This window comes from Medicago sativa, chromosome 6 (assembly GCF_051527215.1).
Source record: "Medicago sativa cultivar Bolivia chromosome 6, Bolivia_mono, whole genome shotgun sequence".
Lineage (NCBI taxonomy): Eukaryota > Viridiplantae > Streptophyta > Magnoliopsida > Fabales > Fabaceae > Medicago > Medicago sativa.
In genome coordinates, this window is record NC_140754.1 from 15196420 (window position 1) to 15268508 (window position 72089).

General features: G+C 34.0%; 4 protein-coding genes, 4 long non-coding RNA genes and 1 pseudogene across 10 annotated transcripts; 3 read left to right on the forward strand and 6 right to left on the reverse strand.

Moving 5' to 3' along the window:
• Positions 1 to 3935: 3935 nt before the first annotated feature.
• Positions 3936 to 5181, reverse strand: LOC146913146 (putative F-box/LRR-repeat protein At3g18150). Its single transcript, XM_085720874.1, has 3 exons — positions 4518 to 5181; positions 4179 to 4418; positions 3936 to 4097 (listed from the first exon to the last, which is right to left on the reverse strand). The coding sequence occupies exons 1-3, from the start codon at positions 5136 to 5138 to the stop codon at positions 3936 to 3938; spliced, it is 1023 nt and encodes a 340-aa protein (XP_085577000.1). The 5' UTR covers positions 5139 to 5181.
• A 6659-nt stretch (positions 5182 to 11840) lies between these two features.
• On the reverse strand, positions 11841 to 12578 carry LOC146913147 (uncharacterized). The gene has a single exon (XM_085720875.1). The coding sequence runs from the start codon at positions 12576 to 12578 to the stop codon at positions 11841 to 11843; it is 738 nt and encodes a 245-aa protein (XP_085577001.1).
• Positions 12579 to 17542: 4964 nt separating this feature from the next.
• On the reverse strand, positions 17543 to 20456 carry LOC146913148 (uncharacterized). Its single transcript, XR_015013306.1, has 2 exons — positions 20129 to 20456; positions 17543 to 18498 (listed from the first exon to the last, which is right to left on the reverse strand). It is a non-coding gene; the product is annotated as an uncharacterized LOC146913148 (long non-coding RNA).
• LOC146913149 (uncharacterized) lies at positions 18208 to 19353 on the forward strand. Its single transcript, XR_015013307.1, has 3 exons — positions 18208 to 18346; positions 18465 to 18574; positions 19050 to 19353. It is a non-coding gene; the product is annotated as an uncharacterized LOC146913149 (long non-coding RNA).
• A 1817-nt stretch (positions 20457 to 22273) lies between the features above and the next one.
• LOC146913150 (protein ABA DEFICIENT 4, chloroplastic-like) lies at positions 22274 to 35574 on the forward strand. 2 transcript variants are annotated; one of them, XM_085716393.1, is made up of 6 exons: positions 22274 to 22416; positions 23116 to 23305; positions 23966 to 24066; positions 24530 to 24658; positions 24752 to 24840; positions 35271 to 35574. In XM_085716393.1, exons 1-6 carry the CDS (start codon positions 22384 to 22386, stop codon positions 35416 to 35418), a joined length of 690 nt encoding a protein of 229 aa, XP_085572519.1. In that variant the 5' UTR covers positions 22274 to 22383; the 3' UTR covers positions 35419 to 35574. The 2 variants fall into 2 exon arrangements, with proteins under 2 accessions (XP_085572519.1, XP_085572518.1); XM_085716392.1 differs by lacking the exon at positions 35271 to 35574 and adding an exon at positions 25599 to 25949 and having other exon boundaries at positions 22275 to 22416.
• On the reverse strand, positions 26834 to 28255 carry LOC146913151 (putative F-box/LRR-repeat protein At4g13960; annotated as a pseudogene).
• Positions 29069 to 29684, forward strand: LOC146913152 (uncharacterized). Its single transcript, XR_015015231.1, has 3 exons — positions 29069 to 29125; positions 29261 to 29304; positions 29429 to 29684. It is a non-coding gene; the product is annotated as an uncharacterized LOC146913152 (long non-coding RNA).
• Positions 35575 to 36526: 952 nt separating the features above from the next.
• On the reverse strand, positions 36527 to 41725 carry LOC146913153 (F-box/LRR-repeat protein At3g26922-like). Its single transcript, XM_085716394.1, has 6 exons — positions 41435 to 41725; positions 39064 to 39088; positions 37320 to 37663; positions 37002 to 37241; positions 36716 to 36856; positions 36527 to 36565 (listed from the first exon to the last, which is right to left on the reverse strand). The coding sequence occupies exons 1-6, from the start codon at positions 41723 to 41725 to the stop codon at positions 36527 to 36529; spliced, it is 1080 nt and encodes a 359-aa protein (XP_085572520.1).
• A 22450-nt stretch (positions 41726 to 64175) lies between these two features.
• LOC146913154 (uncharacterized) lies at positions 64176 to 65521 on the reverse strand. 2 transcript variants are annotated; one of them, XR_015013311.1, is made up of 2 exons: positions 64953 to 65521; positions 64176 to 64640 (listed from the first exon to the last, which is right to left on the reverse strand). It is a non-coding gene; the product is annotated as an uncharacterized LOC146913154 (long non-coding RNA). The 2 variants fall into 2 exon arrangements; XR_015013312.1 differs by having other exon boundaries at positions 64176 to 64643.
• Between the last annotated feature and the right edge of the window lie 6568 nt (positions 65522 to 72089).

A 72089-nucleotide genomic window follows, 5' to 3' on the forward strand; every position in this document is an offset into this window, starting at 1 on the left:
GATAGGAATGAAATTGGTGGATTACATTTTTTTGGATGAAATTTGTTAGGTTAAATAATTGCAAACCTAATAAAGCAAATGAGCGGGAAAAAATTAGTTAAATTGCTGCAGACGTAACAAAATTATTAAATAAGGATAAGTGTAAAAAATATTTTCTTAAAAAAAAAAGGTTAGATTTTTGACCTGTGCTCCGCTCGGGTTTATTGTAAATGGATTGACATACAAATTATAAAATGCAATGTATAATAGGTAACGGTGAAAAAATAACACGTGATAATCCATAATAGACAAAATAAAACACTTTATAAAATGTATGACATCTGAAAATATTATAAAAGAAAATTCGGTAATCCTATCAATAATTCAGGTATATATAACCAAGTTTACATGGAAATTAGGGTAGCCAAAAAAAAAAGTATGAAATAGAAGGCATCAAACGTGATCATTGATATGCTCATAGTTTCTAGAACAAACGTGCAGCATCAAATAAGTGTAGAAAATATTTTCTTCAAAAAAAAAAAAGGCAAGAGGATAGGAATGAAATTGGTGCGGTGCATTTTTTTAGATGGAATTTGTTAGGTTAAATAATTGCAAACCTAATAAAGCAAATGAGCGGTAAAAAATTAGGTTAAATTGTTGCAAACGTAACAAAATTAATAAATAAGGATAAGTGTAGAAAATATTTTCTTCAAAAAAAAAAGGCTAGATTTTTGACCCATGCTTCGCTCGAGTTTATTGTAAAGGGATTGACATACAAATATGCAATATATAATAGGTAACGGTGAAAAAATAACACGTGATAATCCATAGTAGACAAAATAAAGCACTTCATAAAATGTATGAAATCCAAAAATACTATAAAAGAAAATTCGGTAATCCTATCAATAATTCAGGTATATATAACCAAGTTTACATGGAAATTAGGGTAGTAGAAAAAAAATATAAAATAGAAGGCATATCATTGATATGCTCATAGTTTCTGGAACAAACGTGCAGCATCAAATAAGGGTAGAAAATATTTTCTTCAAAAAAAAAAAAAGGCAAGAGGATAGGAATGAAATTGGTGGGATGCATTTTTTTAGATGGAATTTGTTTGGTTAAATAATTGCAAACCTAATAAAGCAAATGAGCGGGAAAAAATTAGGTTAAATTGCTGCGGACGTAACAAAATTAATAAATAAGGATTATTACTCATTGGTACATCGAGTCGGTGTGTTTCTGTTATTTAGGGAGAGAAAATTAGTTGGTCAATTTAATCTACTAACATCAACTAATCTACTAACATTGTATAAAAATTGTATATCAGCAAAGTTTCATATATGTGTTTAATTGTAAATTCTCAAAATATAAAAACAATCTATTATTGCATAAATATAGGTGTTAGGTTTGTATATTGTAGTTGGTCGCATTTTCTTAAAACAAGTGTTCTAACAAGATGTTGGCCAAGATGTCTTGATATGTTGGTACGACGTCGCAGTGTGTCTTGTTTCGCTTTCTTGAAAGATTTATTTTAAGCGTGAGATCTCTGAAGATTCTATGAAGATATGATTCACGTAGTGTGTTGACTAAGAAGTGTGTGTTTTTTCTAGAAGCAGCAAATGGCGATTTAAGCTTTGCCATGTTTCCTAATAATGATGTCAAAACATTTAAGGAAGCAACATATATGCTTCCGAAATATTGTACTGAAGACCGGATTGGATCAAGAAGCGTGTTTAGCCCGAATTGTCCATCAAACCCATGCTATTCTCAGGCTATAGTATTCGTCGTCATAAGAACATCAACAAATATTTCTTTCTCAGTAGATCATACGTTTCATCGTCTCACACATTTCACACTTAAACACCAAGTACAAAACATCATCGATTTATATGCATATGGACTCTGTCCTAAGACCTATATGAATGTGGTACCACACCTATCGTCGTCATAATTTTCCAAAGATATGTTACTGGACTTCCATCGTCATAGTATGTCAGAGGTATGTTACTGGACTTTCGTCGTTATTTCATCTTCATAATTACTAGACACGACTCTATATGCATGCATGAGGACAGACTCATCAAATATTAATTATCATCACGTCAACAATAATTTACATTCGTAGATGCAAACTCTTCCTATTATGCACATCATCAAGACAAAACACATCGCCATCATTCACATCATCATCATAAGAAAACATTGTCATCATGAGTATACATCGTCATTCTCATCATTAATATAGATCAACATTATCGTTCTCATCATCAAGTTATAATAAACATCGTCATTTGCATCATCATTATAAAGTATACATCATCAAACTCATCATATATATATATATATATATATATATATGACAACATCATTACACCTAAGCATCTTCATTCACGTCATTCACTATCTTATTCTACTGCTCACTTTTCTCCTTAGATCGTCTCTAGCACTCTTAAACTCTTTCATACATTCAATTCATCTTGGATTTAAGGAACTACTCTCAAGACATCTAACTATACTCCCTTCATTAATGTTTATTGGGTTGGGACCTTATTATACATCTTAGAAACCTTTTGGAGGCTTGAAAATGGATCAAAAATTGGTCTAAGTTCTTACTGCATCGTGGCACGTTCAGTCTGATTCGTGGCACGTTTTGACAGAATGGTAATAGGATTTTTGTCATTGGAAAAATTATGGCACGTTGCCTCTGGATCGTGGCACGATGGACTACGATGGTGGCACATAGCCTCTACATCATGGCATGTTCTGACAATTCCAAAACCAGAAAAGATATTGTTCTACTCTTGAAAATCACCTCCAAATTATCCAAAAGTCCTCGTTTTCAAACCCATAAGTCCCCAAATTGATATGAAACCTAGGGTTATCCTAACAATCAAACACTACTTTCCCTCTAACCTATCTAATTACACACTCCTTTCATGTTTTTTTTTTAATTTTCAATTAAAACTCTAAACTAGTTTTCCTCTATTCTAATCTTTAAATAACATCATTACATTCATTCATCATCATCTTCCCATCACAGTTTACAAATTACAACACAATAACAACATCTACTTAGGATTTAAACAAGCCCCATAATAGAATAAGGTACTATAAAGTGAAGAGATTATCCCTCTTACCTCGAATCCTTTGGAAATTCTGATTTTTAGCTTGTATTGTTGCAACTAGGGTTTCGCTCCTCTCTCCTATTCTCTTCCCTCTTTTCCACGTTCAGCAAAAACTGTCTTCTAATTCCTATGATTCCAATTTATATTTGGGCCAGCCCTCGTTATAATCTTTTTCCTCCTCTATTCACTATTCTTGTACTTCTCTCCCCCACTTTATAAAAACTTATATTCTACACCTCCGACTCTATATAATTTTGTTTTGATTCCTCTGTTCATTTGAAGAGAGTTCAAATTTTCTCTGCAAACCACTGTTAGAGTCTGAGAAGAAAAATCACTAAATAAAAACACAACCACTTGCATCTTTGGTCTTAAAGTGGGCTTCCACCCTTTATAAGCAAGCACAAATGAAAGTTATCTCAAACAAACTCCATTTGAAGTTATGCAAACAAATTTCCTTAAACATTCAAATATGTAAATCCACCTTTAAGTATAATAAATGAAATAAAATAGGAATGATAATTTAGCAAGTCGGAGTAATAAGTAAAAAAATCGCAATAAAATAAATAAATCTTAAGCATGCTATCTAGTTAGGAAAATATTTCTCTTGGCAAAAATGTTGTTATTGCATGCATGCTTAAGTTGATCTCTTGGGAAAACTACAAAATATTCTAGATAGTATCCTCCACCCTTCTATAACTTTTGTTTTGGTATGAAATTGGTTCAGGTTTCACCTGAAAAAATAACACCATTTTCACGTTACCTGACAAGTACAACATCAAGAAATCAATAAAATAGGTAAGAATTAAGAATCAAGTTGAATGCACATTTACCTTAGTAACGTATGAGGTCGACCTTTGCTGACGGTGCATTTTGAAGCAAAAAATTCAGATATTCATTAGGTATGGATGATTTGTTCGTTTGTACTTTCAGTGACTTCAATTTACACAAGGAAGGAAACTCAGCCTTCAATATGTTAGGAACTGAGTTGAGAATCTAAGCAATGAGGGATGACTATGAATGAGAATCAATTTGTTGTATTAAAAAGTGAAACTGACCAAACATACCATAACGTACCTGAAGAGTAATTAAATCGATTGTCAATGATTTGATATTATCAAGCTCAACCAACCAGTTGTATAGAATCAATGAAGTCTTTGCAGATTCCGACAAACTTATTACAACTATAGTTGCATGTTTGACAGAAGATAGATTACTATTGCTCCCACAGAGTTGCTGAACAGAAGGAATACCCTTATAAACAAAGGTAGATAGATTTGGAGTGTATAAATTGAAGTTGCAGTAGTAAATCTCCCAAAAGTATCCATGTATTGTTAAATTGGCGAGTGTGGCACTCGATATGCAAAGGTTTTGCTTATCAAGAACGTGACAATTTTGAAGGATCAAACTATTCAACCTCTTAAATGCTGAAAAAGGCTCAACACGACCATCATCGTCCACACGAAAGTCAAAGGACCCTAAAAACAGGTAGGTTAATGCTGGAAAATTCAAAGAATTCGGAAATAATGTGCGTGGGGAAGCAACAGAAATGTGAAGAGATGTTAAAGTGTCACATGAAAAGAAGTAAGACTGAAAATGTTGAACTCTTCCAACATCAATTCGTACTCGCTTGACATTATGTGAAAAAGCATATCTGACAATCCATTCGAGATGGCTTTGATACCCTACGAGACAATCCTGGCGAATATCAAGAACTTGCAGTGTCGTTGAGGGATCACGTGTACCCAAAAATCCATGAACGAAATATTCAAAACCTTCAAGATCTTTGAAGTGTGAATAACCTATTATAAGGCTTGGAAGAAGCTTCCAGAGATTCTTCCATCTTTTGGACAAAACACAAGTTTGAACTGCGTATTTGGTGTTAAAAAAAGAGAGTATGTGAAGTAAAACACAATCAGGTAAATCACTTAATTTGTCGGCATATTCATTGCCGATATATTGTTTCCGGATTCCTTGCAGTAGAAGAAACACCCAGTAGTGCCAGAATGTTACCTCGGCCACTGACATGAGATTCATATTGATTTGAGTAAAAACCAATCCACCCTGCTTTGATTGTGTGATTCTGCGGCAAATTTTGAAAATTAAAAGCATTGTGTTGAGTAAAAAGTAAAAACCCTAATTGTGTGAATAAAACTCCTATTGAGATAATACCACAAATAAAAATCTGCACTATATCATAGGAGTAGTAGGTTTGGTTCAGTTTATATGGTGAGAAAAGTCAAAGTCTTATCAGAAGAAAATCTGCACCAAATAAAAACCCTAACTCAAAGTCATTCTTATTACTTTTTTTTAATAAATATATTATTCTTATTGGTACATCGAGTCGGTGTGTTTCTGTTATGTAGGGAGAGAATTTGACCCAATAAAAAAAGTTAGTTTGGTCAATTTAATCTACTAACATCTACTAATCTACTAAGTACTGACAGTGTATTTTGATTTTTAAGAATCTACTAACAATGTATAAAAATCGTATATCAGCAAATTCTCATAATTTTGTGATCGTCTTAATTTTATGCGTTTAATGTGTTTAATGGTAAATTCATAAAATATAAAACCAAATCTATTATGACATAAATATATACTAACAATGTATAAAAATCGTATGTCAGCAAATTCTCATAATTGTGTTTTCTTAAACTCATGATCACCTTAATTTTTTGTGTTTAATGGTTTATTCTCGAAATATTAAAGTAATCTATTATGGCATAAATATAGGAAAATGGTTTGTTCTCATCTACTTTAATTTCTAAATTTCACTAATTTGCATAAAATAATCAATAGAAACACTACATTAAATTTGATCTTTTTAAAATAATCATTGTTTTATCTTGGTTTTCGGGTGTCAAACATTGATTGCGTTTGAACCTTTTTAACCGGTGATATCTTATTTTTTCTTGGGAAGGGAAAAAGTAAGCAAAACCCTTGAGAATCGAGGTCCGGGAGTTGTTTTCGCTACGGGAAGGTGTTAGGCACCCATAACGACTATAGTATCCTATAGGAACCGTTTTTAATTTCTACGCGCGCGCTTTATTTTTAAATGCTATTTGAAAAGTGTTTATTTAAACCTAAAAGGTTTACTAAGTAAAGAATTGGAGGGAGAAGAATGTTTTTGGATTTTTATTTTAGTTGAATTGAAGGAATTTTGATTCCTTGCCTACGTACCCGTTTAAGGGATCAAATCCACCGTAGTTCTCTTCCAAAAATGTTTTTTGTTTTTGTTGGTTGATTTTAAGTTTGAAAATGGGATTTTTGAAGAATAGAGATTGAGAGGCCTTGAAGGCATGAGAATTTAAGAAAAGAGTGAGGTTTGATTAGTTATTTGCAAAAACAAGTCAAAGTATGATTAAAGTTTATTGAAATTTGATTAAGAAAATGAAAAGGAAAATCAATGGGGTTTTGACCCCAAAGTTTATTGTGAAAAAGATTTGAGTGAAGTTTGTTCATATTTTTTGGAAAATGATTTTTCTAAGTATAAAGCCTAACCATTCATCTAAACATACAATCCTAAACATACATCTAAACATGCATATTCTAACCATATGCCTAAAGTGATGTGTGTGCATATGCCGGTGCTTGTGTCGGTGTACATCATTAGAGTCCATTGTCCTTATTACATCATTGGCCTAGATACATTCTATGGCCTCTTTGCCAAGAAATTGAAATTGCATAAAAGTAAAATACAAAAACTCCTAAGTATTTACATTCTAATTTTTGGTGAAACTTAAAGTGCAAGAAATTAAAGTGGGGAGGGAGATGAAGTGTGAATGCTTATGATGAATATGAGACATGAAATGAAATGGTTAGTAACACATGGCAATATCAAAGGAAATAAAGCAAGAAAGACACTATAGCACAAGGCATAGAAAATAACCCAAAATAAAGGCAAAATGAGTGCAAACATGACTAAAATTTGCTCATAGAATGTAAGAGCCATATGACCTATAATTCTCACACTCCAATACATTTTTAAAGGTTTAGAATCAAACTTTGGAATATGAATTAAGGCAACATGGTTAACTTGACATTTTGGAAGCAAACTTAAGCATTTTTGCATTATTTAACTACACAACTAACTTGTAAGCTAAATAACCTATCAAGATTCACAATTATGCAGCAATATCAAACACAAACAGTAGCTAAAACTCTATGAAATCAAGTGGTATAGGTCACAAATATTCATCAAGCAATTGGGATTGAAATCAAGCAAATCTTCATTCATTTTTGGCACAAAATATCTCAAAAATAGTAGGAAAATTAGCCACATTATGTCCACCAATTTTTAATATGCAAAATTATCACAAGAACACCACAAAATTATCAAGAAATGTGTATGAAAATTTTTAGAATTTTCCACAAGATTTTTGGACTCAAACTACATATAAACTTCACAATTTTTTAACAAAAAAGGTAAACATTTCACAAGAAAATACTACATACTTTTCAATCAAGATTTTAAAACATAATCAACATCACAAAAAATGTCAAAAAACAATCAAGAACACATAGAAAACTTTTAGGAATTTTTAAAGGATTTTTGGGCTAAAAAAAAAATGCAAGAAAACCACTAATTTCAACAAGAATAGAAAAAAAATGCTTCTAATATTCTTTTCAAGCTTTAGCAAAAAAAATGTCACAAAAATGTTAGAAAAAATGTCAAGAACACATAGGAAAAGATTTAGAAATTTTTGTGAAGAAATTTGGACAGGTAAGGGTGCAAATAGCAAAATAACAGCAAGAAACATGCAGGACATGGGGTGTGAACAGCAAAACTGGCATACAGGCATGGAATATTGGGCTTAAGGACGGGTCAAGGCTGAACCATGGGTTGAACCATGGATGAACCGGTTCGTTGGCCTATATAAGGCCTTGAACCGGTCCATCAGCCATTTCCCTTCTCTACTTCTCTCTCTAAGACAAAAACTAGAGAGAGAGAGTCTGCAAATGACTCTCTCTTCTCCGACGAGACACTCCACTTCCGACGTGGTGGCCCATGGTGGCGCCGCCGCGTCGGAGCTTCAACCTTCTCCGATCTAAAAAACAAGCACATCTTCTTAAAGCTTTTTCTCTCCTCTTTACGATTCTGAAAACGTTTTCTTAAAAACGAGCTTAGATCGGAGTAGATCTAGGATTGAATCGTTCGGTTCTATGTTTTCAACTTTCATGAAACGAAACCCTAACATACTCTATTTCCTTCTCTGATTACGAAATTGAACTCGTATTTGAAAAACAAACGGTGAATCTTCATGATTTTTCAATTTAGGGTTTCGTTTCGAATTTTCTTTGAATTTCTTCGAAGTTTTCACTTCGATTCACCGTTTATTTTCAATCTTGAGTCTTCGATGATGATTTAAAGTGCAGACGAGAAGATTCTTTTGAATATACCTGGATTTGGTGGAGAATCGAATGAAAATCCTTGAGAAAATTTCTGATCCTTCTTCTTCTCACTCTCTTGGACTGTGATCGTGTGAATCCACTGGATTTGCACTTGAATTGCAGTCCTCACAGTTCAATGATGATGATTCTTCGAGGAATCTCTGAGAACTGGTACGAAATCGACTTCGATGTTGCTCAACTGGTGATTCTGGAAATTTCTTAGGGTTTGCTCGTGATTTTGCTAATTTCCTTATGTTCTTTGAAATTGAACTGATTTTGATGAATGTAATGGTTTCGTGATGTTGAATTTGGCGAAAAACTGAAGGATTTTGTGATGAATCTGTTGTTTGGAAGTGTAACTGAATCGGTTAGGGTTTGAAGATTTGTTGAATCTTCAAGTTGTTCTTGAATTTTCTGGGTTTGATCTGTTTTTGTGAAGTGAGGTTTTTGTGAAGTGAGAGAAACTGAAATGTGTTTGTGGTGATTTTTGGATGAGTTGGCGTGAAGTGTGTGGTTCTGCAATGATTGGGGGCCTTTTATAGGCTGCCAAGTGTACTATTGGACCAATAGAAACCTGACACCTGGAAACTGATTCGGACTTGCTGGATTTTTGACAAAAGGACCTTTGTGCAATTTTGAGAACTTCAAGGACTGACCTGCAAAAATGTGAAGGACTAATCTGCCAATAAAACTTAAAACAATAAAATTTCGAAATAGACCAAAGACCTAAAAATAAAACTGGAAATTTAAAAAAAGGGACTTGGATGCAATTTTTGGAAGTTTTGGACTAAAAAAATAAAACTAAAAAAATAAAATTGGAATAAAAAATGGTAATTTGACTAAACGTAAAGTGAAACGACCAAAATTTGACAAAACGGACTAAAACGAACCAATGGCCTAAATGAGGTACTTTAAAGTAACCTCTTTCTGCCAAAATTTCGTGTGAAATGACCAAAATGCCCTTAGGGCTAAAACGACTAAAAATGACTCAGATGCAATCTAAAAATGGATTTTTAACAAGGAATTAGAACAAGACCTTATACAAACAAAGTTAACAGACTCAGAGACAATTTTTAAGATTTAAACAGGGTTTTAACATGTAAAAAGACCAAAATGCCCCTAGGGGCAAAACTGACTTAAAATGACTTCAAATGCAATTTTTGAACTGGATTTTGACATAGAATGAAATGAAGACTTATTCACACTATTTGAAAAGACTCAAACAAATTTTTAAAGATTGAAAGAGATTTTATCATGGGAAATGACTAAAATGCCCTTGCATGTAAATTTTGCAAATAACATTGAAATAAGATGCAGAGGAAGATGCAATTGATCAGAGACATATCAAATGGCTTGTAATGCAAGAAAAGAAGAATTGAGTTGGTATTTTTAGGTCAAAATTAGGGTATAACAATCATTAGCTTTCAAAATTTAAGCATACCAATTTTCTCACATCGATATGTATAAATTTGATTTTTGAGATATAAACCCATAAAATTTGCAACAGGTGCAATGCAAACATTAAATGATGTTTTGCATATAAAATAAAAATTTATTTAATAGAAATTAACACAACATTGATGTTTATATTTTGAAATTGCATATAAAATAAAAATTTATTTAATAGAAATTAACACAACATTGATGTTTATATTTTGAAAATAATCATGAGTTTTCTAATATTTTATTGTAACATCCCAGACTGCTTTTAGGATTGCCGACTAACCCCACAAACCAACACGAGTCTTTTCAGCGTGTTTTGTCCTCACTCGCACGCTTACCGGGAAACTTCTCGGAAGGTCACCCATCCTAGTACTACTCCAAGCCAAGCACGCTTAACTGTGGAGTTCTTATGGAATGAGCTACCGAAAAGAAGATGCATCTTGTTGATATGGGTAGTACCTAACAATTCTTATAAGCCTTCCTTCAACCATGTAGTCCCATACCTACACGGCCTCCAGATCCCTCTCATTCCGATGTGATTCGATTCCTCTTATTAACGTGGGGTCATCCTTACGGATAGTGCCCGTTCCAACTGGCGGGAATCTTTCGTATCAAACTGGCGGGATATCGAAAGCCACGTTGTGGGTGTTACATGCCCACCAGCTTCCGCCTGGTTCGTCCCCGAACCACACCGTACTGGGAGAGGTCTGCTCTGATACCATTTTGTAACATCCCAGACTGCTTTTAGGATTGCCGACTAACCCCACAAACCAACACGAGTCTTTTCAGCGTGTTTTGTCCTCACTCGCACGCTTACCGGGAAACACCGGGAAACTTCCTGGAAGGTCACCCATCCTAGTACTACTCCAAGCCAAGCACGCTTAACTGTGGAGTTCTTATGGAATGAGCTACCGAAAAGAAGATGCATCTTGTTGATATGGGTAGTACCTAACAATTCTTATAAGCCTTCCTTCAACCATGTAGTCCCATACCTACACGGCCTCCAGATCCCTCTCATTCCGATGTGATTCGGTTCCTCTTATTAACGTGGGGTCATCCTTACGGATAGTGCCCGTTCCAACTGGCGGGAACCTTTCGTATCCAACTGGCGGGATATCGAAAGCCACGTTGTGGGTGTTACATTTATCGTACCGACTTACTCATCACTATTTTTTTGTTAATAGACATACTACATTAATGTTGATATTTTGAAAATAGTCTTTGAGTTTCTAATATTTTATCATATCAGTTTTCTTATATATGTATATAGAATTTGTTTATGCATATCTAAGCATTTGAAATCTTCAATGAGAGCGGTACAAACAATATTGAACGGTGTTTTTCATATAAAATAAAAGTTATTTAATAGAAACACTACAATAATTTTGATTTTAAAAATAGTGATGAGTTTTAAAAAAATTCTCATGTCGACTTTCATATATGTACATAAACATTTAATAGATTTTAGTATATATAAGAGAAAAAAATTCAAATCCTCCATATTTTCAATACATATTTTTTTTAAAATTCTTTAATTTGTTCTCTTAAAAACAAGTCAAGTTGCTCCCTAATATTCTTTAATTTATTCTCTTTAATTTATTCATATTTTTTTTTTTATCATTTTTGCACCCTAATATTTTTTAAATGTTTCATTACGTAATTTATCTTTACAATCATAATCTCCACTCTAAAAAGAGCACTATCATTTCCAAAATAAAAAGGACATGAGATAAAAGTGGCCCCTCCAGTGATGAATTGTTGTTTCTTTGCTTTGTTCCACTAGTCAGTTCAATCAAACTTTGAAATCCAATAAAGAACTGAACTATTAGATCCACACAACATATGTGAAGTTAGACAAGAAAATGCTGTATATTCTCTTTTTTTTTTTGAAGGGAACAAAACTCATTGCATTTCATTTATAATAATTGTTTCAATATAAGAAGGGATATGATAATAAATGACGGGATTAGTTAGAAATGTAGCCTCTTTTGCAAGCGCATGAGCAGCTGCATTTGCTTGTCGCCTAGTGAACTCTACCCTGGAGTTGATGAAGAAAGCGGAAAAGAGAGCTTTACAAGATGCAATTACATTTCCAAACTCAGAGACATCGTCTCTACGGGAGTGGAATGCATCACAAGTAATTTTAGAATCAAGCTCGAAGTCGATATTATCTAACGACATGTCACTAAGCCATTGGAGAGCTTCAAATAAGCCCATGGCTTCACCAACCGTAACCTGATGTAAACAAGGAAAACTCGTCATTTTTGGCAAGACGAAAGCACCTTCCTCATCACGAATGCAAATGCCAATGCCCGTACGGTTGAAGTTTGAAGAAAAAGCGGCATCAATATTACACTTGTACCGCCCGGATGTCGGTTTCTGCCACAATACCAAACTGTCACCTGAGGAATTTCCCTCTCCAGAATTTGAGTGCAGCTGCGTTCGAGGTGCTGTTGTAGCAGCTCGGCTCTCAGCAAGTGTTTTAGTGTTTGCAATCTGCCACTCTGTAATCATCACACGCGCACAGTCAACAACAACTGCAGCAACTTCCGTTACATCCTCCCAAACCTTTAAATTCCGGTGTTTCCAGAGGTTCCAAACCGTAGCGGCAAAGACCACTCTCTGTTCTGTAGTAAGCATATCAAGTGTATATTCTCTGTCACGCTCTTTCTAACAAAATATTTATTGTTCACCTGATCCCACCAATTGTAAAGTGTTAGGGAATGACCAATGTTATTTTATTTCAACATCACAAATACAATACTCCGTCTTTTATTACTCCATCCGTCCCAAATTATAAGTCGTTTTAGCCATTTCATATGTATTAAGAAATATAAATCAATATTTTTTAGGTGAATAAAGAAAAATAGTTGCAGTAAAAAATTTACAAAAATTTGTTATTTTTAAATACTTACCCTTGAAAATTGCTCTTTGTTGCACAAAAGTGATAATTAATTTATTGATTTAGGAAAACATTTGAGTTGATCTAGTGGCGTTGGCTTGAAACCTTAAAGTGTGCTCCTCTAAATTCGATTTTCCTTGTGCCAATTTCGGTGGGTTAAATCCACACGGAGCTATGCTCTGGCTTTAAATGAGGCCCCTGCAAATGGACAGCGTGATTGGATCTCTCAGAATAGGTGGTCCTTAGATTGGATACCAATTTTTCAATTTTTTTTTATTGATTTATAAAACAAGTGTACCGATATACTTCAATTTAGAAATGTACCGTAGAAGTCCTACAAAATAGTATGTATGTATGTATGTGTGTAAATTCAATAATAGTTCATGGTGCGATTTAATTAGACTAACATGAATTATGCATCTAACATTGTCATACAATTTGGATCGTCAAATTAAAATTAAACGAATGAAGATATTTAAGTGCATTTATAGATGCAACAAATTGAAAACAGGAGCAAAGTGAGACTACAAATTTCAAAACCCACGACCACGCCTAGTGCGAGTCTTTTGTTCAATTCTCACATTGCAATTTTTAATCCGATTCTAAAACCATGTTAAATAGGCTTGAATCACATTTCAAAAACTAGCTCAAATGACGAGGTTGTTAAAACATAATTATACATTCAACATCCTCGAAACTTGATCAATGTGAGACTCTAATACAACTTCTATAATGTGGATTTAGGAAATGGATTTTCTGAATTCAAATAGTGACTATAGAAAGATCTTAGTCATTTAGTTTTGATTAATAGTTTACAATGTTTTTGATTTATTTGTAGAGTTTTAAATAGACTTAATTGTAGTTTTAGTCCCTCTACTTTCATTATTTTGCGGAATTTGCCTTCATATTTAAAAATTTGTCTTTTTGGCCACTCCATCAAATATTTGCTGGTATATAACATGTTTTAAATGGAGTTTTAAAATACAATTTAATTGATTTTCTCACTATTAAATTATATACCACGCCATATAACACATATCACATCACTAATTTTGACTTCAAAAATGTGATGGAGGGATCAAAATTATCAAATTTAAAAATAGGGACCAAATTCATAAAATGACAACAATTGATGGAACAAAATTACAATTAAGCCTTTTTAAAAATAGAAAAATGATAACTTGTACCCTTATTATTATTATTATTATTATTATTATTATTATTATTATTATTATTATTATTATTATTATTATTATTATTATTATTATTATTATTTTCTTAGCAAACTTGTGCCCTTATGACACAAGTTAAGAAGCTAGAAATAGAAATATTTTGCCCCTGTGAGATTAACTCAATTGTTAAGGGACGAGTTCGAATCCCGGACACCCACTTATTCATCTTAAAAATGGTGGATTTGTAGCCACTAAATTACTTGAAAAAAAAAATATTTTCTTAAAAAATGGTATTCAATTTTTAAAAGTTTAACATTTATCTTTTCAATATAATTTTTTTAAGTTCTTTAATTTATAGATGAACAGACCAGAGAGTTAGGGTCGTGGATTTGATGCCTGACCTTTGTCTAGTTTGATACATGATTGATTTTTGATTAGGGAGTCTTCAAATGCCCATTCAAAGGTAAAACTTGAAAAAAAAATTGTAGTTTAATTTACAGTTTGATTATAATAGAGTGAATTTTGTTCAAATTTTACTGAAATTTGCCAAATGAAATTCATTGAAATTTAACATTTCCTAAAATTTCACTTTTACAAGTACTAGTACCTTTATAAAACAAAATGGTACTACTTTTATAAAAAGATAAATGGAGTACTAGTACGGTGGCGTTTAACATGGGGCAGTGAAGTTTTTTCCCACCATGGGAAAGTTGATTTTTTTACCATTAGATCAAATAAGGAACAAGGTCTTATCATAGTCACTCAACACTAGATCCTTTTTACATTATCTCTCTCTCCCCCTCCATGTCTCTATCCACTCACCCACCACCACCACCACCAACAACAACAACCTCTCAAAATCTATCTAGACCACCACTGACTCCATCCTCATTGTTCTTAAAAACACCCAGAAAAAAAAAATTAAAGAACAATCCCAAAAAACACCAAAAAATAATAATTAACCAAATTAATAACAAAATAAGAGGCATCGGTTGTTTTAGCTTTGTTATTTCTTGTAGCTTCACTTTCAAAGATACAATTACCTCTTGTTTGAAATTAATTAAAAAACAATGATTAAACTGAAAGCATATATGAACCTATTTCTTAAAATTCCTGGGTTTCTCATTCAAACACAACCCAGAAAATTTAGAAAATGCAAATCTGAAATGGGAATGAGAAACCAATGGAATGGTAGTATCTTAGTCACAAATAAGTAACCTTTGCTCTCTGATTATTGTATGATTTTAAAATAATGATAATACAACAAAGGTTGTTTTGAGAATTGTGATTTGATGTTATGTATATAGAAATGGAAGTTATAGGTGCGATTTGTCGATTTGTATTTTTTTTTAATGTAAATCTCACTGTTTTCTTTGACGGCGGATGAATATGAAAAGAAAATATGTAAAAATTTGGGGGAAATGATGAAGGTGGTGGTGGTGAGAGACTGGTCTGAGAGATGGAGGAGAGAGAGAATGGTGGTGGAAGAAAGTGTGGAAAAAAATCCAGTACTGAGTGACTAAGATAATACCGTGTTTCTTGTTTGATCTAATGGTGAAAAATCAACTTTCCCATGGTGGGAAAAAACTTCACTGTCCCATGCTAAACGCCACCGTACTAGTACAAGGTGGGGTTTAGTATGGGAAATGGTATCTAAAGAAGTACAAATTATTCACACACACCAAGTGATAAATTTTGTTCTGCTTTGATGTACACATAATTAATAATTGACATCGTAAAAGATTTTTTTTTATCAATAATATCATAATTAATTTTAAAAAAGTTGTCCTTTTTATTATTATTATTTTTATCATTGTTGCTCCCTAATTTTGTTTAAATGTTTCATTATGTAATTTATTTTTAAAAGCATAATCCTCCACTTTAAAAAGAGCACTAGGCAACTCCAAAATAAAAGGACATTAGATAAAAGTGGCCCCTCAAGTGATAAATTGTTGCTTCTTTGCTTTTTTTCCACTAGTCAAGTCAATTTCAGACTTTGCCATCCAATAAAAAACTGAATTATTAGATCCATAACATATGTAAAGGTTAGACAATAAAATGCTGTATATTGTCTGTCACGCTCTTTCTAACAAAATAGTTATTGTTCACCTGAGTCCCACCAACTGTAAAGTGTTAGAAATGACCAATGTTATTTTATTGGGTTAATTATGTTTTTGGTCCCTACAAAATGGCGACCTTGTAAATTTAGTCTTTACTTAATTTTAATAGCATTTTTAATCTCTACAAAAAATTTCTGCACTCAATATTAGTCCTTACTCAATCCAAATTTGTTTAATTTATGATTAAACTCTTAAGTTTTTCAACAATTTTTTACAGGCGTGTTAAGAACGTTATTAAAAGGTCCTCCGAAAAAAATATCGCAAAAATTTGATTTATACGTCCATATTTTTGTTACTTATATCTTAAACTTTTGTCGTTTTAAAAAATTCATATTTAATTTATTTCATGTTAAAAAATTATAGATTTTAGTAAATGAACCGTTCATAGTGTTCTAAACTTGTATAAAAAGAATCGTTAAAAAATTTAAGAGTTTAAGGATAATTAAACAAAATTTATTTTAGCAGGGACTAAAATTATAAGTAATTTTTTTTTGTAGGGATTAAAAATGCTATTAAAATTAAGTAAGGACTAAACTTACAAGGTTGCAATTTTGTAGGGACCAAAAACATAATTAACCCTATTTTATTTCAACATCACAAATACAATCCTCAGTCTTTTATTGCTCCATCTGTCTCAAATTATAAGTTGTTTTAGTTATTTCACAAGTATTAAGAAATGTAAATAGGTCTCTTTTAGGTGAATAAAGAAAAATAGTTGCTGTAATAAATTTACAAAAAAATTGTTATTTTTATATATTTATCCCTGCAAATAGCTCTTTGTTTCATAAAAGTGATAGTTAATTTATTGATTTAGGAAACCATTTGAGTTGGTTTAGTGGTGTTCACTTGAGACCTTGAAATGTGCTCCTCTTAATTCGATTTCCCTTGTGCCAATTTCAGTGGGCTAAATTCATACATAACTATGCTCTGGATTTAAATGAGGCCCTACAAATGGACAACATTATTGGATCTCTCAGAATAGTTGGTCCTCAGTTCGGATACCAAATTTTCAATTTTTTATGAATTTATGAAACAAGTTTACCGATATACTTCAATTTAAGAATGCATCGTAGAAGTCATACAAAATAGTATGTATGTGTGTAAATTCAACAATAGTTCCTGGCGCGATTTAATTAGACTAACATGAATCATGCATCTAACATTGTCATGCAATTTGGATCGTCAAATTAAAATTAAATGAATCGAACCAAGTTCCAACTTTATTAACGAGTCAAAAATACGAAATCAAAGTATGAGTCGTTCAATCTTGATGCAACGGTCTAGATCAGAAACTAAAGCAGTGTGTTAGGAAGTGTCCTTAAAAGTAACACACTCTCTAACACGCTTTCCAATCCAACACGTGTTGTTAGCATTAGTCAAATAAAAATATAATCTATTCTATTAACTATATAAGAAAACAAATGCCTACCAAAATTTCATAACTGTCCCTGTTTCAAATTTTTAACTACACTTTTTTTCAAGGGTAAGATGGTAACAAATTTTCAAATGGGAGACTCCTATGCTTTTTACCATTACCGGACTTATAATACCCTTCTCCTAAACTCAATTATAACTATAACACAAAGGTTACACTTGATATTTTGCAACTAAACTCAACTTTCCCACTTTTATCAAAATTTCAAATTTCAAATTTCAAATTTCAAATTTCAAATTTCATTCATTCACTTGAAATTTGAAATTTCATTCATTCACTTTATATTCCCTCTCTTACATTCTTTCTACAAAAACATACTTCATTTCTCTCATGTCTCCTTCTCATTTTAGCTAAAACTCTTTCTCAATGTTATATCTATCTATTTCTTCTTCTTCTTCTTCACATTTTATTGTTTTCTATTCTTATAATTTACCTTCTATTTCTTCAAATTTCAAACTTCACTGATTGTTTTTATATCCATCATTTACCTTCTATTTCTAAAAATGTGTATCTTCATTTCTCTCTTCTATCCTTCTCATCTTCTATATTACTACTACTTTCTCTAATTTTCAATTCATTTCTGTCATCTCTCATCTTCTACAACTAATCTTCTCATTTGATTGTTGTTATTGCTGCAGGTATGAGAGAAAAGAAATTACTCGTCTTCATCAGGTGAAGAAAGATGTACAAACCGAAAATGAGATGATTTTAACTGTTAATTTTGTTTCCTTAAACTGTCGCCTGAAATTGCAAAAACTGAAGAGTGTGTGGGAGAGAAGGTACAAACTGACTCTGTCTTTCATGTGCTCTGTCTCTTTTCTCAACCTTAAAAAAATGTTTGAATTTCTTTTCAATTAGACCAACCACTGTCTCTCTGCTCTATAAATGTTGTTGCAGGATAATGTAATGGAGTTTTTGTCCCTTCATTGATCTACAAACAAAGAAAAGAGACACAAATGAGGTGATAGTTTGCAGCAAAGTCATTGTTATGAAGAAATAAATATGAGGTGATGATTCTTCATTTATATATGAAAATTATATATCTATTATAACAAACAAATATCTAACAAACCTGCTTTTTTAAATCTACAGATTAATATATTTAGAGAAGAAAAAAAAAAACTTGACAAGACTTTTAAACAAACTTTTTCGAGATAAAAAATACAAATAGAATAATAAATAACAAATTTTAAAATGAATTACTTATTTTTTCATAAATGTATTTTGAGAAGAAAAAAATAGTTAAAATCTGATTTTTAAGTCACTTTCAAATATTTATATGATAAAAAATATTTGGAGATGTATAGTTTAAATAAGAAATTCAAATAGCTTATTTCAGATCTATAACAAAGTTTAACACTATACTCGATATTGTTACACAAGAATTTTTGTACAAAACTTTGAATTTGCATTTTGACTTAATATCTGAAAATATTTTCAAGAATAACAAATTACCCTTATCTCATTTATCTTATTTGAAAGATTGAAAGGAAGATTGAAAGATGAAGAATACAAACAATTGCAGAAAGGAAGAGAGAAAGAGATGAAGATGTACATAGAAGAAACTTTTGAGTAATTTACGGTGAAGAACATAGAACCAAAACACGTTTTACAGCAATGAAGTTTGAGTAATTTAAAGAAGGCATCTTTTTGGAACATAGAACATGATGTTTTGAGTAATTTAATTAATGTATGTGACTTTTGGAGAATGGTGTTTTTGTTTTGTTGCTTGCCACTAAGTTGTATTGATTGCCTCAATTATCACGTGAAGGTTGCTTTTCTTCTTCTTGGTTTTTGCATTGCCCACCATCATGCCTTTTGTTTAATTTATCTTAAAAACACTATATATTAATGCTAAATATATTTTTTGTAACAAAAAACAATTACTAACTATATTTTTCATTTATATTAATACTCAATATTTAATATTAATACTAAAATTCAATTAGATATTTTGTAAAAATAAAAGTAAACTTATTATTTGTAAAAAAAACCAATCAATTATCTTTAACCTTTCATTTCTTTTTTGAATATTATTAATATTAAATATATATTTTTCATACTTTCTTACTCCTTATATAAAAAAATTCCGTGAAACTATCACAATACACGATTATTTTTTTTACCGATTTATAATCTATAAACATTAAGTGTCTTCGTAACTATTAATACTAATGTTTTAAGATATATCTATACAAACTGTTCAAATTTGAATACATAAAATAAGAGTGCAGCCAGGCAAATCAATAAAAATTCATAACTTTGCAAAATAATATTCTACTATGTTTATCAATTTTTCAGATCGATTTAATATTAAACCGTTTATAAAAAGGTAAACATTGATATTTCTAATCTCAAACAAAATTGTACAAATTATAACATAGATACTTCTGAAAACAAAGTTTTTTTTTTCTTTGTTATGTTTGTATCAACAATAATAAATTCAAAAAATCATTAAGAAAATGGAAGTGTGAGTGATCTTCATACAAAATATTTTTCATTAGAAAATTCAAAAATAAACACAAACATATCCTACACTAAACAATAAAATAAAAGCTTACATGATCAATCTTGCAGATCTGGTACTAATCTTTATGCGAGTCAAATCTAGATTACAGGGAAGAAGTTTTATTTTTTTCTGGTGGAGAAATATGAGAAGATTATAATGACCCTTTTTTCAAAGTGACTCCTTAAAAAAATTTGTTTTAACAGAAATATAGAGGAAGATTAAAGGATAAAAAATATTATTTTTATTTGCAAAAAAGGTGATCGGAAATGGACATAGGTGGCCGGTTTGTGGCTGGAGGCTTGAGTTTTGGGAGAGATTGAAGAAGAAGGAAAGTGATAGAATGAAAAGTAATAATGGAATGGAATGGGTGAGAGATTCCCGAAACATAAATGGGGAATAAGACAAAATTTAATGTCACTTGTGTGAGTTGAAAAGTCAAAGATGGAAAGAAATCATAAAAAATTGATAAAGTTTCTATTTGAGAGCAAATTGATTTGTTTGTGGGACAAAATTAGTTTTTTTTTTGAGAGATTGTGGGACAAAATTAGCGTTCTTGCTGCTCTGTTTTTTGTTAAAAAAAATTTAGGTGGGTTTTGTATAAAAGAACAACAATATCATAATCTATTATGATTAATTAAACTTCAATTTGTTTTGTTGTTTTTAAAAAATATATCACTAAAAAATTCGTTGGAGTGTCAAATTGTAAGATGAGATCCATTTTAAGGACTACAACGAATGATCAATTTTAATTAGTATTTTTTTTATATCTCTAATTAAACACCGCGATTGTCTAAATTTTATTAATATATTAATAAAATATATGTCGATGTATCAACTATTATTTGATCACTTCACTAAATCGCGGCAAAACACTTCACGACCCTAATGATCTGACACCATCAACAATTCTATTCATGACAGATTTAAACAAATTCAGCAGATGGGAATTTCGGAGTGCTTCCCAATTCAGTCAAAGTTCCCCAGTATTCACAAAATCAAGATATTATGTCTAAAACCACCTTCATCACTCTTGCTCAGATTAATAAAATCAAAAAATAAAAGTTATATCAAAACTATATATATCAAAACTATATATATATATATATATATATATATATATATACTAATTAATATATTCATAAAATAGTCTATGAAATGTATTTTACGATAACAATATTATATAATACATTAATAATAATAATAATAATAATAATAATAATAATAATAATAATAATAATAATAATAATAATAATAATAATAATAATAATAATAATAATCGATAAAAAATACATATGGGACACAATTTATGGGACACAATTTGATCATTGGTCTGATGTATACAAAAATACATATGTAACTTAACGATTGTCAACCCATATTAGTAAATACAACAAGTAATCAGTTTTAATTATTACCTTTTTTAATATATTTAATTAAACATCATGATTGCCTAAGTTTTGAATATATTAAAAAAAATATGTCAGTGAATTGACTATATATTAATATATATGACTATATGTTTGTTTTATGGGAATATATATTGATAGAATACAAATGATTACTTAAACTATATATTAACAAAAATATATCTCACTATATTTTTTTTATGGAAATATTTTAGTATATTTTTATTTATGAAATGTATTTTACGATAACAATAAAATATAATACATTAATTATGATTTTTCACGGGATGTTTATTAATATTTTTCACACTAAAACAGATTAGTAAATAAAAACTATGATTATTTTTATTTATTAGGTTTTTAATATCGTCAATACTAAAATTTAATATATATTTTTTCATATTCAAATTTAATTATTTTATAATTTTTTATTATTACTAATCAATATATACATTATTAATTGACATACTTTACATATTTTCACTATGGACAACAAAAATACTATACGAAGCACAGCCGAGACACGACACGCGGCGGAGCCGCGGCCATACAGCGCGGCGAAGCCGCGCTACCCGTGCTTAGCACGGGTATCTCGACTAGTTGCAAGTTGAAGGGAGATGAATGTACTTTGTCTTTGTGATGCTATTTTATGAAACTTTTTGTTGTTTAGTGCATTTACCTGTCTTCCATAAGACTCGAACTCTCTATTTTGAGTTAGTGGACAGACACTTACTTACCCTTTTTTCTTCCTCTTTTTTTGGGGGTCTGACTTTCAACACTTTGTTTACTAATCAAGTGGAAAGTGCTGTCATTGCTATCTGTTGTGCATTATATATTATTCATTCATGAAGTGGCTATTGTTGCTCATTCCAATATTCAGTTCCCTTGTTTTTCTTCAACCATGGCTTTCTCTACTTGCTTTTGCCATTCTAAGGTACTTCTTTTTTTTTTTTGTTTGATATGATCTTGGTGTTTCTTATTTTATCTCCTGTTCTTGTTTTTTCTTTGAGATCTTCTTTTTATGCACATTTTTTGTTTTCTTAGTTCTTGTTTTTTAATGTTTTGAACTTTGATGTTGAAAATGAATATCTTTTTATGGTATGATATTTGACCTCGGAGCCGGTCCAAGGATTAGGCTACTAAAACTCTAGTTTTAGGCTCACGAAAATGGCCACATATGTAGCCAAAAAAGACTTCATATATTAAAGCTTGTTTAAGACCTCATTTACTATCGCAAATTATTGGACCGACCTAGTTTGACATAGTTTGTTTACCATTCTATGGATCGTTGGTTTAAAAATTAAATTTAACCAATAGGTTCAATCTGGAATCGACCAGTTTGCTGGTTGGGTTGATCTTAGTTGTACCGCAATCTGGTTAACCAAATTGAACTCGGGTTGATTCTACCGATTTTTATTGTTTGCATTTTTTCACTTTTTAATATTTCTTTTTTTTTTTGTCATCTATTTCAACTGGGTTTGTACCAATTGAACCATGACTCGAAAGTCTCACCGATTATTTTAAACTGCGGAAAAATGTTCAATTGTAATGTAAGATAAAGATCAATCATGTTGAGTTTATCCTTTTATAATTTATAACTAACATAATTGTAATGTGATTCTATTTCTTAAAGATTGATTACTTAGGGAAGACTACAATTTTGAAGGGGCAAAATTATTCTTTCCCTATCAGAAGCAATGTGAAAAGTAGAGTCAACTTAATCAGAGATTGGAGTTTCATTGGAGGATCAAGAATTGTTGTGAAACAAAAAGTTATGAGATTGGTGGCATCTCCTAAAAAAGCCAGTCCAGTAAATGCTTCTTGTAATCCTTTTTCTGTGATACCTTTGTTACTTTTTACAAGTTGGTCCAAATTAATTCATGTATTCTTATAAAGTTTTCAGCAAATTTATTTGTTCTACACAAAGATGATGCTATGAAGTCACTTTCATGTATCCAAAAAAGTAAAGATGTGTCTCGTCGAAACCTAGCGATTCAGTTTAGAGCGTAAAATAAGTAATTTCAACCGTTGATGAAAAATTCTTAATTCGTCATGCATGTGAACGTAACATTAACGTTTGATTATCTCATCAACTGTTGAGATTACTCAATGTAAAATTGTTTAACTTCTTATGAGAAATTCTGTTTGTTAAGTGTGTACACCGACAGTATAAACATGTTTTACATATATGTAAAATACGTAATTTGTATCATTATATGTAAACTTTAATAACTATACACCGACAGTATAAACATGTTTTAGACATATGTTGAATCATATCTCACATTAGACATATGTGTTAAACCTTTTTTAAACTCAAAATATATAGTTACAAACTCTTGTATTATCTTAACTGTCAAAAAAATGAAAATTGTGTATAAATATTTATAAACCTTTTTGCATTATATTTGAAATGCATGCTTCATTACCTCTGTCTCATTTATTTGAAACTCTATTGATTTTTTTTTCTCTACATGTTGCAGTGATATCTGGATCACAACTTGCTAGCAGCGCCTTTACAATAGGAACATCAGCAGTACTCCCATTTTACACTCTCATGGCTCTAGCTCCGAATTCCGAGCTAGTATGTTTCTTACTCTATTTGAGAAAAATCTTCAAAATTTTCAGTTCTTGATATTTATAAATGCCTTTACATAATATTTATTTCAAGCAAATATGCATGTTTTAAAAACCGAACATCGAGTCGAAATAGCAAAAACTTTGAGTTCTGGTTCAAATGATTCAAACTACTCAAACCGGGATGAAACTGTGATTGAACCACTCAAATAACCAAACAATAGGTGCTGTTTCAAGATTCAACTAGTTGAACCCTCTGATTCGGTTTTCACAACATTGCTAAAGTCCTGGTTCGAATGTTTTAGGTTCAACCGGTTGAAAAATCTGGTTCTGTTTTTAAATCATTGCTAAAATTGCATGTTTGTTGAGTTCTAACAAGTCTTTTCATATTCTTCTCAAACCAAGCACTATTTTTTTATTTTCCTTTTTCCATAAGCCTAATACATTTTCCTTGAATGCAAAAATTGCAGACAAAAAAGTCTATGCAAAGTAATGTGCCATATGTAATTCTTGGCATTTTATATGCATATTTATTGTACCTTTCATGGACACCTGAGACAGTTGAACTTCTTTTTGCAAGTAAATACTTACTACCAGAGGTGAGTATTCATCCATAAAATTAAAGTTTTATTTTTCAAAATAGTTATATTATATTATATACATTGTGATATCTTGTTTTTTATTTGGTGCAGCTAACTAGTATAGGAAAAATGTTCTCTAGTGAAATGACTTTAGCTTCTGCTTGGATTCACCTGCTAGTTATTGATCTCTTTGCTGCAAGGTTGGTTTTGTCTCTTTTCTTTGCTAACCCCCTTGAATTACATTACTTTCTCATTCCTCGGTTATTATTAGGTTTAAATGCGATTTTAGTCCTTCTAAATATGCCTCCTTTCAATCTTAGTCCCTGAAAAGAAATTTTTCTGCTTTTAGTCCTTGCTTTCTTGATTTTGTCACTGTTCGTGTTATACTAGTACCTATAATACGTGGACAGTATTTGCTTTCAATACCTATAAAGCACTAACACAGATACTAACATTTGTTGGGCATGAAATGTGTTTTTCCTTAAGAAAATAGAGGAATGAATATGAAGGTGATACATATACACATATTAATGTTGTTGCTTGCTCTGCAAGTAACCGTTTTCTCTGACTAACTAAAACAGAAAAAATAGGTAAGTTAGTTACAGGACACAACCAACTAACTGCCACTATTTACACGATGCAATCTAAGTTTGAATTACTAATTACATCAACACCCATAATTTGAGAAAATGAAATAATTAAATGCAACTATATGTGTCAGTGTCAGTGTCGTATCAGGATGCCGGACACACCTTCAATGGAAAGTGTGAGTGCTACACAGCACAATCCATAAAATATAACAGATTCTATTTTACATGACTAAGTCAACATCATCCAAATATTAGAAGGACTAACAATGATCAAAAACTATATTTCAGACTTAGAATGGAACATATGTGGGGACTAAAAACAAATTTAAAAGCTTATTCTAACTACATGTTTTTGGATATAAATGCAGGCAGGTATTTCAAGATGGACAAGAGAATCAGATTGAGACTAGGCATTCAGTTTCTCTATGCTTGTTTTTTTGCCCTATTGGGATTCTTTCTCATGTCTTAACCAAAGCAATGACTAAAACTACCAAAGAAAACAAACATGGTTTATAGAGGGCACATGCTTGAATAAGAATTTTATTTCAAGTTTAAGAATATCAGAAATTCATTGTAAGTTGTTTTTTCTATCACAATTCACAAGTGTATGTGTCCATCATGTTTGGTCATAGTTGCAACATCATAATTATTTAGCACATAGATTGTGTATATGTAATAATATAAATCTTTTAATTTTAAATTTAACCGAAAATTTAATCCTTGTGTCATGTTATCATTAGTAAAAAAAAATACAAACAACATCTATACAGCAACATCTAAGTTTTCTCCTAGAGGTAGTTTGGATCCTTTTGTTCACCATTTTGATTATACGGAAAATTCTACATTCGACCACTTTCATAGACGGTTCACTATTCACTGGCACTTGAAAATCGTCTGAAACTTATAGCGAAAATTCTACATTCAACCACTTTCATAGACTGTTCACTATTCACTTCTACATTCAACCACTTTCATAGACGGTTCACTATTCAATGTCATCCTTGCCCTACAGGATGAGAAAGTAACTTGATCGGTGTCAGTTCAACAAAAACATGAGAAAATGAATGCATGTACTTCTAAACTAAATTCTTGTTCAATTTTTCTAGTTTTTGTTGAATCAACTCCGGTCATGTCAACATCTACGCTGAAAAGACGAGGAGTATCATGAGCTTCTAATTCTGATGGATGTCGTCGATCATCAACAGAATTTCGAGTGATTTTTAAATAGCGGTTCACCGTAAACCACCTATCAATCTGTCTCATTGAACAAAACTGACCCGTACCGGTTGTGCTTCAGCCCAAACAGTACTGAAATGGCAAACCAGTTTTATACACCAAACCCGATTTTAACTTAATTGCTCTTGTTCGAACTGAACTGTTAAAATATGCATTTGAAACAAACAGAATTGCTACTATCAACTGAACCAAACTGTTTTTCTAAATGTACCATCAAATAAAAACACTAATTTCCTTAAATATTCAAGTATATAAATCCCCTAAAAGTATAATAACTGAAATAAAATAGGAATGATCATTCAGCAAGTCGCAGCCATATGTAAAAAAAAATGTCGCAAAAAAATAAATAAATTATTGTTATTATAGTGCATCCATGCTTAATCTAATCTCTTGGTAGCATCCTCCACCCTGATTATCGGGAAATTAATCTCAACATCTGTAACTTCTTGTCATCTGTAACGAGCAGCCGTACTTGAACTCAAACAAGTGAGTCATTTTATAATCAGAGTTACCGAGGGAAAAAAAAGGCAAAAATCTAAACCAGAAAAAATTGTTGAAGAAGTTGAATGCGGATTTACCTTAGTCAACGTAAGAGGTAAACCTTTGCTGACGGTGCGTTTTGAAGCAAAAATGCCAGATATCCATTAGGTATGGATGATAGGGTCGTTTTTACTTTCAGTGACTTCAAGTTACACAAGGAAGGAAACTCCACCTTCAATATGTTAGGAACTGAGTAGAGAATCTAAGCAATGAGACGACTATGAATGAGGATCAATTAATGGCAAGTCGTACTTTTGACAAAAATTATAACAAACAAACAAAAATAAACAAGCATATTAAGAAAAAAAGTTGCTGTAATAAAAAGTGAAACCAACCAAACAAGCCATAAAGTACCTGAAGAATAGTTGGATTGATTGTCAATGATTCGATATTAGGAAGCTCAACCAGCCAGTTGTATAGAATCAACGAAGTCTTTGCAGATTCCGACAAACTTATTACATCAATATTTACATCAATGTTTACATGTTTGACAGAAGAGAGATTAGTCTTGCTCCCACAGAGTTGTTGAACAGTAGGAATACCCTTATAAACAAAGGTACAGAGATTTGGAGTGTATAATTCCAAGTTGCAATAGTCTATTGCTAAATTGATAAGTGTGGCACTCGATATGCACAAGTTTCGATCACCATGAACGTTACAATCTCGAAGGATCAAATTTTTTAACCTCTTAAATGCTGAAAAGGGTTCAACATTACCATCACCGCCCACACGAAAGTCAAATGACCGTAAAGACAAACTAGTTAATGCTGGAAAAATCAAAGAATTTGGAAATAAAGTTCTTTGAGGAGAAGCAACAGAAATCTGAAGAGAAGTTAAAGTGTGACATAAAATTAAGTATGGTCGCAAGAGAGTACTGTTGACAAATCTTTCGATATGGCTTTCAGTCCCCATGAAATCGAGAACTTGCAGTGCTGTTGAGCGATCACGTCTACCTAAAAATCCATGAACGAAATATTCGAAACATCTAAGATCCTTAAAATGTGAATAACCTATTTTAAGGCTTGGAAGTCGCTTCCAGAGATTCTTCCATCTTTTGGACAAAACACAAGTTTGAATTGCGTATTTGGTGTTTAAAAAAGAGAGTATGTGAAGTAAAACACAATCGGGCAAATCACTTAATTTGTCGTTATTATCAATTACTCTCTTCACCGGGTTCTGGATTACTTGCTGTAGATGAAAACAACCAGTAATGCCAGAATGCTACCTCGGCCATCAACATGAGATTCATATTGATTTGAGATCCACCCTTTAATGGTGCGTTTCTGCTGCAAATAATGAAAACAAAAATCAAAATGAGAAAGTAAAAACCCTAACCCTATTGCTTTGATTATCTATTCTATATATAAAAGTTGTCCCAAGCAGTCATTGTTGCCCTAATTTCACTGTTGCCCTAATGCTTATAATTACTAATTTACCCTAACCAAAAATTTAATTATTTTAGCCCTAATCTATTCTATATATAAAAGTTGTCCCAAGCAGTCATTGTTGCCCTAATTTCACTGTTGCCCTAATGCTTATAATTACTAATTTACCCTAACCAAAAATTTAATTATTTTAGCCCTAATTAAACCTAAACCCTAATGACTAAAATTCCTGTTTTACCCTAACCTATTTAATTAAGAGATAAATTTAAAAATCGTATTACTCCTATTACTACTATTTGTCTCTTCTCACAATTCCTCACTCTCTCTCTCTGCTATTTCCAGAACCCTAATTCTCTCTCAGCCGCAGGGTTTTGAATAGCTTCCGCCGCATCCCCCAATTTCTCATTCTTCCTTTCTGTTCATTATGCCTAAATCAAGCAAGAAATCCGCTACCAAAGCATGCTTTTTTCATCAATCTATTGTTAATTTAAGGTTTTGTTGTTGTTTGTTGTAATTTACTGATTTTTTGTTTGCTTTTGATTTGTTTGTTGGAACGACGGTGTTTTGATTTTTGTTATTTTAATTGGATCCGTTAATTTCTATGTTTGATTTAGGTTATGTTTGGATATGCAATTGTAATTTAGTTAAGCACTTATTGAAAAGTGCTTATCATATCAGGTTACTATAAGTCCTTATCACCTTCCATCTGCCTATCTATTATTATTCTTGAAGAGGTAAATTTTTAAAAGTCAGGCAACATTTTTTTGTCATCAATAACATATTGTTGGTTCTATTTCTGATCGATTTCAAACAATAAAAAGCAGGAATTGTCTATATGACGAAACTAAAAAAATTGATTCCTTTTGTAGTTATCAGCAAATGAGATAGGATCCCTATTATGAGGAAATTAAAGGTGAGTTATTATTTGAGCATGTAGAAGTGATTTCTAAGCCATTTGTGAAGAAAATAAAAGATTATTTGCTGCTTACTTTTGATATTGTGGATTGATGTAACTGAAAATTTTTGATGATTTGCAGCTAGATTTTGAGAGTCAAATGAAATTAAAAGCATGGCAGGCACAAAACATCCCACATCGTACTATTATCAGGCAAGTGGGTACTAGAGAATTCATAGGAGTTGTTGCCCTATGACAGTGTCTACATATGGTTGTTTTAATTGGCTAATAGATTTTTATAGTCTTCTTTAACTCGATGTTTGTATTGGTCTTCTGATGTTTTTTTAAAAATAGTTTGGCTCCTCAGTGTAGTTAGCTTTGGTTTGTTTTCTTTGGAATGGTTTCTTATGCTCTCTTGGTTCTTATCTCCTTTTGTTTCTTTTAGTGCTCCTGCATAAATACTGTGTTTTTTGTTCTATTTCTGATTGATTTCAAACAACAAGAAGCAGGATTTGTCTATATGATGAAACTGAAAGAATTGATTCCTTTTGTAGTTATCAGTAAATGAGATAGGATCCCTATTATGGCTCCTCAGTGTAGTTAGCTTTGGTTTGTTTTCTTTGGAATGGTTTCTTATGCTCTCTTGGTTCTTATCAAAGCTCATAGCTTTTTGGGAAGATATTGTGGTAGCATATTTCAGTCATTGGCCATAGCAGGTTCAGCTGGTTTTGTGTTGCTATCGTTGTAATGTAAATTCTAGAATATAACGTAGGAGTGTGAAGCAAGATTTCTCATCTTTGTTGATTTAAGCATGGTCTGTTTGTAAGGCTTGGAATTGGTTTTGCTAACAAGGTGTATACTTCATCTGAGTTTGTCATTGCTAATTTTAATGCATCACTACTTTTTATTCCTCTACCATGTTTCAATTCTTCAAAACCCCTATACCTTCTGATAGTTCTTTTATGTTTGAGTAACACATATATATATTTGGTCTTCTATTCTTCCTCACTATGTCAGCTTCTATCGTAACAAATTTTGTAGCAATGGATTTAAATTGTTAACTATTTTCTTATTAATACAATGCAATTTAAGTTGTTCATGCTTTTTCTTATCATGGTATCAATCTTTTTTCAAGATAATTTCTTTCTATCACCGTGCTTATGTTTTGTTTGCTATTGGACTCCGATAAAAAGTTGTCAAATAAGAATTAATGATTTGTAATTTAAATGAAAAATTTTAACGGGATATACTAACTAAGTCATGTCGATGAAGGTTGACTAATTTGATAAAAATTTGACATAAGGTTTATGTCAAGATGATAAGCCTAATCTAATACATTTTTATCATATGACTTATTTCACGACATTTTTTTATTACAATATAATTTATTCGTGCATGTTTTAGTCGGAAATCCCGTGCGACTTGCTTATTCCAAGTTCAGGTAATCCTATTGCATCTATTGTTGAAAGCACTTACCCAAATTTGTTAGGAAACATTGGTAAATCAGAATATTTTCAAAGTAGAGCAATATTGGCACCAAAGAATACAATTGTTGATCAGGTTAATGATTATGTGTTAGACTTGATTCCTGGTGAGGAGAAAATTTATTTGAGTTATGATACACCTTATCATAAAAACCTAGGCGGTGACGCACTAGACGTCATCCACACGCCTGAATTTCTCAACACCATTGTTGCCTCCGGATTGCCAAACCATAGGATTCGATTGAAAGTAGGAGTACCTGTGATGTTATTGAGGACCATAGATCAAAATTTGGGCTTATGTAACGGTACAAGATTGATTATTACAAAGATGGGTAAATTTGTGCTTGAGGCAGAGATAATATCTGGGTCTAATATAGGTGAAAAGGTGTTTATTCCAAGGTTATCGCTAGAACCGTCTGATACTAGAATTCCGTCCAAGTTTAAACGAAGGCAGTTTCCGTTGTCCGTCTCATTTGCAATGACTATTAACAAGAGTCAGGGTCAGTCTTTGAAAAATGTTGGTGTCTATCTACCGTCTCCTGTTTTTTCACATGGACAATTGTACGTCGCAGTATCGAGGGTTACTTCGAGGGATGGTTTAAAGATGTTGATCAATGACGAGGACGGTCAAGATGCTAATGTGACATCGAATGTGGTCTACAAAGAAGTTTTCCGTAATGTGTAGCACTTGGTTTTGTAGTCATGTTTTTATTGCATTTTGGTACTATTTTTATGTCGACAGACGTTGGATTTTCTTTTTTCAATAAACTATGTCATGTTACCGTAACAGGGTTGATGTCGTGGAAATTGTTTAATATGGTGCATTACAAAGGTTTCTGACGATTTATTTTATGAATTGAATTATACTATTTTTTGGTTTCAAGTAAAATGATCCCTTTCACATTTGCGCTATAATTTTTCTTTTGTATGACCCGTGCGGAAGCACGGGTCGAAAGTCTAGTACGAATAAAACTACTATGAGATAATACGGCTGAAAAGTCTGCACGTACATGTTATTTCCTAGTTCCTAGGAATATTAGGGTTTTCCTGACAAATATTCAAACTCATTCTTATTACTTGTTTTTTTTTTTTTTATAATTAAACTAGACGTATGATGCATGTTTTTTTTTAGAGTATCATAGATAAGTATCAAATATAACTTGGTTATCAGAAAATAGGTACCATTAAACTCATAATTTTCTTAATTTAATGGACTCAATCGTCGTCTATTACTACTAAAATCATAATTTTGAGTTATGCCTATCTCGTGACGCGGGGAGAAGGCTCGGTTTTCTTAGTCATCAAGTTTTAAGGGTCTAATTGAATCCTATAAAAATGCATTTCAAGTTTAGGGTATTAGAGAGTTGGGTTTTAGAGAGTGCAAAAAAGCCAAACCTACAGAGATCAAAAGAGGGAACCTTTAGGAAATCAATAGGTTAAGGTTTGAGGGATTCTGAGGTAAATTCTAGAGTTTGGAAACACCATTCAAACACCTTAGGTGTGACAAATCATTGAGTCTATTGGTCACGAGTAGAGATTCTAGAGAAGGGTAGAATTACGTCATGAAGACTGATTATTGTAATTCCTTTTGGAATCTTTGTGTAAAGTGGAACGGCAGAGTGGGTCAAATTTGAACCGAATTTGGTAAACAAATATCGTTGTGTTCTTCTTCTCCTTTTATCTTATTCTATTGTTTGTGCCTGTTTATTCACTTTGGTTTTAGCCGCTATGCTTCACACAACAAAGTATATATTGGTGTGAGTTTTGATATGAATTCACGACAATCCCTTTTAAATTGTTCTTTAAACAATGGTTCTCCAAACGTTTTCAATCAACATTGCTCCCTAAAAAAAATCAACATTGTTGGTCCTTGCTTTTAAGTCAAGTCATATGTATTGTTCAAAATTTTGAATAATTTTGTGCAGTGACTTTAGTATATTAAAGAAATCTCTCTTGCAAAAATTTAGAATCTTTTAACAAAAGATGAATTAAATATGCATTTTATAAGTCGCTTAAAAATTCATATTTAATTCATTTTTTTTGAAAGAATTCATATTTAATTCATTTTTTGTTAAAAAATTCTAATTTCTTTTATCAATTCTGATTGTTTTGTGTTCAATCTTTGAAAATTAAAAGATTGATTTTAGTCTTGTTATTTTGTTTTACCGACAATAATATTTGGTTCATGTTGTATTAGTCCCTATGATGTGGAGTTCATTGCTTTTAATCTCTCTGAACCCCCGACAATACTGAACACTACATCCGACACTAATAACAATTTGAAAAAAATTAAATAATTAAATACAATCACATGTGTCGGTGTTATATCAAGACACTAAATACTAGCTTTAATGGAAAGTGTCGGTGCCAAAGTTCAATCAATAAAATACGACAAATTTTATTTTACATGACTAAGCAACACTATCCAAATATTAGAAGGACTAGCGATGACCAAAAGGAATAGTTTTATTAAGCTTTTTAGGGACTCTAAATGAGACATATTTGTGGGGACTAAAAACAAATTTAAATGGTATTTTACTTACATATTTCTAAATGAAGAAACAGAGTGAGACTAGGCATTTAGTTTTTCTTTGCTTTTTTTTTTTTGACAAAAGTTTTTCTTTGCTTGTTCTTTAGCCCAATTGAGATTCTCTCTCAGATTTTTTCTTTTCAATAACCTATTAATAAGAGGATGGACTTTTTAGACCGGATTAACAAATAACCGATTTAATAAGTGGTCATAAGAGTTGCCCTTTCTTTTTGTCAACCCTGTGGCCTCACTGTTTGGAACGACGAGGCCTCAAAGGGCCGAAAGAAAGCATGACAACTCTATATTTTTTAAGCAGGGTAGTTTGGTAAAAAAAAATCAAATGAAGTTATTATTTTTTTAAAAAAATTCTCTTTCTCATGTCATAAACAAAACAATGACTAAAACTACCAAAGAAAACAAGTATGGTTCATAGATGACGCATGCTTGAACTCCTATAGAACAAACAAATTTTTTTCTTTCAAGTTTAAGAATATTAGAAATTCAGGTTTGAGTTGAAGTTAAGTTCTTTTCACTAAATCAAAATATCACATTATAAGTTGTTTGGTATATCACAATTCACTAGTGTATGCGTCAATCATGTTTTTTCATAGTTGCAAACATCAAAATCTTTCAAGGACATATTACCTGTTTCAAGCAATGTTAGAATTTATACTTGTAGGACCAAACTTAGGTACAGTTCTCTGCGCTATTTTTATTGTTCTTCGATAATAATTTAGTACATAGAGCTAATTGTATGATATTTTAGTTGGTTTGTATATCTAATTGTATGATATTTTTTTTTTTTTTTTTAAATTTAACCAAAATATAATCGATGTGGATGTGGCATGTTATAGTTAGTAAGAGTCACAAAAGCATCTATAAAACAACACCTTAGTTTTCTCCATTACTGTAAAGAAATATTAAACTCAACTAAAATATAAAAACCATTATTTACACTTGAATAGAAGGCAAGCGGGCAACAAGCTGCTGTAAATAAGATAAGATTTTGACAAAAGAATTTGTGGATGTTAAAAGGAATTCGAGATAGGATTATAGAGCTATTTCTACGGTTGGCCACTTTGATATAAGGTTCGCTGTTTACCGGTACTTGAAAATCTAATGATGCAGACGCAACCTTCAAAAAGTAGAAGCTCACAATCATCCTCGTCTATACATATGCGACAATGACTTAATTGGTGTCCGTTCAATAAAGATTTCTCTTGGCAAAAATGTAGTTATTATAGTGCATCCATGCTTAATCTGTTATCTAATCTTAGGGAAACTAGAATGCAACAAAATCTTCTAGATAGTATCAACCACCTTTCTTTTATTTTTCTGCAAAGCTCACATCTATTATTTCTGTTGTGGTGTGAACTTGGTTATGGTTTTCAGCTGAAAAAGTAACACCATTGCTTGTAAGATATGAATCACCATAGTTTTTCGATTAACCAATGATTTATATAAAAACTTTACAATTTTTTATTTTGATCACATGCATTTTTTTTTATAAATTGTGACTTTTATTTTGTCAAAAATAACTAAAACAGAAAATATCAGAAAGTTAGTTACAACACACAACCAACTAACCACCACTATTTACACTATGCAATCTACGTTTCAAATACTAATTACAACAAAATTGACATGTCGACACCGATAGTAATTTGAGAAAATGAAATGATTAAATGTAACTATATGTGTTAGTGTCGTATCAGGATGCCGTACACACCTTCAATGGAAAGTGTGAGTGCTACACAGCACAATCCATAAAATATAACATATTTTATTTTACATGACTAAGTCAACATAATCCAAATATTAGAAGGACTAACAATGATCAAAAGCTATATCTTTTTTAATAAGTTTATTACAGACACAGAATGGGACAAATTTCTGGAGACTAAAATCAAATTTAAAGCTTATTCTAACTACATATTTGTGGATATAAATGCTTGTGGATATAAATGCAGGCAGGTATTTCAAGATGGACAAGAGAATCAGATTGAGACTAGGCATTCAGTTTCTCTATGCTTGTTCTGTTGCCCTATTGGGATTCTTTCTCATGTCATAACCAAAGCAATGACTAAAACTACCAAAGAAAACAAACATGGATTATAGAGGGAAAATGTTTGAATTCCTATAAGAATTTTATTTCAAGTTTAAGAATATCAGAAATTCATTGTGATTTGTTTGTTCTATCACAATTCACAAGTGTATGTGTCCATCATGTTTGGTCATAATTGCAACATCATAATTTAGCACATAGATTGTGTATATGTAATAGTATAAATCTTTTCATTTTAAATTTAACCGAAAATTTAATCTTTTAATATCATAATGGGACATACATACAACATCTAAGTTTTCTCCTAGATGTTTCTAGTTTGGATCCTTTTGTTCACCATTTTGATTATAGGCAAAATTCTACATTCGACCACTTTCATAGACGGTTCACTATTCAACGGCACTTGAAAATCGTCTGAAATTCCAATGATGACAGACATAGCCTTCTAAAATTGGAATGTCAATGTCATCCTTGACCTCACGGATGAGAAAGTAACTTGATCAGTGTCGGTTCAACAAAAACATGAAAAAATGAATTCATGTACTTCTAAACTAAATTCTTATTCAATTTTCTTGTTTATGCTCGAATCGACTCCGGTCATATCAACATTTATGCTGAAAAGACGAGGAGTATCATAAGCTTCTAATTCTGATGGATGTCGTCGATCATCAACAGAATCTCGAGTGATTTTCAAATAGCGGTTCACTGAAAACCATCTATCAAGCTGTCCCATTGAACAAACCTGACCCGTACCGGTTGTGCTTCAGCCCAAACAGCACTGAAACGGCGAACCAGTTTTATACACCAAAGCCGATTCCACCTTAATTGCTCTTGTACGAATTGAGCTGTTAAAATATGCGTTGATCCAAACAGAATTGCTACTATCAACTGAACCAAACTGTTTTTCTAAATGTACCATAAAATAAAAACACTAATTTCCTTAAATATTCAAGTTTATAAATCCCCTTAAAGTATAATAAATGAAATAAAATAGGAATGATAATTTAGCAAGTCACAGTCATACTTCAAAAAAAAGTCACAACCAAATAAATAAATTTTAAGCATGCTATCTAGGTAGTGAAAGATTTCTCTTGGAATAATCATTGTTATTAGAGTGCATCCATGCTTAATCTAATCTCTTGGTAGCATCCTCCACCCTGATTATCGGGAAATATCGACATCTGTAACTTCTGTTGTCATCTGTAATGAGCAGCCGTACATGAACTCAAACAAGTGAGTCATTTTATAATCAGAGTTACCTGATGGAAAAAAAAAGGCGAAAATCAAACCAGAAAAAAATGGTTGAACAAGTTCAATGCACATTTACCTTAGTCAACGTAAGAGGTAAACCTTTGCTGAAGGTGCGTTTTGAAGCAAAAAAGCCAGATATCCATTAGGTATGGATGATAGGTTTGTTTTTATTTTCAACGACTTCAAGTTACATAAGGAAGGAAACTCAGCCTTCAAAATGTTAGGAACTGAGTCGAGAATCTAAGCAATGAAGGATGACTATGAATGAGAATAAATTTAACATAAGTTCTATTTTTTGACAAAAATCATAACAAAAAAAACAAGCATATTAAGAAAAAAGTTGTTGTAATAAAAAGTGAAACCAACCAAACATGCCATAATGTACCTGAAGAATAGTTGAATTGATTGTCAATGATTCGATATTAGCCAGCTCAACCAGCCAGTTGTATAGAATCAACGAAGTCTTTGCAGATTCCGATAAACTTATTTCATCAATATTTACATGTTTGACAGAAGAGAGATTACTCTTGCTCCCACAGAGTTGTTGAACAGTAGGAATACCCTTATAAACAAAGGTACATAGACTTGGAGTGTGTAACTCCAAGTTGCAGTAGTCTATTGTTAAATTGATAAGTGTGTCACTCGATATGCACAAGTTTCGATTATCATGAACGTTACAATCTCGAAGGATCAAATTTTTTAACCTCTTAAATGCCGAAAAGGGCTCAACAATACCATCATCGCCCACACGAAAGTCAAAGGACCGTAAAGACAGACTAGTCAATGCTGGAAAATTCAAAGATTTTGGAAATAAAGTTCTTTGAGGAGAAGCAACCGAAATGTGAAGACATGTTAAAGTGTGACATAAAAATAAGTATGGTGACAAAGTTTGGACAATTCTTTCGATATGGCTTTGAGGCCCCACGAAATCGAGAACTTGCAGTGGGGTTGATTTATCACGTTTATCTAAAAATCGATAAAAGAACTTTTCGATACTTCGAGGCTCCTTGAAATCGAGAACTTGCGAAGCCATAAAGTGTGAATAACCTATTTTAAGGCTTGGAAGACGCTTCCAGAGATTCTTCCATCTTTTGGACAAAACACAAGTTTGAACTGCGTATTTGGTGTTCAAAAAAGAGAGTATGTGAAGTAAAACACACTCCGGTAAATCACTTAATTTGTCTTCGTTATCATAGTCGTTATATTTTTGAATTACTCTCTTCACAGTGTTTGGGATTCCTTGCAGTAGAAGAAACAACCAGTAATGCCAGAATGTTACCTCGACCATCGACATGAGATTCATATTGATTTGAGTAAAAACCAACCCACCCTTTGTGATGGTGCGTTTCTGCTGCAAGATTTGAAAACAAAAAGAAAAAATGAGAAAGTAAAAACCCTAACCCTATTGCTCTGATTATACGAATAAAACTACTATGAGATAATACGGCTGAAAAGTCTGTACGTACATGTTATTTCCTAGTTCCTAGAAATATTAGGGTTTTCCTCACAAATATTTAAAGTCATTCTTATTAGTTGTTTTTTTTGAATAAAACAAGACATATGATGCACCAGTATCATAGATAAGTATCAAATATAACTTGGTTATAAGAAAATAGGTAATTAATAATCTTCTATGGACCCGGTCGTAATCTACTACTCCCTCCGTTTCAAAATACATGTCCATGTCAACCATTTCACACATGACAATGCACAATTTTGACCGTTAATATATTTAATTATCTAAAGTAAAAAATTATAAAAATTTAATATTTTGAAAATATTTGTCGAGACAAATTAAACAACATCTTACATGCTAATATTTGTATTTATAGATTAGTTAAAAAATATGGTCAAAGTAAGTCAAGTGAATAGTGCACATTGCAAAAATTGGACATGTATTTTGAAACGGAGGGAGTATCACTAAAATCATAAATTTTTATTTGACTTCTGTCTATGTCGCGACGCGAAGAGAAGGCTCGCGACACGGAGAAACAGAATGAGAGTGAGACTAGAGGCATTAGTTTTTTCTTTGCTTGTTCTTTTGCCCAATTGGGTTTCTATTTTTTACTTTTCAATAACCAACTTTAGTTGTTTTTACTTAACAACACTACAAGAATTTTTTTTCTGAATTGCTCCACTTTTTGTGAGGGTTGTTAGGTTGGGCCTCACTGATTCAACCAAATAGATCGGAATTTTTAGATCGGATTAACGTATAACCGATTTAGTAAGTAGTCATAAGAGTTGTTCCTTCTTTTTGTCAACCATGTGGGCCTCGTTGTTTGGAACGACGAGGCCTCAAAGGGGTAGTTTGGTAAAAATATCAAAAGAGGTTATTAGTTTTTTTTTTTTTTTTAAAAAAAAAATTCTCTTTCTCATGTCATAAACAAAACAATGACTAAAGCTACCAAAGAAAACAAGTATAGTTCATAGATGACACATGCTTGAACTCCTATAGAGCAAATAAAGAATGTTATTTCAAGTTTAAGAATATTAGAAATTCAGGTTTGTGTTGAAGTTACTTCTAAATGACATTGGAATTAAGTTCTTTTCACTAAATCAAATTATCACATTATAAGTTGTTTGGTCTATCACAATTCACTAGTGTATGTGTCCATCATGTTTTTTCATAGTTGCAACATCAAAATCTTCAAGGACATATTACTTGTTACAAGCCATGTAAGAATTCATACTTGTAGAACCAAAATATCATATTATAATGATTTTGACAGAAGAATTTGTGGATTTTAAAAAGAATTTGAGATAGGATTATAGAACTAATTCTACAGTTGGCCACTTTGATAGACGGTTCTGGTACTTGAAAAGTAGAAGCTCACAGTCATCCTCATCCACACAGATGCGACAATGACTTGATCGGCGTCGGTTCGGTAAAAAAAAAAAGGAAGTGAATATGCATATTTCTAAACTCATCGAACCGACACCGATCACATGTGATTTTTTAGAAATTGGGGATCTCTCTTTCCTAAATCACCATTAGCTGCCAAACTAACACCATTGTATCATGGCAAATTACAAACCAACCTAAAATTATTAAGAATCAATTCGACAATTAAGTTGTTACTACTGCATCAACTGAACCAAACTGTTTTTTCTAAATGAAAGAGAATTTCTAAATGTAGCATTGTGTAAGATTGGATTTTCCTATCAAAAGAAGTTTATATAACTTATGTGTATATTTTCCATTCATAGTATCCATAAAACAATATAGAAATAAAGAAGGCCGAAAACAAACAATGATTCACAGTGACCATTATAACTCTTACTAAATATGGTATATTGGTACTAAACAAATTATTCTTACTAATGAAAAGCACAAATGAAAGTTATCTCAATTAAACTATCTATCTAGGAAAAGATGAAATAAAATTGGAATAATAATTTAGCAAGTCACAGAAATGAGTCAAACAGAAAATGAAATATGCAATAAAATAAATAAATCTTAAGCAAACTATCTAGCTAGGAAAAAGATTTCTCTTGGCAAAAATGTTGTTATTTATAGTGCATCCATGCTTAATCTGTTCTCTTGGGGAAACTACAAAATCTTCTAGATGGTATCCTCCACCCTTCTTTTTTCTGCAAAGCCCACATCTATAACTTCAGCTGAAAAAATAACATCATTTTCACTTTAACAAATAAGTACAACATCAAGAAATCAAGAAAATATGAAGCCAATCTTTATGTCAATATCCTTAAGACTTTAGACGAAGTTGGTTATAATAAAAACTCTATCAAACAAGGAAGGGGTGAACTGAATCAAATAAAACAAAACTACTTATGAATTATAATCCTGTCACAAATCAAACATAATAACTAAAAAACAACAAATTTACCTTAGTAACGTATGAGGTCAACCTTTGCTGATGGTGCGTTTTGAAGCAAAAAATTCAGATATTCATTAGGTATGGATGATTTGTTCGTTCGAAGTTTCAGTGACTTCAAGTTACAAAAGGAAGGAAACTCCGCCTTCGATATGTTAGGATCTGACTGGATCATCTAAGCAATGAGGCATGGCTATGAATGAGAATCAATTTAACACAAGTCATATTTTTCAACAAAAGTTATAACTGAAAAAACAAGCATAAAAAGTGAAACCAACCAAACATGCCATATAGTACCTGAAGAATAATTGAATTGATTGTCAATGATTCAATATTAGCTAGCTCAACCAGCCAGTTGTATACAATCAACGAAGTCTTTGCAGCTTTCGAAAAACATGTTACATTAATATTTGCATGTTTGACAGAAGAGAGATTACTGTTGCTCCCACAAAGTTGCTGAACAGAAGGAATACCCTTATAATCAAAGGTACAGAGGTTGGGAGTGTATAACTCAAATCTGCAACAGTTAACCTTCAAAAAGTTTCCATGTATTGTTAAATTTGCGAGTGTGGCACTCGATATGCAAAGGTTATGTTTGTTAAGAGCGCGACAATTTTGAAGGATCAAACTATTCAACCTCTTAAATTTTTTAAAAGGCTCAACACGGCCATCATCGTCCACACCAAAGTCAAAGGAACCTAAAAACAGGTTGGTTAAAGCTGGAAAATTCAAAGAATTTGGAAATAATGTTTGTGGAGGAGAAGCAAAAGAAACATGAAGAGATGTTAAAGTGTCACATGAAAAGAAGTAAGACCGAAGGTGTTGAACTTTTCTGACATCGATTCGTAATTGCTTGACATTATGCGTAAAAGCATATCTGACAATCCATTCGAGATGGCTTTGATACCCCGCGAGACACTCCTGGCCGTTGAGCGATCACGTGTATAACCTATTATAAGGCTAAAAATCCATGAACAAAATATTCGAAACATTTGAGATCCTTAAAGTGTGAATAACCTATTATAAGGCTTGGAAGACTCTTCCATATATTCTTCCATCTTTTGGACAAAATACAAGTTTGAACTGCGTATTTCGTATTCAAAAAAGAGAGTATGTGAAGTAAAACACACTCGGGTAAATCACTTAGTTTGTCTTCGTTATCATGGTCGTTATGTTTTGGTCTTACTCTCTTCACTGGATTCCGGATATCTTGCAGTAGAAGAAACACCCAGAAATGCCAGAATGTTACCTCGGCCACTGACATGAGATTCATATTGATTTGAGTAAAATCCAACCCACCCTGCTTTGATTGTGTGATTCTGCGGCAAGTTTTGAATATTAAAAGCAAAGTGAGAAATATATATATAACTCGGTATTGTATTGGGTTAAAACCGAATAAAAAACACTCCTATGAGAAAATACCCCAAATAAAAATCTGCACTATATCATAGGAGCAGTAGGTTTGGTTTAGTTATTTAGGGCGAGAAAATTCAAAGTCTTATCGATTAGAAAATCTGCACCAAATAAAAACCCTAATTCAAAGTCTTTTTTTCTTTTTCTGAGGGAACCCTAACTCAAAGTCATTCTTGTTACATTTTTTTTTAATAAATATATTATTACTTATTGCTACATCGAGTCTGTGTTTCAGTTATTTAAGGAGAGAATATTCGACCCAATAGAAAAGTTAGATAAAGGCAAATTCTATGGTACACTCAAAGATTTGAGTGTATTGGAACATATAATCATTAAATTAATAGTTAAATGTGTTATTTTTTTGAAGAGAAAAATTGTTTTCTATCACCTATAATGATAATAATTAAATCTTATTTATCAAAAACGTCGACGAAATAAAATTTAATTTTTCTGAATTTTTAGTACTCGTAATAGAGAATTTTGATTATTTTTTACAATAAAATGAAAAAAAATTAGTATGATTTTTATAAACAATGAAATGATGTTTTTTCTCATGAAATGACATTTTCTAAAATACAAATGTCAAGAAATAGCTCTTTATTTCTTAAAATTTTAGTTAATTTATAGATTTTTGAAGTAAGAGTACCGGTAGACCTTAATTTGCAGGTGTACCGTAGAAGTTCCCTTATTAATAACATCGGTGCCTTAGTGAGTTGTGAATAGATAGTATGTGGTACTTGGTTCGATCCCATTCAGGAATTTTTCCTTAAAAAAAGTTAGATTGGTCAATTTAATCTACTAACAATATATAAAAACTTAGCAAATTCTCATAATTGTCCTCTCTTAAACTCATGGTCACTTTAATTTTATGTGCTTAATGGAAATTTGGAAAGTATAAAATCAATTTGTTTACTCTTTCTTCTTCTTATTATTCAATTCCTTTCATTAAATATATGAAAAAAAAAATCTATTATGGCATAAATATAGAAAAATAATTTATTCTCATCTATTTTAATTTTTTTATAAGGCAAGATCAAAATGACGTAAAAAAAGAGTGGTTCCCAACTAAGTTGGTATCCAATTCTAATCTTTTAACAGTTGCTCATAAATATTATTAAAAAAAAGGAAAAGTTAAACAAAAACTGGGGGAAACCTAACCTAGAAAAACCAAACAAGTGTATAAGTCAACCCAAACGGGTGATACAAAACTTAAAACAACACTCAAGTGTATCAATCTCTAATTAAACTAATTAAAGAGCTTCAATGCGGTGATTGAACCCTCCCTCAACTCCCTGCAACAATGGTGTTTTATCTTGGTTTTCGGGTGTCAAACATTGATTACGTTTGAACCTTTTAAACCGGTGATATCTTATTTTTTTCTTGGGAAGGGAAAAAGTAAGCAAAACCCTTGAGAATCGAGGTCCGGGAGTTGTTTTCGCTACGGGAAGGTGTTAGGCACCCATAACGACTATAGTATCCTATAGGAACCGTCTTTAATTTCTACGCGCGCGCTTTATTTTTAAATGCTACTTGAAAATGTTATTTACACCTAAAAGTTACTAAATGAAGAATTTGAGGGAGAAGAATGTGTTTGGATTTTTATTTTATTTGAATTGAAGGAATTTTGTTCCTTGCCTACGTACCCGTTTAAGGGATCAAATCCACCGTAGTTCTCTTCCAAAAATATTTTTGTTTTTGTTGGTTGATTTTAAGTTTGAAAATTGGAATTTTGAAGAATAGAAAGAGGCCTTAAAGGCATGAGAATTTATGAAAAGAGTGAGGTTTGATTAGTCATTTTGCAAAAGAAGTCAAAGTTTGATTATTTTTCATTGAAGTTTGATTAAGAAAATAAAAGGAAAATTCAATGGGGTTTTGACCCCAAGGTTTATTAGAAAAACATTTGAGTGATATTTGTTCATATATTTTTTGAGAAATTGATCTTTCTAAGTATGGACCCTAGGCATTCATCTAAACATACAATCCTAGACATACATCTAAACATGCATATTCTAACTATACCTAAAGTGATGTGTGTGCAAGTGTCGGTGCTTGTGTCGGTGTACATTATTAGAGTCCATTGTCCTTTACATCATACCCTAGATACATTCTATGGCCTCTTTGCCAAGAAATTAAAAGTGCATAGAGGAAAATATTACAAAATTCCTAAGTCTTTACATTCTAAATCTTTGTACAAATTAAATTGCAAGAAAATAAAGAGAAAAATATAAGAAGGAGATGAAATGCTCATGGATGAATGAAACATGAAATGAAAGGGTTAGTAGCACAAATGACATGGAAACTAGTATTAAAAAGCATAGTAAAGCTATTGTAACTTGCAAGAGAAGTAAACCAATTAAACTTAATAAAAAGTGCTAAGAGAGCTTGGAATTCAATGTAAAACTAAAACAAAATCAAAGCCTAGGTTCTCATAATATTGGAGGAGTTTTAGATGACTTATTTCAAGAGAACCAACATGAGAATCTAGGGATTTAACTATGCCAAAATTTACAAGATTTCCAAGTTCTTTATGCACTTTTTTCCACATTATTTATCAAACACAAGGTCCACAAAAATCTAACTCAAAACAGCAATCATACATCACATTTAATAGGCAAATTCACTCAAATAGTTACATGTTCAAAGCCATTTTCATGCACCAAAGACCAAGTTCCGAATCGCACCATAATGTCACAAGAAACTCAACAAAAAGTGGACTAAAAGTAAGAAAAGGTTACACATGCTCTTATAGTGGACTTTGGCACGGAACCACATCTTAAATGATAGGTTTCAAGTGCCAAAATCACTACAAGAAAAAAAGCACCAACACTTAAAAGTTTTGAACATAAATCTAACAAAAATCAAAGCATTGAATTAACAAGACCACCAAAAATATTTTCCCTACACTCTAATCAATTTTCAACATGGAAACAGCATCAAGATGCATCAAAAAGCACGAGAAAATTAACGGAAAATTATTTGGAATTTTTAGAGGGGTTTTTAGGCAAAGCACGGGTGCATATAGCAATTTTACAGCAAAAAACGCAGGAAACAGGGGTGTGTATAGCAACAGGCACGGCAGTTGGTTACTGGGCCTAAAGAGGCCACTGGAGCGGGTTGGACCCAAGGGAAATGGACATGGACATGGGTTAAAACCCGGTTCGGTTCACGTAGTACAAAAAGGGGTTTGGCTTGTTTTAAAACACATTTTAATTCAAGAACCTCCCTCTTAACAAACATTGCTTCAGACTTTCCCTCACTACAACAACACAGCACCGGTCTCAGCCTTCTTCCCCGACAAAGCTGCATTTTCCGGCACGGTGGCCGGTGGTGGCGCCGCCGTGCCAGAGTTCTAAAACTCTCCGAATTCAAAAATTTTCGCATGTTTATAACCACTTTTCTCTCCTCTATTCAAATCCACCATTAATTTTTCGAAGAAAACAACCAAAACAGCCTAGATCTACAAGTTTATGCACCAAACAGAAATTCTTTCAACACAAATATAAACATGGCATCGGTGTAGATTGGCAGCGAAAAAGAAGATATTGTGTTACCTCTAATTTATATTGGAGAAATCAAAGGAAGATGCCGGAAAGCTTGAAGATCCGAGGTATTCTTGTGTTCAACTCGGTTCAAACTTGCATTCCTAAACACTTGGAGCTTGAATCCACTACTGCTACGTTGTTGTTGTTCCCGTGTTCAAGCTTCTTCCTCTTTCACGAACTGGTTCAGCGTCTCCCATTGTGTTCCTTCAAGTGCTTTATACACCAATGTGTTCTTCGCAACAACGAGTTTCGTTGTTTCTGGAAGAGTTTTTCTAAGTTCTTGAAATTGTTTAACGGTGAAGCCTTTGTAGTTGATTCCGGCGAGAAGGTAACGGTTTTCAAGCTGTTCTTTTACGGTTTCAATTTGTTTCTTCTTTCTTTGTGCGTGAAATTGCGGCGTTGATGGATTTTGAGCACTAACACCTTTCTATTATGAACAAGAAGAAAGAAAGGGACAAAAGAATGGAGAAAAGATGATAATTGTGGTGGTTTTGGTGGTGGATGTTGTTGATGATGATGGTGGAAGAAGGAAGTTATGGTAGTGGTTGAAGGTTGTTAGAGTTTGTTGAGTGGTGGTTGAAGGTGGAGGGAATTAGTTAGAGGTGAGAAAAGTGGTGGTTATGGAGGATGAGAAAAGTTAGTTGTGGTGGTGTTTTTTTGTCACGTGAGAGAAAAGAAGAAAGAGGGAAGAAAGAAAATTTTTTGTGACTTTTGTGAAAATGATTGAAAATAATTAGTGTGAAAAAATGATTAGTTGAATGAACCTTGACCAACTTTGACCTATTTATAGGTGATGTGGTAAGCCTTGGACCAATTGGAGTGGGACATGTGGCACTAGACTTGTAACAAACTTTTGTGGACTAATGGCATTTGGACACATGGCACTTGGACTCTAACAAACTTAAAAAGGAATTAAAATGCAAATAACAAAAGTACAAGGACCAAAATGAAAATTAAAACTAAAATTGAATTTAAAAAGTAAATTGAAAATTAACGTAAAGCGAGACGATTAAAAACAACGAAGCAGACAAGAGTTTTTATGTGAAATGACCAAAACGCCCCTAGGGACTAAAACGACTCGAAACGACTCGAATGCCATTTTAAAATGATTTTTTACAAGAAATTGAAGCAAAGACCCATACAATCAAAATTAAAAGACTCAGAGACAATTTTTGGGATTTAAACAGGGTTTTGACACATGAAAAGACCAAAATGCCCTTAGGGGCAAAACTGACTCAAAATGACTTCAAATGCAATTTTTGGCAAGGGTTTTGACATAGAATGAAACAAAGACTTATTCAAACTACTTGAAAAGACTCAAACAAAATTTTGAAAGACTGAGAGACATTTGACATAGGAAATGACTAAAATACCCTTGCATGTAAATTTTGCAAATAACATCGAAATAAAATGCAGAGAAAGATGCAATTGATCAGAGACATATCAAATGACTTATAATGCAAGAAAAGAACAATTGAACAAGTATTTTTAGGTCCAAAATTAGGGTATAACAGCTGCCCCTATTTAAGTTTCTTTGTCCGGAGAGTCAAGAGACGAAGTCTTAGAGTTGGCGGGACGAAGATACTTAAATATTAACATTTGCACTGCTTTTGGACATAAAAATACGTTTTCAGATTTTCAAAAAACATGAATGCCATGCAACATTTCATTATGAATGCAAGACAACCAACTGGAGTCTATGGAACCTGTCATGTCACCGGGGATTCAGATAGACACTGACAGGGTAGACAAACCAGGGATAGAAAATGGGGTACAAGTTGTTCTTTGGATCGAACTAGCCACTTGACCAATAAATACAGAACAGGAGATAGGTGCAAGCTGTTCTTGGGATCGAACTTGGCACTTGACCGGAAACATAGACATATAGGCAGATACAAGCTGTTCTTGGGATCGAACTTGACACTTGATTGAAAATACAAACAGATAGGCAGACACAAACTGTTCTTTGGATTGAACTGGCCGTTTGGCTGGAGACATAGACAAAAGGGTTGATACAAGCTGTTCTTTGGATCGAACTTGCTTGTTGGATTATCACCACGTCATGTGGGAGGGTGAAAACTGTTCTTTTAGATCGAACTTGCCGTTTGACCAATAACAAAGCATAAGCTGGGTACAAACTGTTCTTTTTAGATCGAACTTGCCGTTTGACCGATAACAAAGCATAAGCTGGGTACAAACTGTTCTTTAGATCGAACTTGTCGTTTGACCGATAACAAAGCATGAGCTGGGTACAAACTGTTCTTCATATCGAACTTGCCGTTTGTCCGGAGGTATAGGTATATAAGCAGGTACAAGTGGTTCTTTTTTTGGATCGAACCTGGCACTTGACCAGTAACGAGATACAAATTGAAAGTCTGGTTTAACAAGATACCCATTGAGGGTAAATTGTCATTGACTTGATTTGAAAATAGACATGACCATTTTGGTTGGCCCAAGAGTAAATTGAGAGTGAATTGACATTGATTTGAATTGAATTGAAAGTTGAAATTGACATTGACATTGACATTGGCTTGGAAATTGAAATTGACATTGACATTGACATTGACATTGGCTTGGAAATTGAAATTGACATTGACATTGACATTGACATTGGATATTGGAATTGAATTGAAAATTGACATTGACATTGACATTGACATTGGATATTGACATTGACATTGACATTGACATTGACATTGACATTGGATATTGACATTGACATTGGATATTGACATTGAGATTGCTTCGAATTTGTCATTTGAAATTGAAATTGAAATTGGAAATTGCTTCGAATTTGACAGTTGAAATTGGAATTGACAGTTGGAATTGAAATTGAAATTGAGTTTGACATTTGGAATTGAAATTGGCATTGAATTTGACAGTTGACAGTTGGATATGCAACATGTATGTATGGTATAGCAAGATTATTGGATGTATGAGCACATAAAATGCATGATTATGCATGTATGAATGCTTGAAATGCATGATTGGTTGGCAGTTTGACAGAGAAGTTTCACAAAGGCAGACAAAACATTGGAAGATTGGGCACGTAGTGGCTCGTGCTGCTACACATATTCACAGGGGAAAAAACCTCTTTGGAGAGACCGTCGTTGAGAGACGTATCGAAACCATGGCTGAGGGCAATAAAACTTGTAGAGGAGGGACCCTTGGAAGGTTCTTGGATACAGGTCGCCGTTGCTAGGCGTGTCAGTGCTGGGTAATCATTGGATGTTCGCATCTGTGGTCAATGCTTTTCGATATTCTTTTCATTCTTTCATTTTTCATTTTCAAACCCCATTTTTGCCTGAACCGCCCTTTCGGGTTTTCGATTCACCGGGGAGTAAATTCTTTTCATTGCCCCATTTTTGCCTGAATTGCCTTCATAGGTTGTCAATCAGCGGGGTGCTCATTTTTGCCTAAGCCGCCCTTTCGGGTTTTCAACTTAGCGAGCTTTTCATTTGCATTTTTTCATTTTTTCATTTTCATTCTGTTTTTTCATTCTTGTCATTGACCACAGATCATCCTGGGGAGTAACCTGCTTGTAACATGTATTGAAATAGACATTGACATTCATTCATTCATGCATGTTTCATTGGAATGTACCCTATTGCTCATGTTTGCTTTCAAAATAGACAGAAAAAGATTTTTCGATTTTCAAAAATGTTTGTTTCAGATATTGACATTATCAAATAGAAAGGAAGTGTTTTGTATATAGCATTGAAAGTAGGAAGAAAAATAGAATTTCAAACAGTAGAAAGGCTCAAATTGATGTAAAAGAGTGAAAGTCAGCCAAAGGCATGGCTTCACGGATTTACAAAGCTTGGAAAATGGTAATTTTATTGGTTGGTGATACATTGAACACGATGACCGCTACATTTCATAGAAATTTTGAATTCACAGGTACAGAAGCTTCTGATGAAGACGATCGTTGACAGTTGTAGATGCCCCAAAGGGTGATGGTGATTTGCCAGATATAGTTACTTGTCTTTTATCAACCTCATTTTTGCATGAATCGCCCTTTTCGGGTTTTCGGCTCATCGAGGCGCTCATTCTTGCCTGAGTTGCGTACAATCTCAGCGAGCTTTTTCATTTTCATTTTTTTTGTCCCTAACTTTTGCCTGGATCGCCCTTTCGGGTTTTCGATCCACCGGGAAGCGCATTTTTGCCTAGGCCGCCCTTTCGGGTTTTCGACCTACCACGCTGTTCTTTTCTTTCTAGACAAAGTATTTCTTGACTATATCGGCATTAACAGGATTTGGGAGTTCAACACCATCCATGTGTGTAAGAATCAAAGCACCACCAGAGAAAGCCTTCTTGACAACATAAGGACCTTCATAGTTAGGTGTCCACTTGCCCCTTGGGTCGGGTTGCTGGATTATCCTTCTTTTCAATACAAGTTCGCCTTCCTTGAATTCTCGCGGTCGGACTTTCTTGTCAAAAGCATTCTTCATTCGCACTTGATACAACCGTCCATGAGCCATAGCATCCATACGTTTCTCTTCAATCAAATTCAATTGATCATACCGACTTTGGCACCATTCAGCCTCAGTTAACTTTGCTTCCATGATCACTCGAAGAGATGGAATCTCCACTTCCAGAGGGAGAACTGCTTCCATACCATATACAAGAGAGAAAGGAGTTGCCCCGGTTGAGCTGCGTACTGTAGTACGGTAACCATGCAGGGCAAAAGGTAGCATTTCATGCCAGTCTTTGTAAGTAGTGACCATCTTCTGAACAATCTTCTTGATGTTCTTGTTAGCGGCCTCGACTGCACCATTCATCTGAGGTCTATAAGGAGAAGAATTGTGATGTTCAATTTTGAATTCTTCACATAAAGCTTGCATCATGCTATTGTTCAGATTGGAACCGTTGTCGGTGATGATCTTATTGGGAACACCGTATCGACAGATGATGTTATTCTTGATAAACTTGACAACTACTTGCTTGGTCACGTTGGCGTAGGAGGCAGCTTCAACCCACTTGGTGAAATAGTCAATTGCCACTAGAATGAAACGATGTCCATTGGAAGCTTTTGGTTCAATTCTTCCGATCATGTCAATGCCCCACATAGAGAAAGGCCATGGGGAAGATATAACATTGAGAGCATGTGGAGGCACATGAATTTTATCAGCATAAATTTGACACTTGTGACATCTTTTAGCATGTTTGTGGCAATCACGCTCCATAGTTATCCAGTAATAGCCGGCTCTTAACAGTTTTCTTGACATGGTGTGACCTGAAGCATGGGTCCCAAAAGTACCGTCATGTACATCATGCATCAACTTCTCAGCTTCTTGTTTATCAACACATCTCAACAAGACCATGTCATAGTTCCTCTTGTATAGGATTTCTCCGTCCAGAAGGAATCTACTAGCCCATCGTCTCAAAGTCTTTTTATCCATGTTGGAAGCACCAGGTGGATATTCACGATTCTGCAAGAATTGCTTGATGTTGTAATACCAAGGCTTTTTATCATTCACAACCTCATCAGCTTGATCTGGCATATTTTCAATAGTAAACACATGAGCGGGTCTATCAAGACGCTGCACTTTGATTACGGGCACGTCATTCCAGTGATTGACACGGACATGGAAGACAAGGTAGCAAGAGCGTCAGCCATTTGATTTTCATCCCGAGGGATATGATGCAGCTCAACCTTGGTAAAGTATGTCAATAGACGTCTTGCATAGTCACGGTATGGGATCAACTTCTCATGATGAGTCTCCCATTCACCCTTTATCTGATTAATAACGAGTGCAGAATCTCCATAGATGTCAAGGTGCTTAATTCTCAGATCAAGGGCTTCTTCAATGCCCAAGATGCATGCTTCATATTCAGCTATGTTGTTTGTGCATTCAAAAGTTATTCGAGCAGTGAAAGGAATGTGGTGCCCTTGTGGAGTTACAATGATGGCCCCAATTCCTTTACCATAAGCATTAACAGCACCATCAAACACCAATCCCCATTTGCTATTGGGGTCCGGCCCTTCATTGATCAGTGGCTCTTCACAGTCTTTTGCTTTCAGATACATAATCTCTTCATCGGGGAAATCAAACTTAATTGGCTGGTAATCATCAAGAGGCTGACAAGCAAGATGCTCAGCAAGGACACTTCCTTTGATTGCTTTCTGAGCTTTGTACACAATATCATATTCAGACAACAACATTTGCCAACGTGCGATCTTTCCAGTAACAGCAGGTTTCTCAAAGATGTACTTGATTGGATCCATTCGGGATATCAACCAAGTTGTATGATTCACCATATAATGACGCAGGCGTTTGGCAGCCCAAGCTAAAGCACAACAAGTCTTTTCAAGCATTGTATACCGAGTCTCACAGTCGGTGAACTTCTTGCTCAGATAGTAGATAGCATGCTCTTTCTTACCAGTCTCATCTTGCTGACCGAGAACACAACCCACTGAATCATCTAACACTGACATATACATAATCAAAGGCCTTCCTTCCACTGGCGGGACAAGGATAGGTGGCTCCAACAGGTATTCTTTGATGCTATCAAAAGCTTCCTGACATTCATCATTCCATACAACAGGCTGATTCTTTCTGAGCAATTTGAAAATTGGTCCACAGGTGGTAGTCATGTGAGATATGAATCTTGAAATATAATTCAGACGTCCGAGGAAACCTCTGACTTGCTTCTCAGTTTGAGGGGCTGGCATCTCTCTGATGGCTCTGACTTTGTCAGGATCAACTTCAATGCCTCTTTGGCTGACAATGAAGCCTAGCAACTTTCCTGATCTTACACCCAATGTGCACTTGTTAGGATTCAACCGCAGCTTGTACTTTCTCAATTTTTCAAACATCTTTTTCAAATACACAACATGCTGCTCTTCATCACTTGACTTCACAATCATATCGTCAACATATACTTCAATCTCTTTGTGAATCATATCATGAAATAGAGTTGTCATACCTCTTTGATAGGTAGCACCAGCATTTATCAAGCCAAATGGCATTACTTTATAACAGAACGTTCCCCATGGAGTAATGAAGGACGTCTTTTCTCTATCTTCGGGAGACATTCGTATCTGATTATAGCCAGAGAAACCATCCATGAAGGAGAAGACTTTGGATTGAGCAGTACTGTCAACAAGCATATCAATATGAGGCAATGGGAAGTTATCTTTTGGACTGGCTTTGTTCAGATCTCTGTAATCAACACACATTCGAACTTTCCCATCTTTCTTTGGCACTGGTACAATGTTGGCAATCCACTCAGGATATTCAGCCGTCATGAGGAAACCCGCATCAATCTGCTTTTGTACTTCAGCCTTGATCTTAAGAGCCATGTCTGGACGAGACCTTCTCAATTTCTGTTTGACAGGAGGACATTCAGGTCTTGTCGGTATCTGATGTTCCACAATCTTGGGATCTAAGCTCGGCATATCTTCATAGGACCATGCAAAGACATCTGGATAATCATGGAGAAGCTGAGTAATCTTCTTTTTCACTTCTGGCTCAAGTGCAGCACCAATCTTGAACTCTCGCTTGTTCTCTTCAGTACCCAGGTTGATAAGCTCAATCTCTTCCTGATGAGGCTGAATGGCTCTTCTTTCTTGCTCAAGCAGTCGAGTGATCTCATACGGTATCCCTTCATCATCATCATCCTCATCTTCAGCTTCATATACAGGGAATTCAAAATTTTTGAGGAACCATAGGGTCACTGTGTTCAACGGGTTTATTATGGTTCAATCTGCATAGTATGATTGGGATGATTTTAGAAAAAGTTTTTCATGCAGATTTTTGAAATTAATAAGAAAAATACAGATGTTTTGGTTTTTTCTGGCATTACCATTATTTCCAAGAAAAAGGCACTAAAAAGTAAAAAAAAACAAAGAGTCGGGAGAAAAACGACAACTTTTATTGATAACGGCAATGCCGAAACAAACACGCCCTTACAATGATATCACTTTCGCCTTGGGCAGAGCGAAAGGATTGTTATTTTGAAAACAAAAAACATGAGCAACAAGACACATTACATGGAAGCATGCATGACTAAAGGAACATCAATGGCTTCCCAATTTCTCACAGTGCCTCCTGGTATAACAAATGTAGGCACATGGCTTCTTTCAGCAGCATCTTCAGCAATAGCATTGATGAACCCAGCACTGTAGAAGGTTCCTTTTGAGACACCAGAAGTTGGAGAGAATCCAAGGCCCTCTTTACGCTTGTTTTCCAGAATCCGAATTACTTTGCCCCAGCCGGCAGCTTGCCCTTCTTGAACAGCCTTCTGGGCATCCTTCAATGAAGCCATGCTAGTACCAGCCCTTCGGGGTTCTGCACCCTCAACGGTCAAGCCTTGAAACGACGTCCCTTCAGCGGACCCTGCTTCAACACAAGAGAAGGATGATACTTGGCTAACTAGATATGCTTCTTCACCATGCACAGTGACAATCTTACCGTTCCTCATGAACTTGAGCTTCTGATGCAAAGTGGAAGTGACTGCTCCAGCATCGTGAATCCACGGCCTTCCGAGGAGACAACTGTAGGAAGCATTGATGTCCATGACTTGGAAAGTAATCTGAAATGTTTCGGGACCAATGGTAATTGGCAAGTCCACTTCCCCGAGAACATCTTTGCGGGATCCATCAAAAGCTTTAACCAGATAGCTGCTACCCCTCAGAGAAATTCCATGATGACTCAATTGCCTTAGTGTGGACTCAGGCATTACATTCAATGATGATTCGGTGTCCACCAACACGTTGGATATCATATCAGACTTGCAGTGCACCGAGATGTGTAAAGCCAAGTTGTGGTGTTTTCCCGCTTCGGGGAGCTCATCGTCACCGAATCCCAAGCTATTGCAAGCGGTGATATTACCCACTATTCCATTGAATTGCTCCACAGAGACTTCATGATCAACAAAGGCCTGCTCCAGTATCTTCATCAATACCTTCCTGTGAGCTTCTGAGCTCATGAGCAGAGACAAGATGGATATCTTTGATGGGGTTTGCAGCAGTTGGTCAACAATCTTATAGTCACTCTTCTTGATAAGCCTCAGAATTTCATCCAGATTAGATTCTTCAATAGATTGGCCTGATGGGCCGAGGTTCTTGTCAACAGGAGGAGCGACTGGTGGAGTTATTGTGGCAATGGGTGTAACCACCTTCTTTTGAAACAAGGGTGGACGGACTTTTCCGCTTCTCAAAGTTGTAATCTCACTGGCAACATTGTCAACTGTAGCTGGGGATACCAGAGGCACTTCCACTCCATTCTCGATCATGGTTGCATTGTATTTGTAAGGGATTGCTTTGGTAGAGGTGTAAGATACCGGACCAGGTAACCTGATCACTAAGGGCTCAACATCCCTTGTCCGAGATACACTTTCAACAGGGGAGTCATGGAATACTGGCACAATCACACATACATCACTGGCAATCAAGTGCTTGTCATCCATCAGGCTCTGGATATCACCTTGCACCACACAACAGCCCATGGGATTTTGCAGACACTCTGAACAAGAATCATGATCATGTTTGAACAAAGAAGCCTGGCAGAGCTTGACATGTAGCGGTACCAAGGGAGTAACAACATTGCGGACATCCAACACGGGATCCTCTTGAGGAACAGGGACCCTTTGAAAAGCCTCAATCATATTAATAGCAACATGGTTTGGGAGTGGATTATCAAGAACATGAGGAACACTATTCTCAAAAGTCAACCGTCCCTTTTCTATTAGGTCTTTCACAATATATTTCAGAGCAAGGCAACCCTCAACATCATGGCCCTGAGCACCTTGATGAAATTCACATATTAGATCCTGTCGGAACCTGGGAGGCAATGGATTAGGCGGAGGCCTGCCTGGTCTAGTGACACAGTGTCCCTTGGCCAGTAGAGTTGGGAGCAGCTCACCATACCGCATTGGTATTGGTGGAAAAGAAGGTTTGGGTCGGGGACCCTGTTGTTGCTGCTGTTGCTGTTGAACAGGAGGCTGTTGTTGCACTTGCTGAGCGACGGCATTGACGGGCACTGGTGGTTGACCCGGTGGCAGAGGATATTGCTGGTAGAATGGTGGGAAGAAAGGATGCTGAGAGTACTGCATGTAGTGGTAGGGCAGAGGTAATTGTGTGGCCGCTGCAGATGGGTTACCAGACACCATCCCTACATCAGATTCTTTCTTCTTATGATGACCATTACCATACTTCTTTGGTGCACTGGTTGAAGATTCACCTTTCTCAAGGACAATAATACCATCCCGGATGGCCTCCTCTAGGCGAGTTCCCATGGTAACCATATCAGAGAAGTTGTTTGGGGCAGAGACTATCATTCTCTCCTTATATTCCTTCTTCAGAGTCTTCAGGAATGTCTGTGTTAATTCTTCCTCATCAAGTCGAGGAGAAACACGGGCAGCTGCCCCTCTCCATCTTTGAGCATATTCTCGGAAGGTTTCATCTGATTTCTGAGACAAGGCTTTAAGAGAGTCTCTATTTGGCCTCAGACGGGTATTGAATTCATATTGACTCTCAAAAGCAGCAGCCAGATCCTCAAAAGTATGGATGTTGTCTTTACTCAAACTAGTGTACCAATCTGCTGCATCATCTGTCAAGCTACTCTGGAAGCAATGGATCATTAGTGCATCATTGTCGGCGTAGTTAGCCATCTTTCGGACATACCGGATAACATGGTTGTGTGGACAAGAAGTCCCATTGTATTTGTCAAATTCTGGCTCTTTGAATTTCTTAGGAACCTCAAATCGGGACACCAAGCATAGATCACGAGCTTTAGCAGGAGCACCATTGTTTCCTCGGCTAGCCTTGACCTCACGGAGTTCTCCAGCCAACTCCATCAACTGTCTTCTCATAGCTTCCATTGCGGGATCTTGTCCACGCGGAGTGTCAACATCAATCACCTGTTGTACAGTGTGTACAATAGGGTCGGTAACAACAGTAGTCACCTGAGGCATAGCAGTGGACACAGGAATCTGTCCTTGACCAGCAAAACCAGAGACACCAGCAGCAGTATTAGGAGAATAGAAAGGTGGGAGTCCATAAGGACGGCCGTTGGGCATAACAAAACGAGCATCAGTAGCCACAGCAGACAGTGGGATAGAGGGAATCACCTCAGCAGTAACTGGAACAGAAGTGGCTGGTTGTTCCTGTGCTGCCATCATAGCAGACATAGCATCATGAGCCTTAGCCAAGTCTTCTTTCATAGCAGCCAATTCGGCACGGAGCTGAGCATTTTCTTCTTCAAAGTTAGCCATCATTCTTCTCTTGTGAAATCTTGTCTGATGAATTCTTTCTGGTTGGTGAATCTTGCGAGCACGAGCCACCTTTCAGACTACGGCAGAAGAACCAGGAGACAATGAGCACGGGAAGCCATTTGTGACCGATGAATGATGCATATGATGCATGATATGCAAATGCAAAAAGACTCTTTTTTGTCAGAGGACTTTGTCAAAGTGGTTGTGAACATCCCGGAGAAACACGGTTTTATTTGAAGATCTTGAGCAAAACTAGAAGTTTAGTTGAGATGGTATCACTTGGCGTTCACATCCGTGATGTTCAAAAGATGACTTGTCTAAGTCCTCCGATAAATGCATGGGAAAAAGTTTATGCATGTATGCATGTATGCATGATTATGTTCAAGTTCGGAGAAAACATGGTGGGTTGAAAGTCAAGGAGTCATGGGTGGACACGGTGTCCGGTGAATCTAGGGCTTTAGGATAATAGTAACCGGGTTCTAGAAAGGGTTCCCAAGTTGCAACCTCTCTGACGTATATCACGGTGTCACGAGACAACACTCGCTCCATGATTATCCGCAAGAAGGTCTAACTTGAGTGTAGTATCGCGTGACGACTAAAACTCGAGACAACACTCGGTTTAGCCTCCGCACTACGTCCTAGAAAATGGCCATGGATGGGTTTGGTTATCTACGGTCCATAGCGTCATAGAACAATTAGAAGTAAAGTGCCTAAACGCGACAACACGCGCCGACAACATCACCCCCAAAATGCCTCAGCTATGTGGGATTGATCGCATAATCCAAAACACAAGGCAACCCCCGGAATGAATTGTCGATTATATCCCTCCTAAATCCTAAGTTCACTCAGCCCGGGTGCAGGACTTTTGATATTCTCACCCCACACGTTTGCAAGAAATTAAACATTTATTCACATAGGAAAGCAAGTAAAAGAAGCAAGTAAAAAGAGCGCAAGCGTGGAAATAAAGACTAGGCGTAACTCTCGAATCTCCCCAGTGAAGTCGCCAGCTGTTTTATCTTGGTTTTCGGGTGTCAAACATTGATTACGTTTGAACCTTTTAAACCGGTGATATCTTATTTTTTTCTTGGGAAGGGAAAAAGTAAGCAAAACCCTTGAGAATCGAGGTCCGGGAGTTGTTTTCGCTACGGGAAGGTGTTAGGCACCCATAACGACTATAGTATCCTATAGGAACCGTCTTTAATTTCTACGCGCGCGCTTTATTTTTAAATGCTACTTGAAAATGTTATTTACACCTAAAAGTTACTAAATGAAGAATTTGAGGGAGAAGAATGTGTTTGGATTTTTATTTTATTTGAATTGAAGGAATTTTGTTCCTTGCCTACGTACCCGTTTAAGGGATCAAATCCACCGTAGTTCTCTTCCAAAAATGTTTTTGTTTTTGTTGGTTGATTTTAAGTTTGAAAATTGGAATTTTGAAGAATAGAAAGAGGCCTTAAAGGCATGAGAATTTATGAAAAGAGTGAGGTTTGATTAGTCATTTTGCAAAAGAAGTCAAAGTTTGATTATTTTTCATTGAAGTTTGATTAAGAAAATAAAAGGAAAATTCAATGGGGTTTTGACCCCAAGGTTTATTAGAAAAACATTTGAGTGATATTTGTTCATATATTTTTTGAGAAATTGATCTTTCTAAGTATGGACCCTAGGCATTCATCTAAACATACAATCCTAGACATACATCTAAACATGCATATTCTAACTATACCTAAAGTGATGTGTGTGCAAGTGTCGGTGCTTGTGTCGGTGTACATTATTAGAGTCCATTGTCCTTTACATCATACCCTAGATACATTCTATGGCCTCTTTGCCAAGAAATTAAAAGTGCATAAAGGAAAATATTACAAAATTCCTAAGTCTTTACATTCTAAATCTTTGTACAAATTAAATTGCAAGAAAATAAAGAGAAAAATATAAGAAGGAGATGAAATGCTCATGGATGAATGAAACATGAAATGAAAGGGTTAGTAGCACAAATGACATGGAAACTAGTATTAAAAAGCATAGTAAAGCTATTGTAACTTGCAAGAGAAGTAAACCAATTAAACTTAATAAAAAGTGCTAAGAGAGCTTGGAATTCAATGTAAAACTAAAACAAAATCAAAGCCTAGGTTCTCATAATATTGGAGGAGTTTTAGATGACTTATTTCAAGAGAACCAACATGAGAATCTAGGGATTTAACTATGCCAAAATTTACAAGATTTCCAAGTTCTTTATGCACTTTTTTCCACATTATTTATCAAACACAAGGTCCACAAAAATCTAACTCAAAACAGCAATCATACATCACATTTAATAGGCAAATTCACTCAAATAGTTACATGTTCAAAGCCATTTTCATGCACCAAAGACCAAGTTCCGAATCGCACCATAATGTCACAAGAAACTCAACAAAAAGTGGACTAAAAGTAAGAAAAGGTTACACATGCTCTTATAGTGGACTTTGGCACGGAACCACATCTTAAATGATAGGTTTCAAGTGCCAAAATCACTACAAGAAAAAAAGCACCAACACTTAAAAGTTTTGAACATAAATCTAACAAAAATCAAAGCATTGAATTAACAAGACCACCAAAAATATTTTCCCTACACTCTAATCAATTTTCAACATGGAAACAGCATCAAGATGCATCAAAAAGCACGAGAAAATTAACGGAAAATTATTTGGAATTTTTAGAGGGGTTTTTAGGCAAAGCACGGGTGCATATAGCAATTTTACAGCAAAAAACGCAGGAAACAGGGGTGTGTATAGCAACAGGCACGGCAGTTGGTTACTGGGCCTAAAGAGGCCACTGGAGCGGGTTGGACCCAAGGGAAATGGACATGGACATGGGTTAAAACCCGGTTCGGTTCACGTAGTACAAAAAGGGGTTTGGCTTGTTTTAAAACACATTTTAATTCAAGAACCTCCCTCTTAACAAACATTGCTTCAGACTTTCCCTCACTACAACAACACAGCACCGGTCTCAGCCTTCTTCCCCGACAAAGCTGCATTTTCCGGCACGGTGGCCGGTGGTGGCGCCGCCGTGCCAGAGTTCTAAAACTCTCCGAATTCAAAAAATTTCGCATGTTTATAACCACTTTTCTCTCCTCTATTCAAATCCACCATTAATTTTTCGAAGAAAACAACCAAAACAGCCTAGATCTACAAGTTTATGCACCAAACAGAAATTCTTTCAACACAAATATAAACATGGCATCGGTGTAGATTGGCAGCGAAAAAGAAGATATTGTGTTACCTCTAATTTATATTGGAGAAATCAAAGGAAGATGCCGGAAAGCTTGAAGATCCGAGGTATTCTTGTGTTCAACTCGGTTCAAACTTGCATTCCTAAACACTTGGAGCTTGAATCCACTACTGCTACGTTGTTGTTGTTCCCGTGTTCAAGCTTCTTCCTCTTTCACGAACTGGTTCAGCGTCTCCCATTGTGTTCCTTCAAGTGCTTTATACACCAATGTGTTCTTCGCAACAACGAGTTTCGTTGTTTCTGGAAGAGTTTTTCTAAGTTCTTGAAATTGTTTAACGGTGAAGCCTTTGTAGTTGATTCCGGCGAGAAGGTAACGGTTTTCAAGCTGTTCTTTTACGGTTTCAATTTGTTTCTTCTTTCTTTGTGCGTGAAATTGCGGCGTTGATGGATTTTGAGCACTAACACCTTTCTATTATGAACAAGAAGAAAGAAAGGGACAAAAGAATGGAGAAAAGATGATAATTGTGGTGGTTTTGGTGGTGGATGTTGTTGATGATGATGGTGGAAGAAGGAAGTTATGGTAGTGGTTGAAGGTTGTTAGAGTTTGTTGAGTGGTGGTTGAAGGTGGAGGGAATTAGTTAGAGGTGAGAAAAGTGGTGGTTATGGAGGATGAGAAAAGTTAGTTGTGGTGGTGTTTTTTTGTCACGTGAGAGAAAAGAAGAAAGAGGGAAGAAAGAAAATTTTTTGTGACTTTTGTGAAAATGATTGAAAATAATTAGTGTGAAAAAATGATTAGTTGAATGAACCTTGACCAACTTTGACCTATTTATAGGTGATGTGGTAAGCCTTGGACCAATTGGAGTGGGACATGTGGCACTAGACTTGTAACAAACTTTTGTGGACTAATGGCATTTGGACACATGGCACTTGGACTCTAACAAACTTAAAAAGGAATTAAAATGCAAATAACAAAAGTTCAAGGACCAAAATGAAAATTAAAACTAAAATTGAATTGAAAAAGTAAATTGAAAATTAACGTAAAGCGAGACGATTAAAAACAACGAAGCAGACAAGAGTTTTTATGTGAAATGACCAAAACGCCCCTAGGGACTAAAACGACTCGAAACGACTCGAATGCCATTTTAAAATGATTTTTTACAAGAAATTGAAGCAAAGACCCATACAATCAAAATTAAAAGACTCAGAGACAATTTTTGGGATTTAAACAGGGTTTTGACACATGAAAAGACCAAAATGCCCTTAGGGGCAAAACTGACTCAAAATGACTTCAAATGCAATTTTTGGCAAGGGTTTTGACATAGAATGAAACAAAGACTTATTCAAACTACTTGAAAAGACTCAAACAAAATTTTGAAAGACTGAGAGACATTTGACATAGGAAATGACTAAAATACCCTTGCATGTAAATTTTGCAAATAACATCGAAATAAAATGCAGAGAAAGATGCAATTGATCAGAGACATATCAAATGACTTATAATGCAAGAAAAGAACAATTGAACAAGTATTTTTAGGTCCAAAATTAGGGTATAACAAATGGCAACAAGCTAAACGATTCTTTCGAGTCCCACAGTCCAAACTAAACAAAGTGAATGACATATCTAAAGCTGGTGTATGAATCGTCTGCCAACACAGAAACAATCAAGATCCATCAACTCCCTCATCCGTTTACTATCACAATAGACAAAAAATTCTTCACGTCATTTCTGACCATACAATATGAATTCAGACTCACAACTAAACCAACTTTGAAGACGAAAGAGCGTTCCTTCGTATCAAGATTGGTAAGTGAAATTATCCGCCAACATGGAATCAACCAACTTCACGTACCCATCACTTATGGCGATGAAAACCACGGTAATATTACGGCCACGGATCAACCTAAAGCAGGCCATGATCACAAAGCCTTTTCCCTTTCGAGCACTACGGTCCAAATCACATCCCAAAGTTAAAGGAATTTAACGTCGAACCTGACCAAACTTGAAGCCAACCCAATCAAAGAACCAGAACCGTCACCACCATCAATAGGTAGCGACAATTTGTAAACCACCACGAGCCACTTGCGCTGCACCGGCCACCGGAAGCGAACAACAACCACCAGTCGGAAGTAGAGAGTGACACACAACATGAGATCATACCCCCACCATGAACCACCGGCGCATCCACCGGAAGGACTGGTGTCGTAGTGGTGCGGATAGCAAAACGCCGACCCTCACACCACCCACCACCGCGGCTACATCTTGAGAAGGAAGGAAAAGCGATGATGACAATGAGGAATGAAGAGAAAGGAGATCTCAGACGGCGGTGATTTGGAGTAAGCGTTTCGGTTTCCAAGGCCATCTCCTTTAATTTTTTAATTCACTAATTTACATAATAAAAAAAAATCAATAGAATCACTACATTAATGTTGATATTTTTAAAATAATCATTAGTTTTTAAGATTTAAGCATATCATTTTTCTCATATCGATATATATATATATATATATATATATATATATATATATATATATAATCTGATTTTTTTTAGATATAAATACATAGAATCTGTAACGAGTGGTGTTTTTAATATAAAATAAAAATTTATTTAATAGAAACACCACGTTGATGTTTATATTTTGAAAATAATCATGAGTTTCCAATATTTTATCATAGCGACTTTCTCATATATCTATACTATATCTATACTTTTCTGACATGGATTCGTACTTGCTTGATATTATGTGTAAAAGCATATCTGACAATCCATTCGAGATGGCTTTGATACCCCACAAGACACTCTTGGCGAAAATCAAGAACTTGCAGTGCCATTGAGCGATCACGTGTACCCAAAAATCCATGAACGAAATATTCAAAACCTTTGAGATCCTTAAAGTGTTAATATCCTATTATAAAACTTGGAAGACGCTTCCAGAGATTCTTCCATCTTTTGGACAAAACACAAGTTTGAACTGCATATTTGGTGTTCAAAAAAGAGAGTATGTGAAGTAATACACAATCGGGGAAATCACTTAATTTGTCGTCATTATCATCGCAGCTATATTTTTGAATTACTCTCTTCGCCGGGTTCCGGATTCCTTGCAGTAGAAAAAATAACCAGTAATGCCAGAATGTTACCTCAGCCATCAACATGAGATTCATATTGATTTCAGTAAAAACCAATCCACCCTTTGATGGTGTGTTTCTGCTGCAAGTTTTGAAAACTAAAAGCAAAGTGAGAAAGTAAAAACCCTATTTCCCTATTATAGTCTGCACGTACTGGTTATTTCATAATCCCTGATTATATTCAAAGTCATTATTATTTCTTGTTTTTTTATTTATAAATATTATTACTTATTGGTATAATGGTTAATTTTAGAGGGAGAAAAAAAATTAACCCAATAAAGAATAGTCTGTTTTGGTTTAATTTAATTTTTATAATAATTTCTTAAAAAATTCAGATCAATCTAAACCGACAAAAAATGAGTTGGTTCTATTCAGCCCGATTGGATTATGCTTTTGTATTAACACGAGAATCGGATCACCAGGTTTGGTGAAGTGATCTTCAAGCTTAGATGTTGATGACATGTATGCCTTCTTCTTGTATGCTCTCCTTCTCTATAAGAGGGTGTACATGAAAGAATACTTTGATGTCAAAGTAAGAGACGGTGAAAATAGCTAGCGAGTAATGTGAGTTGAATGATCATATGGAAGGTGAGCTTCCTATTAGTAGAGTAGAGTATCTAATCTCGTAGACATTACAATTTATTTGTATCTTTACTATGGTGATCCTTGAGATCATGTCGAGATTAGTGTTACACGTTAGCGTAACTGAAGTCCGAGATATATAGTGGCACATATCTGGTTGTAGGAGTTTTCTTATGTATGAATGGAAGCACATTGGTAATGCATGAAAACACTACGTATCTTCAGGTGGTTTAACCAAGTGCAAGTATACATTGTCCAAGTAATTGAATAAAAAGATCGAACCCACAGAGACCGGGCTGCTATAGCTTCCTATAGCTCTCCAGCAATAAACTTGTTTGTAAGAACCATAGAAAGGTGCTTAATCCAATCGAGCTTAACATGCCATACATAAATTGAAAGCAATATATCTCTATATCGTTGAAAAGCTCTGCCATAATTGATTCATTGTTTAAACGATGCTTTTACCTTTGAGAACTTGTAACTATTTTTAACCTTTTCCTAAACTGTTATTGTTTTTAATCTTTATTTTATTTTTGTGATATCAAATTACGCTAGCGTGACATTTGAGCAAATTAACTAGCCATACATAGGATTGTTAAAAAAAGAGAACAAAAAATCGAACCAAGAAAACCGAAATGTGATTTCAATCGAACCAAAAAACCAAAATGTGATTGATAGTTCATAAATTGAACCAATTCAGTTTGGTTGAGTAAATATAATTCATGAATCACTCGTGACAGTTTTGTTTTATTGATGAACCAACAAAATTGCAAAGGCAGCTATCGGAAAAACCAGAAAAGTAGGATAGTAGTAGCCAACCCCAAATCTGATAGACACTCACATCAGCCACATACACTAAAAACTACAGTCCTAATACCAGAAACAATATTATCAACTAGAACACCATAACTGCAAATGAATCCCCACCAAAAGCGCAGACTCGAAGCAATCAAAACTGCCGCACCAGAAAAAGACCAATCAGAACCATAAAACTTTCCCCAGCCGCACCGCAGAGTTGTCACTGAAGCACCGAAAGAACACACTCAAAAACATCCCTTCCAAAACGAAGGAAGATACTAAAAGCCGCCAACACAAGAAACAATCTGCTAAAAACAGATAAAAATCTATTTAGAATTTGTTGTAGAGAAGAATAAGATGTATCTGATTGTATAAAGCTTTATCAAGTTCATCACTTTTTGGTGCCCTTGGACCATTTTCAGTTGCAGCAATTGCAAAATAAGTATAGTAGATAAAAAAAAAGTTATTTAAAAGTAACATAATGAAAGTGTATCATGTTTGTGATATGAAATTTATTTATCATGTCTTGTTTAGAATCTAAAACCCACAAATTAAATTATGAAAGCATACTAATTGGCAACAAAGTAAAAACTATTTATCTTAAAAAAACAACTTACAGTGTTCAAACTTCAACATAGCAATTAAATAATACTAGCAAAGAAGACATCCACGAGTCGAGACGAGTCTCAATTGTGTGCAGTTTTCTACCACATGTTTCACTCCTTTCTCTGTGACATAATAACAATCTTTCAGTAATAGTTCCAAAAGCCCGCAACAATTCTTCGAGATCACATAGAGTGTTTCATCATCCACCTTCGTATCTGACAAGTTCAACACCTCAAGGTGGGGAACAACAAAGTTCATTCCACGTAGCTTCACTCTTGAACAGTGGGCTAAGTTCAAATGTTTAATCTTACTACATCTCCTTAAAACTTGACAAATACCTTCAGATATGTTATTGCAAGTATTCAAATCAAGAAGTTGTAAATTGGGGAAAAAGGAAGCTAATATTACAATATTTTCATCAGTTAATCGTAAATTTCTACCTAAATAGAGAGACTTTAACTGAGGATATACACTAGAATTCTCTACACTCTCTTTCTCTATAGTTGCGTGTTCCATTTTAATCTCACCAAGTAAAGGGCAGTTTCTAACGAGTGAATACAAGGCTAATTCTGTGAGCATCCTGTTGGAAATATTATTTATTAATTTATTTTAAAGTTAATTATTATTTATTTAAAATCTAATTACTAAGTTTTGACTTGGTATAATTTACGGTTTCTTATGGTGACTAAACGTTTTTCATTCATACCTACTTTTATGGCTTTAACCGTTACATACTTGATAAGATTTTACTTCTCAAAATTGATTCCAAGAATTACGGTTATGCTTTCAATACCAATGTACACGTACTAAGTCAATTCTTCAATATAAGAGGAAATGGGGGATACGAGAGTCAGAGAGAGGTTGGAAGATAGTTTAAACTATCTGCCATAGTCATATGTGTATAAGCATACATAGTAAATAATAGATATTAAGTTCCCTTGAGCATCCAAGAGTAGTTCCTGAGACCTTGCTATTTCACGTGCGGTGCTAGCAAGATGTGACTGTTGTATCCTGGGGAGTATTAGCTATGAGACCTACTGCATCGGATAATCTATCCGGGGTGGCGAAATACTCTTAAGCCCAGTGCTTTGTGCACGCCTCAGTCAATAATCGATAAGTTTTCTATTCTCTATTTAATTTGATGAAGAGTCATATTCATTTGTGCTTATATTTATAATTGATTTTATACTTTATAATAATTCTATGTCTAATTTTTCCTACAATCTTAAGAGTATTTCCGTTGACATAGAATTATTATATAAATTTTAATGGTTACAATTGTATTTTTGATTTATTTATATTATTGTGAATGAGAAATTATTGATGTCTGACATGTTTTGTTTATTTTGAAAACCAATACTGTCTAACAAAGTCCTGTTATTATTTACTTAATATCTTACTATGTTCTATTTTGGTGAACCTTTGATTTACGGAGACTGGCGAAATTTTTTGCAGTTCTATGATCAAAGAATTGGAATTTGGTTGACACCTAAAGTGAATTAGGAATTAGGAAGTAAATTTCTGGTGACTTCATCCTTAAAGAAATTTGAAGCTAGTGAGCAGTGATAAAGTCAAAAGGTGGGTGAACATTAGTTTAGAGGGAGAAGGCAGATACATCAAATGTTGCAGAATTCAACAATTCAATTAACAATAGTATGATGTGATCAACTTCATTGTAAGGTTTTAAAATTTTATCCCCTTGAAATCATCCACAAGGGTCAAGGTACATATTTTAACCTTTAAACCTCACAAAAGTCTTGAGTTTTATGTTGAATTTGTGATTGTATTGAATTTGTATAGAATCATAGTCATTATATGGTGCAATTGAAAATTATAATCTTTGTTTCTTTCTGATGAGAATGATGTGTTGTTGTGTACTTGTTGATTTGAGAAATATATGTTGTAGATGAAAAATTTGTTTCAAGAAACCTTTGTTTAATTTGATTGTTTGCATTCTTAACTGAATAATTTCTAAGTTAAATGTGTAGAGTTGAGTTCGAAAACATTGTGTCCATGTAGAATAAACAGAATTCAAAGCAATGGCTGCATATGATTATGATTTTTCAATGCATGTATAGAATTTCTATATTAACGTGGAGTATTTATTTTGTGCCATTCTGAACATGTTTTCCTTTGATAAGTTTTTCAAAATTTAAAGTTTTGTAAGTATAAGTTTTAGTGATATGCTTACTTCAGTTTGTTCCAAAATTTACTTATTTAATTACATTACACTTGAGACTGCCATGAAACTATATTGTTTTTCTTATCATTGTGTGTCCATATTTTGGAATCATACTAACATGATAAATTATGCCACGCATCAAGAAATTTTATGATTGAAGGAATATGGTGGTTTGAATTAGATAACTGTTGAAATTATAATTTGGCAATTTGATGCAAATGTTAGCAACATCAGATAATTTATTCTTATTTATGTATTTGAGCTTTGTGCATTCATATAGTTGTGTACATTTGATTCATGCACGTCTCATATGTGTATTCTAACTACTAGAAGTCTGATCATCAAACATGTTTAGTGAGTTTTTGTCTGAATTCTTTGACAGAATTCTTAAACTTGTGAAATTTTTTTTAGAAGTGCAAATAGAGATGTTGTCGCTTAGAAATAATCTAAGTAGACCTGAATATATTATTGTGGCACTTGATAAACTCATGAGATATATATTGAGATACACCTTAAAATATTGGTGACATATATTGTGGATTATCCATTGTATTAAAATAATACAATGATGCTTAATATATTTATAGTATTCATTGTATTAATAATACGATGATGTGAAAATATAAAAATGTGTGGATTTATTTTTCCCAATGTGGGGGTGTCGTCACTTGAAAAATAATTTAAGTAGACTTGAATAAAAATTCACACATGGATCTATATTTACCCAATGTGGGGGAGTTGTCGCTTGGAAGCATTTCCAAGTAGACCTGTATAATAAATCTAAATGTAGATTTATTTTCCTCCAATGTGGGGGTGTTGTTTCTTAGAATTTAATTAAGCCTATGATAATATATCATGGATGATGATCTTATAATATATATGAGATGCTGACTGAGAGACGTCTTAGTCAATGTTCTATTTGTGATGCATCATTGTACTGAGAAATATGTATATATACATCGAAGGGGGATGAATTATGTCCAATACAAAAATTGAGAGTGATGGTAACCCAACATAAATTGTGAAAATTTGCAAGGTTATGTTCATATGGGTAAGAACAAGTCACTTGTCAATTTGATGAGACACTATCCATTTTAACTTTTGAGAGTTCATCCCTATGGTGTAGGATAGTGTATACTACAGCGTTAGAGGTTGAGTTCATAAACTCTTAATAAATCTATAGCTCATATATTTGAGTGGTGTGCTTGACTGTGGTGTACACTTGATAGATTTACCTATATGAGTGTTGGAGGTGAGGCCGCCTCTATGAAAGATTGGGCAGACTTTCTAGAGCCACTCATGAAATCCAGGCATAGGTGCAAGGCCAAAATGCACCACACCGCGTTGAACAAACTTTGGACGAGAGATCAATGTGAGTGATGAGGTCACTGATTCACATACGGAATGAGGTTCATAGAGGTTATAATCTCACCGACATTCTAGTGGATCAAATTTCATTTGCTCTATGTGCTAGTTCATAGTCCAAAAGACACTAGTGCTTATGCATTGATTTGTCACGCTCTTGGGAACACCTAAAACTTTAAAATAAATTGTGGGGGATTGTTGGAAATATTATTTATTAATTTATTTTAAAGTTAATTATTATTTATTTAAAATCTAATTACTAAGTTTTGACTTGGTATAATTTACGGTTTCTTATGGTGACTAAACGTTTTTCATTCATACCTACTTTTATGGCTTTAACCGTTACATACTTGATAAGATTTTACTTCTCAAAATTGATTCCAAGAATTACGGTTATGCTTTCAATACCAATGTACACGTACTAAGTCAATTCTTCAATATAAGAGGAAATGGGGGATACGAGAGTCAGAGAGAGGTTGGAAGATAGTTTAAACTATCTGCCATAGTCATATGTGTATAAGCATACATAGTAAATAATAGATATTAAGTTCCCTTGAGCATCCAAGAGTAGTTCCTGAGACCTTGCTATTTCACGTGCGGTGCTAGCAAGATGTGACTGTTGTATCCTGGGGAGTATTAGCTATGAGACCTACTGCATCGGATAATCTATCCGGGGTGGCGAAATACTCTTAAGCCCAGTGCTTTGTGCACGCCTCAGTCAATAATCGATAAGTTTTCTATTCTCTATTTAATTTGATGAAGAGTCATATTCATTTGTGCTTATATTTATAATTGATTTTATACTTTATAATAATTCTATGTCTAATTTTTCCTACACATCCAACAGTCACTAAGGTTTACAGACAGTAAGTCACAAAGAAACAAAGACAACTCAGCAACATGTTCATCATTCAGAAAATATGTGCACCTAAGATCCAAATGTTGTATACATCGCCACTTGGATAACATAGAGTGAATTCCATTAATGAAGTTAGTTTGATTGTTCACCAAAGGGTGACCAAGGTTGAGTTCTTTAAGCATTGGGAAACAATCGACAATAAGTAACAGATCGTTGTTGTTGTAGAGAAACGTGTTGGAACAATCGAGAGATGTCAAAGTTGTAATGTTTTGGGAGAAAGCTCGCAACCCATTTGCAGGAAAGGTGTGTTGGTTGGAGATACTAAGCGATGTGAGTTTCTTAAGTGGGAAAGGAGAGATTTTGTGGAGAAGCATGTCCAGGTCACCGTTGTAGTTCGAGAAGTCAAGGGAGTTGAGGTTGGTGAACCTTTTGAGGAGGCGACCGAGGAAAGGGCCTGTTGCATCTTTGACGATGAGTGAGAATCGACGACGGTCAATGATGGAGAGGAACTCTTTGGAGACAAAAGAAAAAGAATTCAAGCAGCGGTGATTGAAGTCGTCTTTGTGGATGAATCTGAAGATAATCTCCCAACACTCATCAGGTAAATACGAACATGTTGAATCTGAAACCTTCGGACTTTCGGTGAGTAAGTTTTCTGGTGAATATGATTTTAGGGAAGAAGTTCTCTTCCTTTTCATTGGATATTAGAAAGGATATATGTTACCGGTTTTAGGGTTTATGTTTCAGATTTTCGGATCAGAACTTGTAGTAGTTACTGTTCGTTCCCTCTATATATATATATATATATATATATATATATATATATATATATATATACAGGGACGGACCCAGGATTTTTAAGTAGTGTAGGCCAACATTTCATTCTTAAAAACATAAAATATACATCATAATTTTATGAGAGGAATATACATTTTTTTTGAAACGATTTTTCAGATTTTGAAAACATTGAATGATTTTCTCACTTTTAATTCATCTTTCATACGATTTCACATAAAATTCTTGATAAGACTCATAATAGAGAAAATTATTTTAATTAACAGTTACACTTGCGATAGTTAATATCAAAGACAACTCTAAAAACAAATATACCAATTAAAAAATAAACACTTCCAGAATAATAATCAAAACTCAAACAATAGTCCTAAATAATAACTACCCCTCAATAAAAATAAAAAAAAATAAAAATAAAAAAAAAAACTACCCCTCTTACTTCTCCCTTCGTGGTGCCTTTTGTGTATATATATATAATAATATAATATATACTCTTATATTGTTGGTCTTATATTGTTGGTAAGTTGACTAAGTTCTAGTCATGAAACCACACATGCACACAAAAGTTATTACAGAATAATCATATATTACCATGCCAGTACAATAGATGAGTAGTATTTTAGTATTTTATTTTGCAAATGTAGTGAGGGCCCAGGCCCACAGGGAGCTATACGTGGGTCCGTCCCTGTATATATATATATATATATATATATATATATATATATATATATATATTAGAAAATGGGCTTTCTTTGTGGAATATATGGGTTTACTGTATGTTTTTTTAGAGGAGTATCCCTATTTTTTTTTAGTATATCATAATCTCCATTAAACTCTTTTTTTTTTTTTTTATTAAGAAATCTCCATTAAACTCTTCTTCTTCTTCTTCTTCTTCTTCTTTTTTTTTAGTATCTCTTGTTCTCGGTTGATCTCATAAATAGAGAACTAATATCCCTATTTTTTTAGTATCTCATTGGATAATGTGCAACCGTCTTACAAGATCTTTGTTAAAATTGTTAAAAATAAAAAAGATAAATTTGTGAATAAACTCACAATTTTATGTTAATAGCCTAAAATGACAATAGCCTTTGTACTTACTCTAAATGATAGCCTTTCATCGAAATATTAATCAACGGTTGTGATTATTTAATAACAATAGTTATGGTGGGGATTTTTCTTACTCTTCTTGTTTTTTCTTCTTGTTATGGTGAGCATTAACCAACCTTATTGCATAGTGACATGCTTTAAGAATATTTCGAGTTACTTCTTAGGCTTTGTTTGCGAGTTGGGTTTTGGAAGTGACATGCTTTAAGAATATTTCGAGTTACTTCTTAGGCTTTGTTTGCGAGTTGGGTTTTGGAAGGGAGGGGAATGGAAGGAAAGGCTTATGGAGAGGTAAACCCTTGTTTGAGAGTTTTAAAAAAATAGGGAAGGGTTTTGGGGGGTTTTGAAGGACTTCATTTGTTCAATTTTAAAGTTCCTGCAAATTGGGGGATTTTGGGGGGTTAAACATACAAATTGACAATTTTGTCCTCATAATAATTCAAAATTCCAATTATAATTTACAAGATAAATTACAAAGTATAACACAATGTATTGATTTTAAGAAACAAAATGGTAAAATAGTGAAATTATCACATAAGTCCTCCATCTCCTTTCCTTGTTGGTTTCTTTAACTCCCAAACAAGGGGAAGGTTTTCCTTCCTTTCTCCCTTCCCTTCCTTCCCTTCCCCTCCCCTCCTAAGTCTTTCCTTCCCCTCCCCTCAAAACTCGTAAACAGAGCCTTAATATCTTTGGAAGTTCTTTTTCACTCAATCGAAGTATTACATTATATGTATAAATATGTATGTTGTTTGTTCTATCACAAGTGTATTATATGTATATTATTCTAAATGTTTGACACATTTTCCTTGAGTTTCACAGTAAACTAAATCTTGATTTTCACCTAAC

Excerpts from the sequence above, each read along its gene's own strand:
- LOC146913146 (XM_085720874.1), bottom strand. The coding sequence starts at position 5,138 with ATGAATCTCATGTCAGTGGCCGAGGTAACATTCTGGCACTACTGGGTG. Across the intron at positions 4,419-4,517 it reads CTTTTTCAGCATTTAAGAGG|TGGGAGATTTACTACTGCAA; the intron begins TTGAATAGTTTG and ends CATGGATACTTT. Across the intron at positions 4,098-4,178 it reads TCGATTTAATTACTCTTCAG|ATTCTCAACTCAGTTCCTAA; the intron begins GTACGTTATGGT and ends CTCATTGCTTAG.
- LOC146913147 (XM_085720875.1), bottom strand. The coding sequence starts at position 12,578 with ATGCTTACTACAGAACAGAGAGTGGTCTTTGCCGCTACGGTTTGGAAC.
- LOC146913150 (XM_085716393.1), top strand. The coding sequence starts at position 22,384 with ATGGCTTTCTCTACTTGCTTTTGCCATTCTAAG. Across the intron at positions 24,067-24,529 it reads TAGCTCCGAATTCCGAGCTA|ACAAAAAAGTCTATGCAAAG; the intron begins GTATGTTTCTTA and ends CAAAAATTGCAG. Across the intron at positions 24,659-24,751 it reads GTAAATACTTACTACCAGAG|CTAACTAGTATAGGAAAAAT; the intron begins GTGAGTATTCAT and ends TATTTGGTGCAG.
- LOC146913153 (XM_085716394.1), bottom strand. The coding sequence starts at position 41,725 with ATGAATCTCATGTCAGTGGCCGAGGTAACATTCTGGCATTTCTGGGTG. Across the intron at positions 39,089-41,434 it reads AGGATCTCAAATGTTTCGAA|AACATTCTTTATTTGCTCTA; the intron begins TATTTTGTTCAT and ends TAAACTTGAAAT. Across the intron at positions 37,242-37,319 it reads CCTTTTCGGCATTTAAGAGG|TTAACAATAGACTACTGCAA; the intron begins TTAAAAAATTTG and ends ACACTTATCAAT.